The following is a 72,089-nucleotide window of genomic DNA, read 5'->3' on the forward strand; positions in this document are numbered from 1 at the left end:
CGAAGATAAGGTCTGCGTCTGTAATTGCCGTCTTGGTGACGTTCATCTACCGTAATTGCCAGAAAGTGATTCCAGAGTCATACAAATGTAAGTTGCAGATAAAGGGAAGACAGTGAGCTCTAATCAGTCCCAAATAAATATGGAATAGGCTACTATAATACCTCCCTTAATCACGTAGGCTTTATATCATGCCTGATCCCGCCAGAAATGCGATCGTGATTCTTCAGTTAGGCCTACAAGAAACGTGAACGTTTTAAAAATACATATTTTTGCTATTACCTTGGACATTTAGTTACGTACAATCAGGGGCGATTCTAGGGAGTGTGGGGGCCCTAGGCAGAGGATTGTTGACGGGGGGGGGGGGGGGGGGGGGGGGGGGGGGGGGGGGGGAGGTATGGAACGATTCTTGACGGGGGGTGGTGTATGGAGCGATTTTATTTTTTTTTGGCTCTAGGGGGCCCCCTAGTAGTGGCCCGGGGCCCCAAGAAATTGCCTGGTTTGCCTAATGGGATGCAGCGCCTCTGCGTACAATTGCATATAATCCAGATAAAGCATGCCGGTCTACATATAACTGGGCGATAATAGGTTGCAACGGTGGACCGAAATCACGATGTGACCGTAACAAAAAAAAAGTTTGTTATTTGTGTCGTGTTATATGTACATGTGTCGAAGCCAACATTCACATTTCCACTAAGAGCTACGATGAGTTTTCTGAGCCCCGCAAAACCAGGTCAGGTGCCTGGCAAGAAGAGGCCCGTTCACGCTTCAACAGTAGGTCTACCAAGCAATCCGAAAATATACAAATTAAATTGTAAGCGTAAATTTGTTGACGACTGGAACGTGGAATTTCCATGGGTACAGCACAATTTGGAAAATTATGTTCTCCTATGCAAAGTGTGCATTGAGTTCCCTGCCATCGCCGACCGGTATGACAGCATTGCAACTGCAATTAGAGAACGAAATGAAGCATGGATAAAAGCAAAAAGAAATAATAATGACAAATGTTGGTTAAATTATAGGGTATTAAGAAACAAATGCACAAGACTAATAAAAACTACAAAAAGTGAGTTATCTGAATTTAATAAATGAAAACCTCTGATCCTAAAACATTTTGGAAAGCTATTAAATCTTCTTCAGGTGATGTGCCACCTCCCGCTATCCCTGAATTCATTACAACAAGCCATGGTGAAGTTAGGGGTAAACAAAGCATGGTAGATACTTTCAACGAGCACTTTATTAATGCAGGAAGAGATACTCAGTCAACACTTCCAGCCACCCCCATGGATAGTGGAACCTCCATCATTGATTCATCTAATGAAAGTCTAAATAATTTTAACTTCACTCCAATATCTGCGGCGGAAGTACAAAAGGCCCTTTTGGGGTTGGACTGTAAAAAGTCTGCTGGGCCAGACCAGATTGAGCCATATTTTCTTAAGACTGCTGCGAATTTGATTGCCGACCCTATCTCCTCCATCTTCAATCTTAGTCTACACTGCGGTTCTATCCCAAAGTCATGGAAATCTGCATTTGTCCTTCCACTTTTAAAAAGCGGAGACCCTTCGGTTTTAGATAATTATCGCCCAATCTCCAGACTGTCTGTCTTGGCCAAACTGCTTGAGTCTTTCATAAATGAGCAACTAAAACATTTCTTATCTGACAACTCCATTTTGAATCCCACTCAGTCTGGCTTTAGACAAGGACATAGTACAATTACTGCTGTAACCTCAGTTACAAATGATATCTTACATACTTTAGATAACAAGAAGTCTTGTGCTGCTTTATTTATTGACCTTTCTAAAGCATTTGACACTGTGGACCATCACCTTCTCCTGCAGAGATTGCAAAGTATAGGCTTTAGTACCACTGTATTAAGCTGGTTCACTAATTACCTGAGTGGTAGAACTCAGTGTGTGGCATTGGATAACTGTACCTCATCTTTGCTGGAAGTAAAAATGGGTGTCCCACAAGGGTCAGTTTTGGGGCCCATTTTATTTTCCATTTATATAAACAATTTAGGTAGGGACTTAAAGCAAACAAAGATTCATCTTTACGCAGATGATACCATTATGTATACATCTGCCACATCAGTCAGTGAAGCAATTACATATTTACAGTCTGCTTTTAGTGTAGTACAAAAATCTCTGGTAAGCTTAAAGTTGGTACTAAATGCTACAAAAACTAAGTCAATGATTTTTACCCGTTCACGCTCTCCAATAAACATCACTTTAACAACTCAGGATGGTACGATAATAGAGAGAGTATCGTCTTATAAATACTTAGGTATCTGGCTTGATGATAAGCTGTCTCTCGGGGTCCATATTGTGAGCCTTTTAAAAAAACTTAGACCTAAATTAGGTTTCTTTTTTCGCATGAAAAAGTGTTTTCCTCATTTAGCAAGGAAAAGGTTAGTGCAGAGCACTTTCTTATCAGTATTAGATTATGGTGACCTCATTTATATGCATTCTTCCTCATCGCTATTAAACAAACTAGATGTAATTTACCATTCAGCCCTGCGCTTCATCACAGGTGCCCCAGCTAGAACTCACCACTGCATTCTGTATGAGGCTGTACAATGGCCCTCCCTCTCCCTTAGAAGGAAACTACATGCACTGATTTTTATTGCGAAAGCACTAATGGGTAAATTACCCCTTTACATCTCAAATTTGCTTTCCTTCCATAACAGTGTTTACAAAACAAGGTCATCAGAATATATGTTATTAACCACACCACTAACAAGAACACAACTGGGTACAACAGCTTTCTCATCATATGCACCAAAGGTCTGGAATGAACTTCAAGCCACTCTAAAGCTGGAATCACTCCCACCACTCAGTACCTTTAAAAACATGTTACAATCAGCTCTAAAAGAACACTGCAACTGTTTTTAACCTGATGCCTTTTATTTATTTTTAATTTGGTTTTTTTTAGCTGTATGTATTAGCTTGTTTTTTATATAGCCTGTTATGAAGTGTAATTTTAGCATTATAGTGTCAATTGTGGTGTACTTTGTTTGTGTGTGTGTGTGGCCTTGTGCAAATTCTGTAACTTCTTTTCTGCTGCCTGTCTTGGCCAGGACTCCCTGTGAGAAGAGTTACTGTAACTCAATGGGACCTTCCTGGTGAAATAAAGGTTAAATAAAATAAAATAAAATCAACGGGCATCACTTGGAGGTAACGCACCGATGCCTCCGGTCATGAGGGGTGTTCTCCGAATGGAGGAGAAACTCCGGGAGAAGATGGTGAATAATATGCACATTGCGTATTATGTGGCAAAAAGAGAGCAGCCGTTCACTGAATTCCCCCACCTCCGTGCCCTGGTTGCCAGAACAGGCGGCAAGGTGTCGGAATGCTATAACAGCAATAACGCGTGCAAGAGGTAATTTATTTGTTCTAAAAATATATATTGATAGACTAAATATCTGATAGCAATTCATCATTATTTATACATATACCATGTAAATAAATTGTATTTATAGTGGTTATCGAAACATTCATAATTAATTATGTTTAATAGCAATCAAAAAAATACATAACATGAAAGTCACGACTTTGGATAAAACAGTCTATGTGAATGTTATTCTCATTTAATTAGATTCCTTGGAGGAATTTATGAGATGGAGAGGGAGGAGCAAATGGAGACCATCAACAAAGCAGCCTAGCTCTCCATCATGATTGATGGAGCCACAGATACTGCCAAGATGGAGAATGTGAGAAGTGGTATTTATTATTCTTATGCAAGAATGTTTACGTGGGGATCCATGAAGTTCGACATGCTCATGCAGCAGGTGTCTAGGAGGCTGTTGAAACCTGTGAGTACATTTGTGTAGAAGTGAAGAATTTGATATTATTTGTAAAGCAACTTATGTAAAGGCTATCTTTGTGCCAGAATAAGTAAAAAAAGTCACGTATACAGATTTTTAAATCCAGAAATAATGTGCTTCTATTGTAGGCATGGAGGAGGCAGGGGTGAGGGACTGGAAGGCCAGGCTGATTGGGTTTGGCAGTGATGGGGCTGCAGTCAACCTGGGTTCCAAATCGGGAGTGGCAGCCCCTGGAGCTGGGTGTGGTGGGGGCGGTTAAGGAACACCCCAAGATGGCCAATTTACAGAAGGAGTGGGTTCATCTGTATGACCAATACCACTTCTCCCCTAAATCCATATGGGAGCTTCATGAAATTGCTGAGGCACTGGAGGAGAAGGTCCTGAGGCTCACTACACTCCGTGGTGCTCGATGGCTGCCATACATCTATCGTGCCATAAAGGTATTAAACAAACCATTATTTAATCATTATTTGCACGTTGTGTCACACGTTGCATTTGGCATTTACCTGGCTGTTCAACTTACGAACGAATATGAACATCTTTGACTTAACTATTGTTTCAAATCGTTTGTAACAGCCACCGAGTCTTGGTGGCTCACTTTGAGGACATGGCCAGTCCAAACCGCTCCCCAAAACCATCTCCTTCAGCTGCTGGGTGGGCAAAGAAGGTTCTGTCCCTCCTCCTTGATCTTGAAAGTGTTCTAGTCATGCATTTTATGTGGTGCTGGAGCACCTCTCTGTTGGGCCTTTCTCACCGCCGCAAAATCTGAGCCGGTTCCGGGCCAGTTCGGAGCTAGGGCCAGTGTTTTGGTTTCACACCGCCAAAGAACCCCTCCGGCCGCTAAAAACCGGTTAAACTCCAGCCCCACTTTTGAGCTGGGCTAGAACGAGAACTGCTTTTTTACGCAGGGGGCAGGGGGCGGGGTTATCCCAGGAAGACCAACGAAGGGCGGCATTTTTAAATCACTGAAGTGAACGATGGACGGGAAGACAAAATCGCAGTGGACCGTGGAGGAGACAACCTGTCTCCTTGGATTTTGGTCTTCTGCCGAGGTCCAGAAGAAGTTAGAGGGAGCAACCCGGACGAAGGTTGTCTTCGAGCAGCTGCAGCGGGAGATGGCTGCGGCGGGGTATGACCGGAGCGCCGAGCAGATTGTCAAATTGAAAAAGTTCAAGGACTTCAGGGACCAGAAAAAAGACCTGGGGCGAAGCGGCAATGGACGGCCTGACTCGGTCCTCGGCGACAGACCGGCATGCAAAATCACCGGGGCCTTGAATTCTGCGACGGCCATGCTGGAGTCGATGGTGGACGAGTCGCTCATCCAAAGCACCCCTGATATCGGTAAGTTTCACTTTTCAAATGTTTCACTCAGTCTCCCAACCACCTATTCATGTACCTTACTGTGCGTTTTATAATTAGGGTTATGTTAAGTCCCGTGGCTACGTGTTCATATAATGCAAGCTGCCCGGCAGCTAGCTAGCTACTGTAACTGATAATAACAAGCCTCCTACTTGAGCTATCGCTGTAACAATATAAAATGTGAGCGGTCAACACCTGCCATTGCTCATCTACAGGCTTCCTACACACATTGCATTTGGTTCCACAAGGGCCTTGTATACATTGTTTGGGAAAAGTTTGTGTTTTAAAGCATTGTTGTTGTTTACAGAGTTGTCTGCCGTAGAAGACAATTGTAACGCGGAGTTACCACCGCCGCTGAGTTGTTGCTCACCATCACCATCACCATCACCATCACCGTCCAGCCAAGGAAGCTCCAACACTTCACTTGCCAGACAAGGTAAAAATTTTGTGTCATTTATAAAGGATGCTTCACAACAGACACCATGTAAACATTAAGATATATTGATCTTACCACCAGGCTGTGACATACAGTAAAGATTTGGTGTACTCATCTGTACACCCTGTGAAATACTGACAACATCCTACTATAGTCGTATCGAACCAACTCCAGCTACACTTACCTGCAAGAAACAATAAATGACTTTATGATCTGCATTGAGCAGGATATTTAATCCCCTGCTAAAATGTGTATTTAAATGTTCTGAGTATACAATATAAATCTGATAATATTTCTTGTACACTGGAAAAAGAAAGCGGGACAAGGACGACAGCGAATTGTTGCAGTATCTGGAGAGGTCTGACGAGCGCCACCTCCAATCCCTGGAGGCCTCCAGAGTGGTGACCAACAATTTACTGGAGCAGATCAGCGCAAGCAACACCGCTTTGCTCGGGCTGATGGGACGTGTTGTGACGGTGATGGAGGCTGGGCGAAAATGAAGACCAAATTAACAACAAAAGACAACACTGTTCCTCTTCTTTGTAAATTGCACTTTTATTTTAATTTTGCACACGGTTTTGTACATTTGTATTTTATTATATATTTTAAATAAACTTCTGAAAGACACTGGTTATTCTGTGTTGTTTATTGTATGAAACTCTTCATGTCCTGCAAACAAATAGCGTAGGCAGTATTACAAGAGAATTGGGGGGGAATAATATACCACATTAAGTTTTTCTGGAATTGCAATTAGCTTACATCAACATGCCCAGTTACAATGTTAAAGAAAAATGGGGGATGTTGTCACTAAAATTAAATCACTCATCCCCTCTGTTAAAGGTTGGGTATGCGATTTGCGAAACGCCAGCAGATTTTGAAAATACACAACTCAAATGGTCCTGCCCCCTCTCCTTCAACGCTGACTCTGACTCCACCCATTCCAAGTACCTGGACGCGCAATGCACGAGCGCGAACAGAGATGCGCGAGAGCGAGCCAGGCTAGCGTAGGTTTTCGTTTAACAACATGGCACTACATTCAGCTGTAAGTTGCACCCAGTACCACGGGAAGTAGGGGTTTTGGTGGTGCTGCAACACCCCCTGTCCGAGGCCCTGTCTTATCACAGAAAACGATCATTTCTAAAAACTCCGGCCAAAGTGGAGATTTCTGAAAACGCCGGTTATGTGTTGTCGTGTCAACGGGGAGAAACGGGATTTTAGGTTCTGAAGCGTCACATTATGCACCAGGAAATGCTTAACGTCATGTGAGTGCCCGCTGTACCGTATTAGTCCGGATATAAACACAAACCCCATTGTAAGACGACCTATATTTGGAAAAAAGATTTGAAGACCAGATCTTGTTTTTATGAATAAATAAATTGTATTCATTGAAAAAATATACGAAAATAAAAAGGCATAGAATAAAACACTGCATTGCCACTAAACAGTAGTGAAAATAGGCCGTACTGATGTGTACACCAAAGACTATTCCTGACACTCCTCTGCCCCGCTGTGTTCGCTCTGGCTGTGGTCGCTCCGAACTGTTTCGGCCCGTGGCAAAGCGAGTCATCCTCGCTGCTGTCCAAGGCATTTTGAGACGCAGCATTTATTTAATGCTCATATGACCTAGTGCTGAAAAAAGGTTACATGAAAAAGTGTGAAGGTAGCGGTGGTGCGCTAAACTTGTTCTGTGAGCAGCTGGATGTGAACCATGGTGTGAAGGAAGTGAACACAACGATCGATTTTCAACTGTGCGCGCATGCACTGGTGTAATTGAGCTGCGCTGCTATATATCTTTTTTATCAATGTAACGAGTTGCGAGTCTAGTGCAGGCTGAGTTTTTTTTTTCCAGCACCCCCTGCTGAGAATACGTTCTCGCGGCTATGGTTGCACCAGATGTTATAAACATTAAACGGTCACATAAATCATTACTATTTTTAGAAAATGTATGTTTGTTTCATATAATTGTATTGGAAGTCCTGGTTTTCACTAGGGTTGCTGCGGTGTGGACATTTTCACAACGAGTAATACACTCGTCTCAACACCGGTATTACCGAGTATAAACGGTATAAACTTTGAAACTAGGTCAACCGCCACACAAGCATCGGTTTTTAGACCCTTCTCGTCCTTCAGTGGCCGCCAACGTTCAAAAGCAGCGCCTAGGATTATTCTTGATTTCAGTTTTTCTCTTTCAGCGTTTTTATTATCAATTACTCTCTGAAAAAGAGTTTTCCTTCTCTTTGCTGGTGGTGGTGGTGGTGGTGGGGATGGTGGCGTCTTGTCTGCCATGGAAATTGTCTTCTACTGCTAGGTCCAAATGTGGATTAACTAGTTCCAGTAGCTACCGCAGGATAACAACAAACAGGAGCTTGCTCTGGGTCACGAGTACTGCACGAAGGGGTCGCTCGCGGGGCGCGGGGGAGGGGGAGTGCAGTACGACAGTTTGATTGACGTACTTACTGTCCAATGCAACGAGGTGGCAATCCAAATGATTGGCTGGAGTTTTTCGAGCCCTGCAAGTTCCACAGATGATTGACTTGTTTAATTTTCATGTCAGTACTTCTAACTCAGTGGCTGTAAGCTGGTTATGATAAGGATTTCAAGTAATTTTGCAAAAATGGCCAAAAAGCAAATTCCGTACCCAACCTTTAAGGTACGCCATTAATGCAGCTCTTATGTTTGACCCTTCCAGATTGCCATGCTCAGGTAAAGCTTGCCCGTGTGGCTGAATGTTAACAGGCCTATCCGTGACCTCCAATGCAAAATTGCCACCATGTTCCTCACAGATATTGTGAAGAAACAGCAGGTCAGCGCCATCGTCTTGCTGAGCTCCAGCTTGCTGTCATTTATTTTCAAAAGGCATCTCCATCTTCCTTTTAACCTCCCAAAACACATCTCCACAACAGACCGGGCACTGCTTAGTCTGTAGTTGTAGTTGTGCTGTTCTGGGGTCAGTCTTCCCGTGTCCGAAAAAGGGCTTCATGAGCCATTCCTGCAGGGGATAAGCTGGGTCACCGATCAGGTGATGTCCAACGTCACAGCCAGAGATGGTCACCTTGTTTTGACCCAGTAACTCCCCGTCACCGAGTACTTCCCACAGCTGTGACTGTCTCAGCACTCTGGCGTCGTGCACACTTCCAGGAAAGCCAACACAGACATCCCAGAAAAGTCCTTTGCCATCTACAACTGCCTGCAAAACTACAGAATGCCATCCTTTCCGGTTGTAGTAGTCACGTGGGTATTCCTCTGGTGTGTTGGGAAAAATAACCTGCTGAGTACATCACATGTACATTATAAATATAGCTAACTCCTACCCTAGCCTGATGAGCACATCACATGGACACATTATAATATAGTCAACTCTTGCTCTAACCCAACAACACAAACATGATAATATATAGTCAGGTCAAGGCCGGAGCTGAAGGCCCCATCTCCCAGGCAGGCAGATGGTGGACACTCAGACAATGCACCAGTATCATCTCCAGAACGGGAGAGCCACATTAATTTATCACACAGGAGACATTTTGAGAGCTCTTCCCCGTTAGGAGGAACCAAGAGATACCTCTGCCCACACCAGGGGCCTGAGAGCCACATTAAATTATCACACACGAGACATTTCAGGGGGGCACTCCCCGTTTCATATTCACCATGATATCTATAAAGAGAGCCTCCGTGCCTACAATTTAGACTTAAAAAATGCTAGAGATACATTTTTCTCCAATATCATTAAAACCAACACTAATAATGCAAAAACCCTATTTGCAACTGTTGACAGACTGACCAACCCCCCAACAGAAATTCCACCTGATCTCCATTCCACGCAGAAATGCAATGAGTTTGCAGCTTTTTATATTGATACAATTGAAGGTATCAGACGCGCCATCAATATCTCCACGTCAAACAAAAATGTTGGACTACCACCCTGTTCAGGCAAAAATTACGTGGCAAGGATGGCATGCTTTGATGTTATAGACTCTCAAAATCTTGTGGAAACTGTGACACAACTAAAGCCATCCACCTGTTGCCTTGATACTATACCTACCAACCTCTTTAAGAATGTTTTCGACTGCCTAGCAGTAGACATATTGCAGATAGTTAACAACTCTCTCCAGTCAGGCAAGTTCCCAAAAGCTTTGAAAACTGCAGTTATTAAACCCCTTTTAAAAAAGCGGAGCCTAGATGCCTCTATTATTAACAACTACAGACCAATATCAAATCTACCCTTCATAAGTAAAATCATTGAGAAAGTTGTCCTCCAGCAACTAAATCACTTCCTGGCATCAACTGGTTGCTATGACACCTTCCAATCAGGATTTCGACCCCTGCACAGCACTGAGACCGCTCTTATTAAAGTTGTAAACGACATCCGTCTTAACACAGACTCTGGCAAAACCTCAATACTAATGCTACTTGACCTCAGTGCTGCATTTGACACTGTAGACCATACATTACTTCTGGAAAGGTTAGAAAACTGGGTGGGGCTTTCAGGCACTGTCTTAAATTGGTTCAGGTCCTACCTACAAAATAGGAACTACTTTGTTTCCATTGGCGACTTTGTATCAGAATCAACCAACGTGACATGTGGAGTCCCACAAGGTTCGATCTTAGGACCCTCTTTATTCAACATCTACATGCTCCCACTAGGGCAAATCATGCAAAATAAAAATATTGACCATCATTGCTATGCTGATGACACGCAAATCTATGTATCGCTATCACCAAATGACTATCGGCCCATAGATTTGCTGTGCCAGTGCATTGAGCAAGTGAAGGAATGGATGTGCCGAAATTTCCTTCAACTAAATGAGGACAAAACAGAGATAATTGTATTTGGTTCTAAAACGGAAAGGCTTAAAGTAACCCAACACCTTCACTCTCTGTCCCTGAAAACCTCAATCAAAGCCAGAAATCTAGGGGTTATCATGGATTCAGATTTACATTTTGACAGTCACATCAAATCAGTTACAAAATCGGCATATTATCACCTTAAAAATGTACTAAGACTTAGAGGGCTCATGTCCACCGAAGACTTACAAAAACTTGTACATGCCTTTATCACTAGTAAGCTTGATTACTGCAATGGTCTCCTCACAGGTCTCCCAAAACAAACTCTGAGGAAGCTTCAGCTTGTTCAGAATGCTGCTGCTAGAGTTCTAACAAAGACCAAAAAATTTGATCATATTACACCAATTCTGAAATCGTTACATTGGCTTCCTGTAGGTCAGAGAATTGATTTTAAAATCATGTTGCTAACCTATAAATCCCTACATGGTTTAGGCCCAAAATATTTAACTGATATGCTTCCACTACATCAGCCTTCTAGACCACTAAGATCCTCTGAGACCAATCTGTTAATTATCCCCAGAGTAAACACAAAACATGGGAAAGCAGGATTTAGTTACTATGCAACAAATAGCTGGAATAAACTCCCAGAGGATTTAAGACTTGCCCCAACTCTGAGCACCTTTAAAACAAGACTGAAGACTTTTATGTTTGCTATAGCCTTCTGCTAAAATCTTAAATACATTGCACTTTCTAAAAAACTTTTTAACTTTGCCTCTATTTTCTATTTTAATCCTTTTTCTATTTTACCCATTTCTTTGCATATGTTTTTCTTTTACTTATCTATTATTTTATTTTATTGTATGACAATGTTTATATGTGAAGCACTTTGAGTCTGCCTTGTGTATGAAAAGTGCTATATAAATAAAGTTGCCTTGCCTTGCCTTGCCTTTAATTTATCACACCGGAGACACAAGGAACTCTCCCCTGTTACGAAGCTCTCTCAGGGCCTGGGAGCCAAAACACACAGAACCACACACACCTCAAACGCACACACCTCACCAAGAGGAAGATACAGCATAAGAGTGTGTCACACAGAGACTCTTCACCTTCTTCTGAAGCAGACCTTCCACGGAGGCGAAGCTCTGGACGAACCATCAGCGCTGATTAGGGACTTAGACATATTCGATTTCTCACGCTTATGACTCTGTATAACCGTTGCCACTTTACTTAATAAATCCAAGGTCCTCGTGCCGACAGACTTTATTACCTCTCCGTCTCATTTTATCTGGTCCAGTAACTAGACAGACCGTTTTTCCCTTCAGGTGCCAGTATAGGAATGTGGCTTCCATCAATTGCACCAACACACTGTGGTACTCTCCAACGGTTTTGGAAGAAAGTTGCCATCTCCAGCAACTTATCAGCATCGGGGGTTCTGATGTGGATGGGAAGCAGCACCTTGATGGACGCGCTGCAGAACGCCTGGACACATATGCACACAGTGCTGACGCCGACTCCAAACAGATGGCTGATGGTCCTGTACTCACTCCCGGTGGCCAGCTTCCATAAGAGGAATCCTGTTCATTTCGTTGCTGGCTTTTCCCCCATGTACTCCTTGTGTTTAGTTTCCACTTGTCGCTTCAACTGTGCAGGTTTCTTTCCCTCGTTAGCTAACGTTTCATAGCACAACACACAGTGTGGTTTAGGATCCTCGTCGTCGCCAGCCCAAAAAAAAAAAATTAACTGTATGTAGTCGCTGTGGTACCTCCGTTTCACCTTAGCGGTGGATTTTTCACGTTCATGAAGAGCTGGATGCGGGATCTGCTTCGACGACGTCGCGGGGGTTGGACCAACATCCTGGGACTCAACGACTTTTCCTGTCGAGTCAGAATTTTCATCAGCTTTTCTTTTACATGACCCGGTCCTAAGCCACTGTTCCATTTATAAATTGTTCGCACCCTACATTCAGGCACCGCGGGCATTGTCGTGGCCCGTGGCTTGAAGCAGCTCACGTTATTTCTCTCTCACGCGTTAAATACAATTCCCTCCCTTTTGCGTCATAGTTAACATACCGAAATATGCCTACTTTAACAAATAAAGTGAGTTAAAAGCGACCAAGGATTGGACTACCTTCTTCAAGAAAAAACGCAACACCTACGAGAGCTCCCCGTGCTACGGCCATCCGGAGGCACACAGAGCTTTTGGCCGTGATATCATTCATGTAAGTATTGCGTTATTTCTTGAAGAAAGTGGTCCAATCCTTGGTCGCTTTTAACTCAATTTATTTGTTAAAGTAGGCATGTTTCAGCATGGTAACTATGAAGCTTAAGGGAGGGAATTGTATCTAACGCATGTGAGGGACAATATCGTGAGCTTCAAGCCCCAGGCTTAAGCCCGGTTCTCTCCGCGGTTACCTATAGTCTCTGTCTTCTCCACTTCGAATCACATTTTTATTTTCATTTTATCTTTTATCTTTACATACACATTTGTAAGAAAAGTACGAACGAAGACGCATCATAACATGCATCAACAGCCCACAAAACAGGCATATTATTAAATAATCTGAGGCCCTGGGATTTGTCCCTGCGGGTCCCTTCATTCTCTAAAAGGTCCGCAGAGAAGTCCGCTGAGTGGCCAGGAGGTCTTACACACTTAGAATGGGTTGTTGAGGGCAGCTGTCTCCCAACAAACCAAAAGCCTTTGTTAACCATATGGTCATTTATCGTTCGAAGTTCCTTAAGGTGTCATAAATAAGGGGTTGGCCGTTCCTTATCACTTGTGTCTCTGAGCTTCCCTGGGGATCAAGGATAACAGAACCAAACCAACACAAGATAACAAAGGAACAGAGTGAGAACAGATTGACCACTAACCTCAAAGGATTACATTTTAAACGACCCTGCAGAATAACAGGGTGACAAGACCAAATGGGAAGACACAAACATACAAAACCTAAATTCGTAACATTATCAAAATATCTTAATATAAAAAATCTATATTTTCAATATAAGGCAACACACTTCTGTTGTTACCGGAACGTTGTCAGTCGGGGTCTTCTTTCCCCGCTGATCTGCCAAGCCCGTTCCCTTGGCTGTGGTTTCGCTGGATGGTAGGTAGGGACAGTGGGAATCTCGTTCATCCATTCATGGACGTCACTAATTAGATGACGAGGCATTTGGCTACTTGAAGGGGGCAGTAGCCACAACTTAATCCTGGCCGGCGCACGACATTCGTGCACCGAATCCTCGTAAGCGGCGGGGTGAACACTGCATGTAAGCCAGCCTCAGAACCCAGTGGTGTGCTGCTCATCCGGACGGTAGGTAGCTTCCGACTTACGGGAACCGTAATAAATTCAACTACCGTCTCAGCCCTTCCGTTTTTGAAATGTTACGTCACCGCCCTATCCAGCCGAGACTTCTCAGATCCATTCCTCTTGGGTCTTCGTTTATTACAGTGCTGTTCTCAGGCACCGCGCACCACGCCGAGTCAACACTAATTCTGTGGGGGCAATGAATAGCAGAATTACATAACGTGACCCCTTACTACGTCTCACGAGTCGTTCCACAGCAGAGAGCACCGCGAGAGCTGTCCCGAAGGACGGGCGGCGTCCCCAGTACAGGGGCCACATGCCACTCACCTCGGGGACGACGAAAAGCAATGCGAGCTTATATCGCCCCTCCGATGAGTGGTGCCCGCTTCGTAGCCCCTACACGGTCCTTCACGGGTCGTGACAGATCAGCCGAGTTAGCGTTTTTAACTGGCATTTTGATCCGCTCTTCCTATAATATATGTTTAAGCCGAAATATGATAGATGGCAGATATTCCATACGCAAGCGAGGCGGATCAGCTTAGTCCTTACCTGACTAGCTTTCTATGATCCACCTTTAAGCCGAATCAAAATTGAAAGACGGCATACACCCACCGCAATAGGTTCCGCTTGCCGATCTAGCGGTAAGTTATGTTCCCTTGAGGCCCAAGAGGGCGCTCAGTAACATCATGTGATGTATCGGCCAAGGTCCTTCCCTCGAGGCAACGGCCCAACTTGGTGAAACCGTCCCCCGTTCTCCTGCGGGTGGAGACAGCGTACCTACCCGGATGGGTTTAACACTGTCCCCGCGGGTATCCACCCCGCCGTATAGGCCTTCTCTGACATGACCCCAGAGGACCGGAGTCCTCTGAGAGGTTTCATTCCAATACCATCGGTTGTCCTTGTTTGTCTAGAGGTCGGTTGGGCAACCCTACCCCTCATACTCTGTTTTAATTCCATGTTAAGGCTAGAGGTCGGTTGGAATAACCTTCCCCCTCACTTGCTTGTTGAACGCCTGGAAGACGTCCACGGATTTCAGTATCGTGGTCCTCGAGCAGGTCTTCGGAAATCGGACGGCGCCCTTTTTGCTCATGCCCAAGGCCTCAATGATACGGTCGTTGCTCGCCAGCCACTTGCCCCTCACACCCATGACGAAGCCGTGGGAGGTGAGACTCGTGACCAACGGAAACTCCAACGCCAGGGCAGGGAGAAAAGGAAAGTATTTGCTCTCCTTCTCGATCCTCGCCTGAACCAGCCAGTCCATTCTACCTTCAAACCGAACCGTCACGTCGACCACCAAGAGTGTGTTTCCACGTAGAAAAACCAGGTCCAGCACAACCCACCTCCCTGATAGGGAGGTGATCCTTCTCTCCTGCATAACCGACCACTGCTTCCCCCTCCCGACCGCGGCAAGGAGGTTGCAGATGCGATTATGCCGAGCCATACGGTTTAACTTTGTTTCTACACACCCTCCCAAGATGTGTGAGCCAGTCTCCGGCCCCGCGCCGCACGCCCTGCACGGCGGGGCGAAACCGAGCCCAGCACCTCTGTGACGGAACTCCAGTGTTGGGAGCACACTTGCCCTCATCTGTAGGGCGACGATAAAGTGCGACTCCTTCCACCAAGCCCGTCCATGCCCCACAAGCCAGCTGTTGCTGATCTTGTCTCTTTTAAAGAGTCCGACACCAAAGCCTTGTGGCCCCATTCTGTTCCACTTGGCGAATTCCGCATCCCTCCAGCCGTTACGGGCCGGGAACAATTCACACTCCGGGTCAAGAAGGTCCACCAGAGCCTGCGGTAGGTGATCTTTACTACCGCCACCGTTTATCCATCTTCTTCCGAATTCTCGAGGGATGATAACCCCTCTCGCCATTTCCGATGTTGCCAGATCACCTGAGTGGTAAAGTCCGAAGATCCTTCTGGACACACCCAACGGCACCGACCTGCTCAAGCAAGGGACCCCCAACCCTCCATCCACGTTACGTGAATACAGTAGACCATTTGTGGTGGAGGGACTCAAATGCAGCCACGCCTTGACCAGACGGCTGATCACCAAATCCGCCTTGAGGAGCGTGGACTGGGAAGCGGAGGCGTGGGTTGCACCATAAACGAGTCTGGGGATGGCGAAGGAACGCAACAATTCAAACTTTTGAGACGGCTTCAACGGGGCTCCGGCGATCCGGGACCCGAAGGCTTCGAGCTCACCGACCGTGTCGGGCTTACGGACCCCCTTCCAGGGGTTAATGTCCACGCCGAGGTATCGCACATGTTCCTTCGGACCCACCATATGGATCTCCGCCCCACCAAGTTTCCATCGTAGCCATTCATTATCAGGTCAATGATTGCCTGGTCCACACACCGATCCGAAAGCACCCCAGCAATGTGCTTGTGTGAGACAGAGTCAAAAGCCTTCGCTAAATCGATGAAGACCATCGCCAACGGTTTCCTCTCCCGCTTGCTCGTACTGAGCGCTCCTTCAACCAATAATAGGTTTTCAGAACAACCGGGGGTTTTAACAAACATCTTTTGCCGTACATGGGTTGGGCAGGCTTCGGCCAACCGCGTGAGGAGGATCGAAGAAAACAGTCTGAGGACCATCGACCCGATGGTAATAGGCCGCCAGTTCGCAACGGACTCTCTCTCCGTGGGGTCTTTAGACTTGGGCAGCAGGGTCGTTCGGCTCAACTTGAGAGAGGCAGGGATTGAGCCTCTCAACAAGAACCCGTTGAACATCTTCGCTAGCTTTACTCCCTTCGGGTCCCACATCACCAAACCATTCCTGTCCACGCCATCAGCCCAGCGGCTGATGACACCTTGATGAGCTTCTTTGTTCTCAAGACAAACGCTGGTGTGATGGGGCGAGAGAGAAGCCTGTTATTGCACGGAGCGAATGAGCCGAACCGACCGAGACCCAGATAGCAATCTTCAGACTCCCACTTGCTCTTGAAATACTCTGTAACCGTTTTTACCCTAATGGGACATACACCGTCGTGGATGCCGTCAAGAACCATACGGGCCATCTTGGAAAGTTTTTTCTTAAAGAGTCTCTGGAGCTGGAGATGATTGAGAGCCGGCGCGATAGCTGCCCTGCGGTCCGTGTGCCGCCTCCCCATACCCTGACGCTTCCCCAACTTCGACCCCGTGAGCTTACACGTGAGCTTTACCACAGAAGCGAGATCTACCAGAGCGGCGAGGGTATCGCTCTTGGTAGGAACACTGACCCATCCATCGCTACCAGAGCCAGTATCCTTGGCCAGCGCTATAAGGATTTTCTTACGAACGACACTCAGCGCGTACAAGGGAACCCGATCGCTTTCAACCGTCAATTCCTGTAGTTCGTGATCAATTCGGGTAATACTGTCAGGCACTACAGGGGCTTGCGCCAGCTTCTCTAGCTGACGCACCTTATATCTGATCTGGTCTTTTGTGCGATCCGGAAGAACCGCACATGCAGAATCGATAAATCCCTCTCTCATTCCCCATTCGTCAATGTGCGCCCGGAGCAAACGAGTCTCCTCGACAGACCACACACCGTACCTCCTCCCCAGGGCAGGGGAAAATTCCAAGTGGCGTTGCTTCATGGTTCTCTTCCGCGGCGTGGGCTCCGAGTCGCGGGCGAACCGGCCAGGCCCGGGGACCTGCCGGGAAGCGGCCACTTCCTAGCCCATCTTTCCTTCATGTCTGCTTGCCTCACCAACCTTCTGTCCTTGCTAGATCGGGGACTCTCCACATGTATCGCGCCCTGTGTTTTGGGGGGGGCGTGGCGAGAGACATCCTCGGTTTCACAATTCAAAGTTGTGCTGACGTCTGGCGTTATCAAGTCCGGGACAGTTACTTGAACTAGAGCAGAGGGTCTGGCACCCTGGCCCAACGCATGCACGCTGGGTTCCACTGCTCCTAGGTACGCCTAAACGCTGTTCTTACCCTTCGAAAGCTTAGACTAAAGGGATCGGAACATCAGCTGAGACTTGTACTTGGGTGGGTCTAATGTAGGGCGAAACTAGTTCACCCATTCATTATTATCACTCATGTGATATTTAGAAGCCGCCACACTTCAATCCATCACCAACAAAGACCCACCGGTACGTCTGCCTTTAACCCGCACTCAATCGAATTTCTTCACTTTGACATTCAGAGCACTGGGCAGAGATCATATAATATTGGCGCCCACTTGGAGCTTCCGTCAATTCCTTTAAGTTTTCTAGTCATAGACTTTCATTCCCACCGAGATCCAATGACTAAGAATCCCGGGTGCTTGACTCATGCCCGGGTGAGCGATCAAAGGAACCATAACTGATTTAATGAGCCATTCGTGTCGGAGATTAATTGAGATATAAAACACTTAGACTAATTTAAGAGAGAGAGTGCAAAATAAATCGAGGGGTCCGGAGCAAGAATTGACAAAAGACTTTATCGTGCAGAAAAACAACAACGACAACAGCCTGAGTGGGTCTGCAGAGTCACTGCTTGAACTTCGGTCCCAGCCTTACTTTATACACATACAGGAATTTCTTTGCCACAATGGAGGTTCCCTTTGTCCCAATGGGGTTTCCGCCTAGTCAATCTTCGTCTCAGCGTGTTATCAACCGTGCCCTGGTCTGAGGTCCGCAGGGATTAACCTTGTTAGCCAAGATGACCCAAGGCTGAAAGGTGGAGGTCAACATGACTTGACCCCGCAGTTCCCAGGACATTTCTGTGCACCTACCATCTGCTCTGAACCCAGACTCTGCAAGCATCATGTGTTTTCCACCATTTAAAATATAAAGCCTATTAATAATCATGGTTTACCATAGAATATACTCACTAATTTCTACCACATTCGCAGTTTCACTTTTCCAGCCGTGTGGACTTATACATGCATGGCTTAAACTTTGAGACAAGCATATGCTACTGGCAGGATCAACCAGGATGGCCATGGACACACCTCCGGGGAGGCAGTCGGACCGCACCTAACGACTGACATCCACGGCCCCGCTACTAGACGGGGAACTGTGCAGCTGTCAGTGCGTCGTGCGAGGCGGGCCGCGCCGTCTGTGGTTGCTGCCTGAGAACGGGCACTCAGACTCACCGCTACCACCACTCGGGCTTGGCACTCGACACTCAGAGTGGACGCTGACGTGGTATCCTCACAGCGCATGGGGTACCGGGTTTTGAGTAACAATCGTAAAGGCAGACAGTGGCTGTAAGGAGAATATCGATAGATTTTCCAAGTCGGACCCTGACACAGGTCGACCTCTCCAGAACCACTGCCCACCCTCATAGGACAACTAGGACAGACCGGGCTACTCGGCTACTCGGGGTAGCACAACCACCAAAAGGCAGAAGCACTGGTTATAAATATTTTTGATGTAATATTGATATTCTATGGGGTTTAGTTTGATCAAATATTGCTATTTGCTGGATTACTGAAAAAGATATTTGCTTTCATGATCTGAACTCACTTGCGGGTCAGGATGAGGCGGAACTCCCCGTGGAGAGCCAAGCTCAGCTGGTCCAGGACGGTCTGGCTCGTGGACAGGTAGTTGGTAACGCAACCGGAGGAGTTGCACCTGAGGGTCTCCGTCACCATCAGGTAGTACCTGTCCACGTCCAGGACCTTCCGTGCCCTCTTGTGGATGCCGGCCCCGGTGAGCTGCCCCTTGCACTTGGGGCAGGACAGCCTCACCTTCCACAGGTGGTAGGGCATCCACACCAGGAGCCGGTGCATAAAAAAGCGGTCTGGGGACTAGGCCTGTCGCGATATGCAATAAATCAATTAATTGCGCGATAAATGAAAATGAGCGATAATTTTTTGCAAGCCGCAATAATTTCAATTCGCACTCTTTTTTTTAAATCATTGCTTTATTGGCCTAATCTGAAAAGAAATCTATGCCATAAACAGAAATATTATAGGCCTTTAGTACACGGGTCTTCTGAATGCCGTGGAACGCTCCGTTCACTTGCATGGGTAGTAGTCCGGTAACTTGTCAACCCCAGCGTCTTCGGTTGTTAAGCAACGTCAACGTCTTTGGCGGACTATTTCTCTAACGAATAAATAGTAAAAAGACACACCATGTGAAGTTATTTTTTGGCAAGTAGCCTTGTAATAAGCGTGATAATGTATAGAACGTCGCCGGTCATTCAGGGCGAAGCAAGACACCTCCGCTGCGCGTCGGTCGCCTGTTCGCCCTGTCGGGGCTTATTTTCCCGATAATGACCGGCGTTCCATGCATTATATATCATCTCATCGTCATCCGCTTATCCGGGGTCGGGTCGCGGGGGGAGCAGCTCAAGCAGGGGGCCCCAGACTTCCCTTTCCCGGGCCACATTGACCAGCTCTGACGGGGGGATCCCGAGGCATTCCCAGGCCAGTGTTGAGATATAATCTCTCCACCTAGCCCTGGGTCTTCCCCGAGGTCTCCTCCCCACTGGACGTGCCTGAAACACCTCCCAAGGGAGGCACCCAGTGGGCAATCTTGCCGGATGCCCGAACCACCTCAGCTGACTCCGTAAAGGAGACAGTAAAGGAGCAGCGGCTCTAATCCGAGTTCCTCACGGATGGCTGAGCCTCTCACCCTATCCCTAAGGGAGACGCCAGCCACCCTTCTGAGAAAACTCATCTCGGCCGCTTGTACCCGCGATCTCGTCCTTTCGGTCATCACCCAACCCTCATGACTAGGGATGGGTATCGTTTGGGTTTTATCCGATACCGGTGCCTACTCTGTACTTTTCATACGGTTCCGGTGCTAAAACGGTTCTCAAACCGGTACTTAAAAAAATGAAACGGCACACACTTGCATTAAGCAGAAAGTCAGCGGACACTGAGTTGAATGGCAACGGTGTTTGCTAGCCTACTTGATATGCAAGATTTACGGTTGGCATCAATTACTCGACTTACCCGAAGAGGCTGCTGTGAGTGCTGTGACGGATACATATCTGTTTAAAATTACAAATAATTGTAATTACTCACTGAAAGCAGGCAGGCACGCATCATGGCGCAACATTACTGCCAAAGTCATATTAAGTAACATAACTCAGTTGCGCAAGGCAGCCACAGGAGACGCCAACATTGTTTTCAACCGCTCGGTACCGCGCTGTATTAATTCCCAAGTTTTGAAAAGAAAAAGTATTTTAAGCGAATAACGACTCTGTTTTGATTTGTTTATTTGGTTTTTGAACAGCAAGTTTTGGATGCATGCATCGGCTTTGAGTTTGTTTGTTTGTTACTTTAAAATTACATTCGCTCGCAACACACACACACACACACAGACGCACACGTTCATTCACGTTCACCCACTACAACCTGCCGATCTTCAATCAAAACAACATCAAGTAAGCGATGCCACAGCGCGTTGACAAGTCCGTCCCGAGTCTCGAGGCCCCCATAGGCTTTATGGTTTACATGTTTGAAAGCCGTGACACACTCTTTTACCAGTTGGCCTGAAATACCACGCCTCGCAGTCATGGACCTATCAAGAAAGTCGTAGTCGTACCATGCTTGTTTACCGCAACATTGAGAAGGGTCCCGTCTGAAACAGAGTCGCGCAGCGCTGCGTTCCGAATGTGTGTAATCAAATACACCGGTATGGCGGTAGGCTATATAAAAAAATCATATCCTAACGAAAATACACACCGTTATTCAGTGAGAACCGGTATAGCGCCCAGCACTAACGCAAGTTGACGCCGCAACACCATGGGGGCGGGGCAGGGGGCGTTAAAAAACGTCAGGCACCGTTATGAGGAACCGAAATGTGTGTTCTTATTCGATCTCGTTACAACCGTTTACGTCGGAACCGGTTCCCTACTGGAACCGAGTTTCGGTGCTCAACCCTATTCATTATACTACCCGATTGTCCTACACTAACTATGTATATTGGATGACCTAATCTTCATTTATTCTACGCATTGTTCGCATTTGATGTTGTCCACACTTTGATTCACTCCTATGTACATTGCATACAGGGGCGGCCGGCCAATAGAGGGCGATAGGGCGCCGCCCTCCTTGAGTCAAAAAAAAAAAGAAAAAGAAAAAAAAAAGATAATATGCCTAATAATATATAATATGTATATATTTTTTAGTGATAATGATGATAACCAATACATTTTGTAAAAAATTAAGATAGCCTGTTTTCCTCTGAGCAGTTGTGTTCCATACCAACCGAGCGCTGGGGGCGATTTCAGCCTGGCTGGAAATCACCCCCAGCTCTCTCATTGACTTTCATGTAAAAGCTTTTTATTTCAAACTGCAAGCCCTGCAATGCATTCTCTATGGGTTCCAGGAGTGCTTGCACTAACGTGATTCCGTCATATCATACGTACACTACAGTGAACGTCACGTGGTGCTTTTATGGCTTTTAATAGGTTCATCACGTTACGTGCCTGCGCCGCCGCCGCAGTCACATTCACGATCGTCATGGCGAATAATACAGCTCAGAGCATCTCCGTAATTTCATTTAGAGAATTACCATTTAGTCGTCGAAGCAATCAGGAAAAATTGGCTGTTAAACAATTAGGACTACCCCGACCAAATGTAAATATAAAACAAATATCAAAGAAAGGAGGCATGTCGTACACCAGGGGATTTTCGCGGTGCTGGTACGAGAGGAAAAACTGGCTAGCAGGATGCGAGGTAGCAAACAGACTTTTCTGCTACCCCTGCGTCCTCATCCACCCTGATGGCTGCACCACGGAAACACCTTGGACTACTACAGGTTTCACAGATATGCATCATCTGTCCGAAAAAATAAAAAAGCATGAAACATCGAGGATCCACATGGACAGCTGCTTAAAACTGTCGGTGTTTGGGAGCGTCAAGATTGCTACGCAGTTGGACGATGGCTACAGGCTAGCACTGCGTCGGCACAATGATGAGGTGAGCAAAAACCGCCACATTCTGGGCTGGCTGATCGACGGTGTTAAGTTCTGCGGTGTACTTGAGTTTGCCTTGCGAGGCCGAGACGAGAGCGAGGAATCCAGCAACCCCGGGATTTTTCGAGGATTGGTACAGTTAATTGCATCCCTAGATGAAGTTTTTGAGGAGCATTTAAAAACGGCCACCGTCTTTAAAGGCACATCCAAGACGGTCCAAAATGAGCTGCTCGGCTGCATGGCAGCTGTCATTAGGGCACACATTACGGAGGAGGTGAAGTCGGCCAGCTTCGTTGCGATACAAGCTGACGAAACAACGGGCGTCTCGACTCAGACTCAGATGGTCATGGTATTGCGATACATTGATGGGAGCCATGCTGTTCAAGAGCGTTTTTTTGAGTTTGTCCCCCTCTCGTCTTCAATGGCTGACTCGATTGCCACTGCTATTATGGAGAGACTGAACAGTCTATTCGCCCAGGAAGAGAGGGGTAAACTCATCGCGCAAGCATATGACGGGGCCAATGTGATGAGAGGAGAGAAGGCTGGTGTGCAGCAAAAAGTGCGAGAGCATTACAAAAATGCACATTATTTGCATTGCCATGCACACCAGCTGAATTTGATCATGCAGCAAGCCACTTCTCAGGTCCCAGCAGTGAGGGTTTTTTTCTCGGATCTGAATGGCATTTCTAGCTTTTTTAGTCGGTCACCCAAACGCACCACCATCCTCGACCAGGTTGTTGCACGGAGGCTGCCAAGAGCATTGGCCACACGATGGAACTTCAACAGCAGGGTCGTGAACACAGTCTATGAGAACCTAGATGACCTCATAGAGTGTTTTGAAGCCATCAGGACAGACGGCTCATTTGACTGCACCACAGTGAGGGAGGCATCTGGCTACCTGAGGATGCTGCAGGACGATGACTTCAAGTTTTTCCTGCATCTATTTCATCAAATCATGCCTCACGTTGACATTATGTACCAACAGCTGCAGAAGAAGGACATTGATGCAGTCTTCTTCAAACGTGCTCTGCAGAGCTTCACAAGCAGTGTTCAAGCCATACGGTAAGATAAGTTACACTTTATTGTCACCATGGGGAAATTTGTCTTGGGCACAGTGAATGATTGATTCATTAAAAACTATTAACTATAACTATTGCACTAGAACTTGTGAATAAGGTGCAGGTGCTAAAGTATGAGTGCTAAAGTTAAGTACTTACCTATTTATTGCACATTATTCTATTGCACGTTGTTCATCAGCTTAATGGAGGCCAGAACAAATGATAATTTTAAGCGATTTGAGTTGCATCTTAATACACATTCTTCTGTCTGATGGCAGCGTTTCACATTCAGGGAAACTATATTATTTGCCTTTTTCCTAACTGCCTTTTAATATAGGCTCTAATGGCTCGTATAGGATAAAATAATTTTGCACACCTTAATATACCTTGTAATAATCAAATGTAGTAATGCTGCGATGTAAGCCTATATGCTATAAATGATTAGACACTCAAAAGTAGGAAACTAATTCAGTCATTGTATATTTCATAAATTGCAATTACTCTGTGTAACAAAGTTAAGCACATCCATTTTTTTTTTTTTTTCTTTTTACATTTTCCCTGTTTATCTTAAACAACACAAAACGTACTATTATTACTGGTATTCTAAGACTGTAGGTAATTGCATTGACATACTGTATACGTTCATAGACTAACACACACTCTCCTTGTCTGTCTGTTTCAGGGACCAGAGCTCATCTCCAGAGCAGCAGCAAGTAGCAGCAGGAACTACAGGAAAAAGGAGGGCCTTGGGAGAGCAAGACAAGCAGAGGCTGTCTAAGGAGGTAGATGATTTTGTAGTTTTGTTTGTTTATTTTCTTCTTTTTGTTCTATTTTTCTCTCACTTTCACTTCATTGCATACCTTACTTTATTGTATTCTAAAGTCATGCAGATCTCCTTTTTAAGGCCTCTGGAACCTAGTGTTAAAAAATCACCCCTTCTGTATTTACAGTTACATTCAAGGATGGATGGTGGCAGTGTTTTTTACTCATAGTGTACTTCCAATTTGTGATATACTCTCTTTATTTTGACAGGTCTGTGACACCATCTTGGGCCAAAGACATCATCACCTTGTTTATATGAACACTTTATTTCCGGCAGTGTAAATGTATGAATCACTAGAATCTATACAGTAGATGGATGAGTACAAGAGTACAAGATACTCAGAGTACACGATACTCAGAGTACAGAGTAATCAGTAAGGGGTAGCATGTTGTACGGACGTGTGATTCTATAGCAGACTAGGTATTTAGTTTACTTTTTCCTTCATTCATTCCTCTTAAATGAGTCATCTCGTTGGGTTGGATTCATCTTGTGTTTTTCCTTCCTCACACCCTTTACTGGGTGTGACTTACACCCTTTACTGACAGGTATGGAATGGCCAAGGCAAGGCACACACACACACACACACACACACACACACACACACACACACACACACACACACACACACACACACACACACACACACACACACACACACGTTATTCTACCTGGATGAGATACTCTCATGATTGTGTGAGGGTCACCTGCTAGCGTTAGTTAGTTTTTTTTAACCAAAAACAGATTGCCTTGGTCCCATGAGTGTGATGTCAACACCACAAATTAATAGAAGACCCTCCATGGCTCCTATTAATGTAGTCATCGGCCTTCATGTAGGTAAGGGTGAGGGTGTTTTGATGCGTTTGAACTCTTGTCATGTTGCTGTGACATCATGTCTCCAGACAGAGCTGGAAGTCTGTCAAGTGTACTTTTTTATTTAAATCAGGAAACCAACATTGTTACACGTCATTCGTTATTCAAAGGCAGAAACTACAAAAAATATAGGCTATGGATTATTATCATTAACATAGATCCTTTAAACATTTCTACCTTACTGCAGCTGTTTGTTATAGCAATAACGGTTATAAATGGTTTTGAGGAGAAAACAGACAGTGAACAGTATAGTCTATGTAGTGGCATCATTTATAATGGTTATGTTTCTATAATGCATGACGTGAAAGGTTCACGAACATTCGCGAACCTTCAAGCTCGTTCATTCGCACTTGTCCGTTATCTGTATTATGCTATTTCGTCCTTGACCTGCTTTAAACACTCAGTTTACTTGTTAAATTTGATTAAACAATTAAATACAATACAAATATAAAGTAAAAACAAGTGTTATCTAGCAATCCGTTTTCTGTATTATGTTATTTCGTCTTTGGCAACATGAGCGCGAATGTTTTTTGAAACCTGCCCGGCAACGGACAACCCTTACGTAATCAGTTGTCCGTTGCCTGGCAACGGACAACTGTTGACGTGCCCGGTACAAATTTGGCAGCCGGTACAAATTTGGCATGACAGCACCGTCACAGTGTGACCCCCCCACCGGGTGACCTCTGGGAGACAGTGGAGCCATCACAGTGTGACCCCCCCCCCACAGTGTGACCTCTGGGAGACAGTGGAGCCGTCACAGTGTGACCCCCCCCCCCCTCAGCTCCCCGCTGTCAGGGCAACCACACTAGAAGTATGTTGAGGTACTCTAATTGAAGCTACACGTAGTCACGCCCTCCATGGAGGACCTGTTGAATGAGGGGGGGGGGGGGGGGGCTCAGAGACCCAGGCCGCGTTCGCCACGCCGTGAAACCCAGGAGCCCCAACAGGAGTCAGATCCCGGGGTTCAGATCCCACTGTCGTCACCGAGACAGTCGGTGAACGTCCCGCTCCGCTCCGAGCGCAGGGCTCGCTCTCCTGGGGACGCTGAAGGGCCCGTTGGTACTCTGATGGACGTCAGGACCCAGGAGGGCCCGTTGGTACTCTGATGGACGTCAGGACCCAGGAGGGCCCGTTGGTACTCTGATGGACGTCAGGACCCAGGGCTCGCTCTCCTGGGGACGCTGAAGGGCCCGTTGGTACTCTGATGGACGTCAGGACCCAGGAGGGCCCGTTGGTACTCTGATGGACGTCAGGACCCAGGGCTCGCTCTCCTGGGGACGCTGAAGGGCCCGTTGGTACTCTGATGGACGTCAGGACCCAGGGCTCGCTCTCCTGGTGGCGCTGAAGGGCCCGTTGGTACTCTGGTGGACGTCAGGACCCAGGAGGGCCCGTTGGTACTCTGATGGACGTCAGGACCCAGGGCTCGCTCTCCTGGGGACGCTGAAGGGCCCGTTGGTACTCTGATGGACGTCAGGACCCAGGAGGGCCCGTTGGTACTCTGATGGACGTCAGGACCCAGGAGGGCCCGTTGGTACTCTGATGGACGTCAGGACCCAGGAGGGCCCGTTGGTACTCTGATGGACGTCAGGACCCAGGGACCCCGGCGGGCGGCGAGGTGTGTGTGGATGTGTGGAGCTCTGTGTGGGCAGCTTCACTCCCTGGTTGAGGAGTGGATAGCTGGGTGGGGAACTGGACTCTCTCGGCCTGACACAGGACCTGGTCCCGCTCCCCTGGGGGGTCCACAAGACTTTCATTGTTTTAGCTTTTTCTTTCTCCTCGTCTCTGTTTGTTTCATACCATTCAGGTTATGATGGGACCCACCCCACACCAGGTCCCGTACTACCCCCAGACAAGCACCCGGCCCATGCATCTATCTCTCCCCAGCCATAGCAGCCTCACCTCGGGGCTCTTATGGTGAGGATTGAACATTAGATGAGCTCATATGCGCTCATCTAATGTAAGGATCTTATTATAAAACGAGGCATTGATAGCTTTGTAAGTGTACAGATTGTTTATTAAAAATGACATTTTATACACACATTACCATCAGTGGTTCTCCCGTCTACGCCATCTTGTTTTTAAGACTCGATAAGTAGATTGACGAACGCAGAGATTGTGACATCTGCCAACAACACGCAAGCTCTGTGTTCGCCTATCTACTTATATATACAAAATATACACAATATTGTAATATGAACATGTTAAGATTAAACATCAATCAATAATTGAAATACATTTGACAATGGAAATATAGTCTTTGTAAAACCTGCTTAGTTAACCTTATGGAAGATCTTCAAAGTCTCTTCCTTTCATGGTTTATCAAGATCAACTTTCAGAAGTATAGCACTTGGATTATAGTTGAGTGCATTACAGTACAATTTAAATCAGTAAAACACAATGTGTGTGTTGATAGATACATGTTAGTGTAGTCTGTGTGTGTGTGATTCTTTGTGTTTATATATACATGTGTGTTTAGTCCCTGCGCGTGTGTGATATATATGCATATCTGTGTGTGTGTGTGTGTGTTCATATCTGCGTGTTTGTTCACATCTGCGTGTGTGTGTTTGTTCGTATGTGTGTGGCTTTGTGTGCGTACGTGTATGTCTGATTATAAATGTGTGTGGTATGGGCATGCAGTTGCACGTGCGTTTAGATATGCACGTGTGCATGTGTGCTTGCGTTTGGATGTGTGTGTCCGTGTGTATATTTGAGAGTATACATATGCGTGTGTGTGCATATGTACGTGTGTTTGTGTTCATATATATGTGTGTGTGTGTGTGTTCATATAAACAGGTGTGTGTGTGTTTCTATATGCGGGAGTGTATTCATGTGTGTTCTTAGATTCGGAGAGGGAGGGGGGAGAGAGAGGGGGGGGGGGAGAGAGAGGGGCAGAGAGAGAGAGAGAGAGAGAGAGGGACAGAGAGAGAGAGAGAGAGAGAGAGAGAGAGAGAGAGAGAGAGACTATAACTTACACAGAGACGCTGAGGACCCCAACCTGCTGCGCCGTAAAAAGCCGCCCCCCTCAAGCCCCCGTACCTCCCATACCCCCACCCCCGGGAGGAGGTCCTCCTGGGTGAACGAGGACCAGAAGGTGTGGAGGTGTGTCAGTGTGTCTGAGGACCCTCCTCCACCTGGGGACACTGTGTAGAAGGACAGAGAGCCAGCAGGCCGGTCCAGATACACTCCTACTCTGGTGGAGCCAGCGGGGCGGAGAGGGAGGTTTGTCTCTCTACCGTTGTACCAGGCAGAGTAACCATCATCATAACAATGAAGCCTCCAGGACTTGTCGTTACATCCAAGCCTGCTGTCATTACCCCCTCCTCTCCTTGTGATTCCTCTGTATGTCACTCCTATATCAACCTCTTCTTCCCACTCTACCTCCCAGTAACAGCGGCCAGTCAGAGCCTCTCTACCCAACACCTGGGGCCGGGAGTCAAATCTGTCTGGGTGATCCGGATACGACTGGACTTTTCTAACCCACGTCACCTTCCTGTTGTCCTCAGACATAGAGAGGTCTCTGTGGGCCGTGTTGGGGTCCAGTGTGAGGTCACAGGCATCTGAGGGAGAACCAGACATGATGAGCTGCTGAACCGCTCTTCATCATCATCCTCATCATCATCACTAGTACGGTTCTCCTGCTCTTCTTCTTTTTATTCTCTTTCAGACTCTTTTTGTGATCGCTCTCTCTTCTTCTTCAGCCCCCTCCCCCTCAGCCCCCCCCCCCTCAGCCCCATCACCCCCCCTCCCCCTCACCGCCCCCCTCAGCCCCGTCACCCCCCCTCCCCCTCGTCCCCCCCCCCCTCCCCCTCAGCCCCCCCTCAGCCCTATCCCCCCCCTTCCACACCCCATCAGCCCCTCATCCCCCCTCCCCCTCCCCCTCAGCCGCGTCACCCCCACTCCCCTCATCCTCAGCCCCTTCATCCCCCCTCACCCCCCCCCCCCCCTCACCCCTAGTCCTCCCCCTCAGACCCCCCTCAGCCCCGTCACCCCCCCTCAATGTAACAATGTAATACCTGCTGGGTTTTATACAAGCAGGTTTAACTTTGATGGTGGACAGTATTAGGCCCAATCTCATTCCTTTGCTACATAGAAAATCTCAGCCCTAGCCCTCGCTGTTGCGTGTTCACGCGCCGTGGAGTCATGTCCCAATACTGTTTAAATGTAGCTTAAGGGGTAAGGGGGAGGGCTAACATCCCCTCAAAATTGAGATTTTCGATGGGCACCCTCAAAGCGCTTCAGTTCTGACTTGCTCCCACAATACCTTGCGAGAAAACGGAAAATCAAGAAATATCCTAGACAAGATGGAGGGCGAAAAGATGCGACAGGATTGGAAAAACACAAATGTAAGTGTTTTCTCTGTAATTAACTATTAATTATTTTATTGATTATACTCTGCAGCCCGGCCGCGGTCTTCGAAGCCCGGCCGCGGACTCTCGGAAGTTCGCGAAAGTCCGATCACGGGCTCTGCTGCCCGGCCGTCGGACTTTCGCGGGCCGCCCGACCCCGGTTCTCGGCCGGGCTGCATCCCGTGATCGTGCTCTGCAGATCGGCCGAGAACCGGGGTCGGGCGGCCCACTCTGCAGCCCGGCCGTCGGACTTTCGCGGGCCGCCCGACCCCGGTTCTCGACCGGGCTGCAGCCCGTGATCGTGCTCTGCAGCCCGGCCGAGAACCGGGGTCGGGCGGCCCACTCTGCAGCTCGGCCGCGGTCTTCGAAGCCCGGCCGCGGACTCTCGGAAGATCGCGAAAGTCCGATCACGGGCTCTGCAGCCTGGCCTTCGGACTTTCGCGGGCCGCCCGACCCCGGTTCTCGACCGGGCTGCAGCCCGTGATCGTGCTCTGCAGCCCGGCCGAGAACCGGGGTCAGGCGGCCCGAGAAAGTCCGACGGCCGGGCTGCAAGACCGGGCTGGATATCATGTCGTATGATATCCAGATCTTCCATGTTCTAGTGACTCCAGGTTAAAAATAAGCTTTATACTAATATATTATATTATATTAGTAACATTCTATAAGTAATATTATATATACTAATATATTATATTATATTAGTAATATTACATGGTTAATCAATGTAATTTTTGGCAGTACTATATTGTGTACATAGCTATTATATATTGTACGTAACATGTATTTTTAGATGCTTGTGTGTGTATTTTTAGATGTGTTGTTCAGTGTTTCTTATTTAAATAAAGTGTTTCTTCTAAAGTGTTCTTGTTCATAACCGATTATTATCTAAGGGTGCACTCACACTAGGCCAAAATATAAATACCATTTCAGGTTAAACATCTTTACAATGGGTCTTGCTCGTTGCCCGAGACAATGGCAGCCAGTCTGTCTCTTGTAACATTACCAGGGGTCTGGTTATCTGCTAGGGGGCACGGGGAGGCCATGATGACGTCACAGGGTAGGGTTGTCCCATTTGGTAGGGGATCGGTTAGGGGTAGCAATGAGGGGTAGCAATGAGCATGAGCAATGAGGGTTAGGGTTGAGATGTAGGGTTGAGACAGTGAGCAAAGAAACGGGATTGGGCCTTAATATACGTAAGATACATGATGTCAGCCATCGTCTTCATTCCCAGTAGGATGTGACCTCACTTCCTGCTGTGTGGATGGACTTTCCCTCTCAATAGTGAGTGTGTGATGTGATGATTCAAACAGACGCTTACACTTCTTTAGAGCTGGTTTCAGCCTCCACACTCCACCGTGCTCCACACTGGGGGGGAAACAAAATGAGAGCAGCATGTTGAAACATTCACCTTCATCATCTGCCGTCTGCCGAGTGACAGCTGCCTTTTCAAACCACTTCATCTAGCAGCGGCTTGAATCCTTGGAGGAGACTTTGTCCCTGAGTGCTGAGCTGTCCTCTCCATACCTGAGAGTGTCCAGTCTCCAGTGTGGATCCTCCAGTCCAGCAGAGAGCAGCGCAGCTCCAGAGTCTCCTGGGTGATTGTAGCTCAGGTTCAGCTCTCTCAGATGGGAGGGGTTGGAGCTCAGAGCTGAGGCCAGAGAAGCACAGCCTTCCTGTGTGACCAGGCAGCCAGACATCCTGCACACACACACACACACACACACACACACACACACACACACACACACACACACACAGTGAGAATTATTACTTTTCCGGAGGTAAATCTGTTCAATGTCCTCTGATTTGGAACTTGTGGTGGAACTGTTTGACCATTGAGTGAAATTGACCTGAGAGTTTCCAGTGTACAGTGTGGACTCCCCAGTCCAGCAGAGAGCAGCTTCACTCCTGAATCCTTCAGATCATTGGTACTCAGGTCCAGCTCTCTCAGACTAGAGGAGTTGGAGCTGAGAACTGAGGCCAGAGCTTCACAGCATCTCTTTGACAGCTGACAGCCTTTCAAACTTCACAAACAATAAACAGAACACGTTAGAAACTGTGATTAATGTTGTATTGGAAATTTGATATTAGACATGTGTTATTAGTTTAACTAAATGTTAATACATTAGATCTTCAAAATATAGAAAAGGTCCCCCTGAAAGTCCCAGTTCTAAGAATAATCTATTATTCTACTTACTTACGAAACAACCTTAATTTCCAGCTTCCAGATTATGAATAGAATAGGTATATAGTAAAACAAACACCTTAAACCATCATTAACAAACTGAATCCAAGGTACACCTTTTACTGTCATGGTAAGACAAATAGAGTGAGATTGACGTCTTGTGTTTGATAAGATGAGTGGTTATGGCGCTGCGATGCACGCAGACTGCCAAGGTTTAGTTCAGTGCTGAGTTAAAGCGCGGCTGTATTGCAGCGCCGGTGTGATCGCTCTATTGGGAAACACGACCCACTTAAGTTCCCATGAAGACACTCTGCTTTGATCAGAAAACTAAAACCCTGGTTTGTACTTTGTGCCAAGTTTCATTTAAATGTCACCGCAGCACTAGAGCTATTCAAGAGCATGTGAAGAAATGCACTATTCTGGACGACCAAGAGAAGGAAATAAATCCTAAATGGAGTATTTTATCCAATCAGCAGCCAGTTATTGTTAGTAGGTATTTGATTGAGGAGGAGGAGGAGGAGGATGAAGAGTTGGTTGGTGAGGAAAGCAGTGGCGGCTCCTGACATTTTTTTCAGGTGGTGCAATTTCCCCCCGTTATGTCCATAAGTACCATAAAAGTCCATAGGATTGAGGTATATTTGTCTAGGTAGCAAGACCATTTCCCTAACTTGTTAGTGCATATAAATGCAGGTATCAGATATCAATTAAGCAGGCTGACAGTTTACCAAAAGACCAAAGGAGAGACTCAATTGCAGAGAGGCAGACAAGGGAAGTCAAGTTCAAATGTTTTACTGAGTCAAAAAGGTGCTTGAACAAAGGCACGATGGTAGACCAGCAAGATACAAAAAGAAGGATGTCCAAAATATTTTGCCACAGTTCAAAATGCTCAGTAGGTAGCAGTAAAAAGTCACAATGGAAAAATATCAAAGAATATCCAACATCCACAAGTAAGCTTCTTCTCAAAAATAAAAAAAGGTCACAGTCTTAGCAAGGTGTAAACATTCAGAGTCCAAAAAGACAACAGAGTACAAGAGAAACATCTATTTACAAGTCAAGTGATCTGCAGGTGACAATCCCAAGACTGAGCACTGGCAAAGAAACTGAGGAGGCATTTGAAGGGAAACTAAATGAGGTACATGTGATAAGCAATTTGCTGAACAAGGTCTACTCTAAAAGAAAACATGACTCACTAACCTCACACTGAAATATTCAAGCATGGCAATGTTATACTGCAATTGAAAAAAGCAACCTTAACACTGCTTTGTTTCATACAAAATACCCAACAGGTGAAAAGAGCTTGATATTGTTACTGGGAGAAAGACGGGGGGGGGGGGGAAGAGAGAGAGAGAGAGTGAGACGAGAGAGATGGAGAGGAGAGAGAGAGAGAGAGAGAGAGAATCACTTGTACTGGAATTTGCTGCGTCTCTCTTTTAATGCAGCAAAGCAGTCAATGACTCTCTCATTGAAGTCAGGCATGCTAAGGACAAGTTTCCGTCCCATTGAAAGCATGGCCAGGGCGTTAAGACGTTCCTGGCCCATGGAGTTGCGCAGGAAGGTCTTTATCCTCTTCAAAGTTGAGAAGCATCTCTCTGCTTCAGAGGTGGTCATGGGTGTGGTGATAATGATGTTCAACAGAGCAACAGTCTCTGAGAACGTGTCCTGTAGGTTGTAGGACATGAGCAGCTGGTAAAGTGCCAGTGCACCACAACATCCCTTAAACTCTGGTTTTCGTAGATGAGGGAGAGCTCTGTGTGCAGCTTTGCTTGATCCAGCATGGGGTATGCCTTCACAGTGGCATGCAGCGCTTTGGTTGGAATGAATGGCAGTACCTTCCAAAACAGATCTCCTTGCAGTAAGGTGGCACTAACTAGGTGGTCGGTGAAGGAAAACCGCTCCTTGCAGTGAGCCAAGATGGTGTCACAGATCTCTTTAGCCATCCTCTGCTTTTCTTCCTCTCCCAACGCTGTCCTTCGTTTGGCAGCTGGTTCTCCCTGGACCTGCTGAAGTGAGGGGGAGCCCCTGAGAAAATACACAACATTTTTTGTTAGTTGGGCCATTTGCTGTTGTGTAGTCTACATGCTACAGGCTGTTTATCCATTTGAAACAGCATTATTCACTGTATCCTTTTTAACAACATAAAACACACACAGAACTCTTTAGTTCACAACTTTTCTTTAGTATTGCAAAGGATTTTAAGCTAGTGCAGTCATTTCAACAACTAGACTACACACAGAGGCTACATTTAATTAATCATTATTGGCATAATTAATTAATCATTATTGGTACAACATAGTTATCAATATATTCTTATAATCTTACCTTATGGCCTGCAACACTGCTTGTGAACCTCTGGAGGGCCCGCTGGATGAGTACTGCATCGATGTCCTTCTGCTGGAGTTGCTGGTACAGGATGTCCACATGGGCATGATGTTGTGAAAAACGCTCAAAGAAAAAAACGAAGTCTTCATCTTGCAGCATTCGGATGAACCCAGATGCCTCTCTCACTGTGGTTGGTCAAATGATGTCTTGATGGTTTCGAAACATTCAATGAGGTCGGCTCGATTCTCACTGACAGTGTTGACGATCCTGCTATTGAAATTCCATCTTGTAGCTGAAGCCCTCGGCAGTCTCCGGGCGACGACCTGATCGAGAATGCTGGTCCTCTTGGGTGAACGGGAAAAAAACTCGAAATCCACTCAGCTCAGAGAAAAAAACCTTCACTGTTGCTTATGTTGGATGTGGCTTGGCTGCATGATCAGGTTCAGTTGGTGTGCGTAACAATGCACATAATGTGCATTTTGAAGTGTTCACGCACCTTTTGCTGCACACCAGCCTTCTCTCCCCTCATCACACTGGCACCATCATACGCTTGAGCGATTAGTTTCTCTCTCTCGTCGTCGGAAAACAGACTGTTCAGTCGCTCCAGGATCACATTCGCTATAGAGGTCGCCGTTGACTCGGTGAGGGGAAGAAAACTCAAAAAAACGTTCATGCACTGCATACTTGCCGTCGATGTATCGGAGAACAAGAACCAGCTGAGTCTGCGTGCTGACATCGGTGGTCTCGTCAAGCCTGGATGGCTACAAACTTCGCAGCCTTCACCTCCTCGACAATCCGTTCCTTCACCACACCCAGCATACACCCCAGCAGTTCGTTTTGAATCGTCTTGGATGTGCCCTTGAAGACACTTGCCGTTTTCAGGTGCTCATCAAAACACCTCATCCAACTGTGCCACAAAATCGACAAGGCCCCGAAAAATACCAGGGTTGGCGGAGCCCTCGGTTTCGTCTCTGCCTCGCAAAGCTAGCTCAAAAATGCCGCAAAACTTCACACACTGGATGAGCCGATGAGTATGTGGCGTTCTTGCTCACCTCATCGTTGTGACGAAGCACTGCTAGCCGATACCCCTCATCCAGCTGTGTAGCAATGTTCACTCTCCCTAAAGCTGAAAACTTCAGACAGCTGTCCATGTGGTTTTTTGCCTTCTCGTGCTTTTTAACTTTGTCCGACAGATGTTGCATATCCGTTACCCCTTTTATTGTCCACGCTGTACCGTCTGCCGTGTTGTTTTCTGGGTGGAAGAGAAGGCAGGGGTAGCAAAAAAGAGCATTGGCTACATCACAGCCGGCTAGCCAGGTTTTTCTGTGGTACCAGTTATTTTTAAAAGATCGTGTGTAGGCCTTCTCCCCTTTCGTTGACACTTGCTTGATGTTTAAATCAGGTCTAGGGGGTCCTAGTTGTTTTATCGCTTCCTTCTCCGCATTAGTACGACGACTAAAGGGCACTTCTCTCAGAGATACTACAGTATTGCACTTGACACTCGCCATCTTCTTCGTAGAATGTTCATGTTCCCGCGGGTTAGCAACCGACAGATGACGTAAGCACGTCGTTTGTGCGAGCACATAAACCCTCATAGAAAATGTATTGGGAGCATGATTTTTGAAAAAAACGGACGTACCATGAATGTCAATGGGAGAGTTCTGGTGCAAATTTGGGCTTGACAGAAATCGCCCCAAATGGGCGTGGCAACACCAGGCGCGACCTTAATCTGATTGGACAATGACATATACAACCAGTTTGCATACAGCAGATTAATCACCCGCCTTAACAACTAGATAAAAAAAAAAAAAAAACTCTGTTTGGTAGTGCGTCGCACAAATCGCCCCTATGAAGGAACCGCCACTGGAGGAAAGAGATGTTAAGGCGCTGGTGGTAAAACAGAAACAGCGCCCCTATGAGAGATTACGTTAAATTGTAACGTGGTAGGTCCCGGAGCGCAGAGGGGGGGTGGATCCAGTGACTCAAAACGGGGGTTGATAACGGAATACACGGCCTACGTAGCTTCTCCGACTAAAAAACCAAAACAACGCTGTGTGTACATCTGGGCAATGTTTATTTCTAATTACAGAACATTTAACACTATGCTGCACAGGTGGGAAATGAATGGGTCAGTGATGACCAAGGAGGGAATTGTGATATACATTCACACATTCATTCTAACAGGCCATGTATGTCAGGAACCTAGAGAGGCGTCCGGCTCATACAAGGAGCCATTCATCCACGTATGATTCTGGTGATAACAGCAGGCCAGAGGGGTGTTCCACGAACGGAGGTTTAACAAACACTGAGTTAACGCTGAACTCTAGGTTGATTGACCCTGTGCCGACCAACCCAGAGTTTTCGGTTCCACAGCAGCGGTTATGCATTAGTTCAATCAACTCGGGGTTGGTTAACACAGGGTTGTGCGCGTCCACGCCAAACTTAAAAAGACGTGATGTATGGATCATGGAAACCCTGATCGATATGGCGAAACGGGCCAGCTTATTTCTAATGAAATGGAACTCCAGGTTCTCCTGGAGAGCTATGACGAGGAGAAGGACATTATCACAAGAAAAGGGAACGCTAAAACCTCTGGAACCCGGAGAACCAAAGCCTGCAGCGGATCGCTGACCGCGGTAAATGCGTTAGTTACACGTCAAAGCATGATCCTTAATATTTGAGCCATGAATAGCCTATATAAATATCCAGTTAAGCATTCTTAAAGATCCTACCACATAACCCCTTTCTTCTAAACAATATGTACTCCGATTGCTTCCAAGCGGTCAGAGGATCAAGTATAAAAATGAAGTAGGCCTATAAAAACATACGCTTTTTCCCACCATCGTATTGGTATAAATTTAAATAAGCCATTTTTTTAAGACAGTCGGCAGACTGGATCTGGCCCTCAAATTGTCTTGACCCCGGGGAGGAGCTGTTAATAAACATAAATTCAGGGCGCCCTGGCATGGAGGGGGTACCTGGAGGTACCTACCAGAGTCATGGGCCATAGGCCTACCCAACACTGGTTGAATGTAGGTTGTGTTTTCTTTTATTTTAGATTTTTTTTTGCCTTCGAAGTAACCACAATGCAAACCGTGTGCTTGCCACATCGCATACTATTCCAAATGTTTCTTTTTTGGTAACTGGGTAGAAAACCTAAAAGTGACGATTCAATAAACTTCACAGATCAAGATGGATCAGGCTTGTAATGAAGCCGCGGCTACGATCGAACATTCTCCAGTGGATGCAAGTCCGTTAGGACTATTTTATACTTTATGTTGTAAATGCCTCTCGGCATAGTAGGCCTACTCAGACAATATTGCTCGTTGTATGAAGGAGGCCGATACAAATCTTGGATGGGTCATCTGAAACGACTTTGATGTGCTCCGCATCTCCAGCATTATAGCCATTATAGGCTATAGGTAAAACTACCATTTGAAAAAAACGGAGGGCTACGCAAATAGTCTGGAGTGAACTGAGGCCAGGTCCTCGATGGTAGTGTTGGCTATGTAAGGCTATTTAAATATATTAAAGATTTGCGCGAGAATCTATATCTCCTCCACTCCAGCAAAAAGTCATCCAATATTCCAAGATGTCGAGCCGTGGTCTTATCCAATCGCTCCCGGTGGATTGCACGTATAATTTGCGCTCTGATATCAGCAGTTCTCTCATCAAAAGGGCATGCCATGTGAAACACATGAAATCTGCGGTGAACGCCGGTTGAAATACCCAAAACGGGTTATGTTTCAAACTTAACCTGCGCAAAACCCTGGTCCGACCAGGTTGATTCAGAGCATATGTTGCTATAGCAACTAACATACCGTGATCCTTTTGGAACGGAAAACCTAGGGTTACAGCAAACCCTGGGTTAACTTACCCGGTTATGTGATAAAACCGGCTTTGTGGAACACCCCACAGGTGTAGGGAAAACCCAGACGCTCAAGGCCACAAAAACAAGGTGTTAATCCCCACACATAGCCACAAGAGGTCAGCATCAAGCCACAACCAAGTTGTGATGCCCACACATAGCCATAAGGGACCTGTACTGAGTAAACATATGGGTATCCAGGAGGCGGGATCTCTGCACCATGCTTAGCCAATCAAAGCACATTACGGAGGCCACGCCTGCCCAGTATTAAATTCAAAACACATAGCCCGGGGGGGCAGAACGCTTCAGGTAACGAATCCATCAGATGTCCTACTAAGCGTATCTCCAAGCGTGCCCATACAATTCCTCTCCTTTTGCTTCAAAGATAGTAGGCCAGTCGCGATAAGCAATCAATCAATTAATTGCGTGATAAATTAAAATGAGCGATGATTTTTTGCCAGCCGCAATAATTTCCATTCACACTCTTTTTTTTAAAAATCATTGCTTTAGTGGCCTAATCTGAGAAGAAATCTATGCCCCAAACAGAAATATTATAGGCCTTTAGTACACAGGTCTTCTCAATGTTCAGTAACAAATGTCGGGTTGAAATTGGGCTCGGGCTCATAATTACAGGGCACAACGAGTAAACCCCCTGGAGCATTTTTTGTTGAGTCCATTTTATTTATTGTTTTTGGTTGTTTTGTTAATTTATTCTGGATATTTTAAATGTCTTCCAGACGTCCAGTTCCAGTGTTCTTTAAAAATAAATGTTTATTGATCTTCGAAAGGGTGTTCTTGCATTATTATGCCATTATCATTTATATTAGTTAAAAAACGGCAATATTATCGCTTATCACAATCATTTCTGGGGCAATTAATCGGCCAGAAAGATTTGTTATCGTGACAGGCCAATATCTTAACGAACCTTAACCAAATGAGGTGATTTACAAGCGATCCTGACACGGCAACCTTTTTCCAAAAGAACATGACACGGAACATGTTCTGCCGTGTTGTGGCTCACATTAAGCACTGCCCCCTATACATTCAAAACATTAACTTAAACTTATTCAAATTGAGTGAATCTGTTCACATGAATGGACTCAGATGGATGGTAGGTGACCAAGGATATTATCACATCTAATAAAGGGGTGCACATTGTTAGGGTGCCACAAAATTACAAAGACTAGAGGTTTTCGCACGAGCGTTGCACATGCTCAACCTCAAGTTGTATTTAAACCCACAGCAATAATGTGGAAACCCCAGTCGATAATGTTACAACACCAACCCCCAAACCCGGTCCCTTCAACGTGCAAGCCCCCCACCCTCCTGTTCTCCCAAGCCCGCCCCCAGCTGACCTGGTGATTCGCCCCCCCCACACTGATTGTAGAACATTAAAATGCATGCATTTAGAACAACTGGCATAACGAACGAAATACAATGCAACACATAATACAAACTCTTTAAATTTGAAGTAGTGTTCTTGAAGGTAGATAGTACTTTCCGCCGCCAGCACAGAGTGTACATCGAACCTTGAAGGGGTAGATCGGAATTTTGGACACAGGGCCTGATTCCCAAGTTAGCCTTGATGTTCTTTATCATTGGAGACAGTTTTCAACACATTTCATTCAGTCCTTCTAGTTGCAGAGATTGCTCGTGCTAGGCTAGCACACAGCAACGGGCAATACTAGCCTGCTAATAAAACAATCTTACCCACTCCACAGTACGCCCGAGGCAAATCAACTATAACGCCAGAAGGTCGATGCAGATGTCCGTGTTGATAGAATAATGCTAGAAATAAAACCAACCTTGCATTACATTGCATTTTGAGGGACTTTCTGTGTCTCAGCAGCAGTGTTATATTCCTGATAGTAGGCTACAGCAGCGGCGGACTGATAGCTAGGTTAAATTTCGCTGCTGCTGAGAAAGTAGCCCCTCAAAATGCGATGATTCATGCGATGCGAGGTTAGTTGTATTTTTAACATTATTCTATCAACACAGACATTTACATCTATAGTATGGCGTTATAATTGATTTACCTCTGGGTGTACCGTGGAATGGGTAAGACAATGTTTTATTAGCAGGCTAGTATTGCCTGTTTGCCGTTGCGCTAGCCTAGCACGGGGTCATCCTATGTTCCCCGGGTCCTATGTTCCCCGGTCTCATACAAAGAGGGGAACATAGGACCCAGGGAACATAGTACCAGGGGAACATAGACACGCTCCCCCTAGCACAAGCAAACTCTGCAACTAGAAGGACTGAATGAAATGTGTTTCAAACTGTCTCCATTGATAAAGAACACCAAGGCTAACATGGGAAATCAGGCACTGTGTCCAAAATTCCAAACTACCCTGTTAATAATGTCACTTTTTAGCTGACACAAACTGAAAATAGTGACATATTTCCAAGCTAGAAAACGGCGCATCTCTTGTTGTTTTGCGTTTGAGTCGCTGCGTAGTGCGCGTACACGTGAGTTGTCGCCGTGAGTTGTCGCATGCTTGACACGTGACACAGTGATACTGGTTGTCACTCACAGTAGCCTACAGTCACATATAGCATACACACAAAACATAACAAAAATAAAACAACTAAAACAGGCCGCAGGGGGGAAGGGGGATATCAATATCGCAAAACATTTCGGGAGGCTCAAGAGTAATATTAGTAATATTACATTTGAGCGACAAAGTGTAGTCTTGTAGTGGACTCTATAGACATAATTCGCCATACTGTGTTATTGACTTGTTTTCGTTGCGTTATAGGGACAATGTCTCTTTAAGATCACGTCACTTGTGTGTTGATATGCCGATGTTTGATTTTAATGGTTTTTATCTGACAAAATTTCTCACCTCCAAAAGCAACGGCAGGTTGCTTGTGGAGGTGAGAAAAATGGTTTCTTCCCTTCTTTTATCGCAATTTCTACAGTTTTGAGACAGAAAGTCTTACCTGGACGTGTGTGTCGATGGCGGAGCCGTTACGTTTAAGGGCGAGTGTCGCTGCGGTGTGTGCGTGTGTGTTCTTACGTGTGCGTGTGTCGATGTCGGAGCCGTTATGTGTAAGGGCAAAGGCCTTTGTCTTGATATGCGGTGTGTGTAGGGTTGCCAACTTTCAGAAATTAAAATAAGGGACGCCCACCACGGGCCCGACTCCTGTGGGGCGGGGCACCCACAGCAGTGGTATGTTTTATTTTGTGCTGGTGTTTTTAGTAAAGGGTTGATCAAGAAAGGAATTAGTCATACTTAAAGCTTGAAATGCTTTATTACCACATAACATTCTTTTATAAAGTGCAGTCAATTAAATCTTGAATGAAATCTCTTTGTGTGGCGTGTGCAGCAATGAACTTTTAAAATATAAACTAAATAAACTGAGAACTTCATGTTACTTTTTAAGTGCATAACTATAGGGACTCTTTGAACATTTGTACAAAAAAAACCAGTACAAATAAACAACAAAAACACTTATAAACTTATGTAAAAAAAGAGAGTGCAAAACATTACTCCTTCCCTCAACATTACTCCTCCCCTCAAAACTGTTACTTCTTTTTCCAGGTGTACTTCTTGTTACTCCTTGCAGCACTGAGTAACTCTTTGTCTTTTAAAGCGCTGTTGTACAACTCTGAACAGGACTGCTCAAAGTTGAGAGTGATCAGGAGCTCATTTCTCATGAGCTCTGTGGAGCACCTGTTCCTGCAGTCACTCCATTTGTTGGCCATTCTGGAGAAGATCCTTTCCACACATCCAGTGGATGCTGGGATGTTCAGGATGTGTCTGGTGATAGACAACATGTTTGGCAGGTCAGCTACTCGAAAGAGAGCCACCCACCTGGCAGCCACACCTTTGGACTTCCATTCATCTTCAGCATCTTCTTTGAGCCTCTTCAGAATGGGTTTTGCTGTGGAGCATTCATCATAAAGTTCATCCATGTTGACTTTATGGATGAGGTTGAGCTTGGTGGTCACCCTCTCAATGTCAGTAAAGGTCATGGTGCCATGGTGCAGAGAGAGAGGTTGCAGTGAGAACAACCAGTAGTGTTCCGAAAAGTTGAACCATTTCTCAACATATGAGAGTGCTGTGTTGAGGAATGCAGTAAAATCTGCCCTTGCCATGTCAGCATCAAGTGGACGGAGACGCTGCAGCTTCAATTTAGTTAAGTAGCCATAGAACTGTTAATCTCGTCTGTGTGAGCTTTTGCTTGAAGTTTTCCATGATGGAATATAACTCAACACAGGTGGTTTCATCACTCTCCAGCTTCTTTACAACTTCCTCAAAGAGAGAGAGGATACTATTGCAGAAAAGAAGGTAAACCTCCACAATGTCTCCATCTTCCTCAGTTGAGTCCTCACTGAACTTTAACAATGCTCAAAGTTGTTTGGGACACTCCTCCCCCCAGGCTGATGAAGTACGATTTCAGTGCAATCCAGGTTTGCATTAGCCGGGTGATGGCTGGATTAAGGGAGAGCCACCTGGTTGTGACATGTCGCAGAATTTCCTGGAACTCAACATCACAAAACCTACAAAACTCTTTGAGTGATTCTCTTCGTTTGGCAGATGTGGAAAAGAAGGCATAGACCTTCAGCACAACATTTTCCACATCTACAGTGAGCTGGTTAAGAGCATGCTTCACTGTGTTGTGCAAAATATGGGCATGGCAGTTTCCTTGCAGCAGATCTTTTTGTTACTTCTTCAAGTTGGTGAAGACAGAGTTGTGAATTCCATAATTCACATTTGTGTTGTCTGCAGTGCACTAAATGCTGTCACATGATCCAACGATAAGCCAAATTTGTCAAGCGACTGCTCTGTGAGAGCTACAATCCCAGCAGCGGACTCATCTGCATTTTCAATGAAATCCAGCATTTTGTTGGTGACCCCGCATTCTGGACTGAAGTATTGAACAGCAAGGGGGAACATCTTCCTGTTTCCTTTATTTGATGCATCTGTCTGAATGGAAAATGGGAGGGGTTTATCTGATGTTAGGGCCTTGAGAACATCAGCCACTGCCTTTGGAGCAAGGACATCTTTAACCACTGACTCTGCCATTGTTGTCCCTATACATTTTTTTTTTTAATTTTTGAATCCAGGAGAATCTTTTGATTCAGTTTATGTGCACAGTCAACACTGTTGTAGCTGAGGTTGTGTCTTACTGTGTGGTACACCTGTGTCACCTCAGCTGCGGTAATATAGAGAGGAGTGGGATGACATATTGTTGATTAAATTGAACATTTGTCTGCTGCCTGTCTTGTCACTCGAAAAGAAGTCAGGTCATCCAAACAGTTAATCCACACTAATAATATAATTGATGTAATGATCACTGAACACTGCATTCCTCAAAAATATAAAAATTGTGACACAGAATACACAGAAAGCTCTACAAACATTTTTAATCTAGGAAATGTATGTATATTAAAGAATAAAGGTTTTCTTTGAACAAATGTATTTATTTATTTATTAATTGTTAATCCATTAGTATGATTTGTTCTTTAAATGGCCACCTATTATATTTATATACTTCTGTATATTAAATAAATGGTCGTTCATTCGACTTTTAAAACTCAACATCCTAAACAATCAATCAAACCACAACAGTTTACTAAAATAGGCTCTGCCCATGCACTGCGATGTTCTGGCAAAAGCACAACCAGATAGGAAATCAATCACAACATAATGTCCCATACCGTATCAACCTCAGGAGATGATTGGGGTATGAAGAACTGTGACACTGACGCTTGGGTCTTCTGTGATCTTTCGTGTCTGCAGTGTTGCTCTCCTGTTGCATGCTGTCTGATGTCAGACAGCCCACCGTGCGCCACTGAAAACACTCGCCGACATATTTTACAACTTGCCTTGTAAACATCTCCACTGATGCTGTCCAGTCAAGGATGTGCGTCTTCCCACTCACGTCCGTACTTCTGCAAGCGTTTACGCTTTTGAGGACGTGGTGGAGTATCGGGTGTAGTGGACATTTTTAAAAGGCGCGGGTTTTGTGAGCAGCGCCGGTGTGTGGTGTCTGTCGCTAGGCAACCGTGACCACCACACGCATGCGCAGACACACAGATGACCGGAGTGGGTCTTGCGTAGATCCCGCCGCGACAATTTTGCTGACCGTAGTATTCCCTGTGTTTTGTTTTGATCATTATTGTTAGATTTAGTATTTGTGTGTGTGACAGACATGTGTATTGGACATTTATGGAAACACGGAACAAATTGCGTCCCGTATTGGTTCAATACGGGACGCAACATTTAATTGCCAAATAAGGGACGATTCCGTATTTTACGGGACGGTTGGAAACCCTAGGTGTGTGCGCATGTCTGTGTGTCTGTGTTTGTGTCCGTGCGTTTCCGTGTGAATTTGCGTGTGTGTGCGGTGTGTGTATGCGGTGTGTATGTGCGGTGTGTGTATGTGGTGTGTATGTGCGGTGTGTGTATGCGGTGTGTATGTGCGTGCTTGCAGTGTATGTATATGTTTGCGCGTGCTGTGTGTGTGTGTGTGTTTGTGTGTGTGTGTGTGTGCTGCAGGCTTCTTGGCACATGCGCACATGAGTAACTTTGAGTAACCGGTAGGACAGGCCTTCTATTATAGTAGTAAGAGAGTAGCCAGTAGAAAATGTGTCTTGATTACCGAGACGACATAATTTACATATTTATTTAGACTTGTTAACATTCTGGAGGCAAATCTGTTCAATGTCCTCTGATGTGGAACTTGTGGCGTTAATGTTTGACCATTGAGTGAAACGGACCTGAGAGTTTCCAGTGTACAGTGTGGACTCCTCAGTCCAGCAGAGAGCAGCTTTACTCCTGAATCCTGCAGATCATTGGTACTCAGGTCCAGCTCTCTCAGACTACAGGAGTTGTAGCTGAGAACTGAGGCCAGAGCTTCACAGCATCTCTCTGACAGACCACAGTCATTCAGCCTAAAGACACAATAGACAAACACATAAAGAACTGTGATTAAGGGCGCACTCACTCTAGGCCATCTCTGTACCGTGCCCAAGTCCGTTTCACACCTGCACCGTGCTCAAGTCTAGATTGTTTGGCTAGTGTGAGCACGCCAACCGTACTCAAGTCCACTTCAATTCTGTGGCATGAGCACACTTGGGAGAGGTGCGCTCAGGAGTTGTTTAAACTTGAATTTTCTTTTCACGGGGCCGAGCTGCGTCTTCTCGTCTGCCTCCACCGGGTCAAAGGGCACTATATAAGCGCGATAAATCTGCGTTAATTTTTTAATGCGTTATTTTTTCTGTGATTAATTGATCAAAATGAACGCATTAATTTGACAGCCCTAGTTTAAATATCATTTAGCTGGGCGATCTCTAGAGAGAATAAAGTACTGTCTCTTCCCTCTCTCTCCTTTTTCCCGCTCACTCGTGACCTCTCACCCTTCCCCCAGAAGACCCTGAAGTCTATTTATCAACGCATCCTGTTGGTTAAACCCAACGGGCCAATTCCTCTGTCAGTTAGCATTGCTGCTAACTGACACAGTTAGCAAAACCGTACTCCTTAAAACAGAGGTTTTGGAGTTTAACACGCAGCTGCTCACGAGGTTGAACGTGATTGCTGTGTAACGACTCGTACAGGATCAGCTGATTCCTAGCTGACTCGGTTTAAACTGCTTGGAAACCGGAAGTACTCTGATTTCTAGTATACCCCAGCAGATGCAGTCTTAAGTTAATGGTGGATGCATTTTGTGCTATAATTACCAACAAAAACTTAATGGGAATGTAAAGTGAACTTTTATATAATAAAACTATAATAAATAAAAACGCTAATAATGTTGACATACATTATGAAATAGTCCAGGCTACTTTTTGTGGAAATCTGAGTCTAGAATTTGCCCTCACCTACGTCAATCAATTACTTGTCATTGTTTTCTCTTGGTGTGTGTATGCAAACGTGATTACTTAATTAATTGATGACATACTAATAGGCCTATGCAAGTAATTAGGGTAATATCATGCCTATAAATTCTCAGAGAAGGAGAGTTAGGATCATGTCGATGAAGATGTCACGGATAGAGAACTACAACGAGGAGCAAAAATTATATTTGCTGCACTGCATTTGAGGTGTTGTGGACACGGTGGAAAATCCAAGGAAAGACACCACCACCACGCTCTGAAGAAAGGCTGTTTGGGATAATCTGTCCAACACATTAAACTGTAGATTTCCAAGCAGAAGACCGAGCAGCCCGGCACATTTAAAAAATCTATGGAAGCGCTTGAAAGTAGAAGCACATAAAGCTCTTGCTGAGCAGCGCGAACAAGACCCTGTATTGTACTGAAGGCCTATCTGGTGTAATAAGTTTAAATTTATCATACCTATTAATAATAATTCATAAAACCACTTCTGTGTGTGTGTCGGTTATGATGGAGCCTTGTTTCATCCTGCAAACTGGTTTAGTCTCCTCTAAAACCACGTCAGTTTCGAGATTAGACCAAACATCCACAAAATGGGTGTCTGATGTGAATTTCTCTGAAGACACAGAAATGGAGATCAAGATAAAACGCAGCTGCAGGTTAAACCACAAGTACATGTTACACAGCAATGGAGTTTAAGACGTCACGTGCCTTCTTGAGTTTAAAACCGTGTTAAACTATAAAAAGTGGCTAAGCTAGCGACAGACGCCCCAACGCGTCCATGTAAGCAAACGTACTGTCAAGGTCCGAAAATTTTAAAATAGTGGGTTACCTTTAATTAATAATGAATGTATATGTTTTTAATTTATCCTTATCAATAAAAACGTATTTATACTCATAGCTAGCTATTTGAATAAAGCTGTATTTAACTTCTTTTTTTTGTTGTTAATTCTTGGCTTTCCTTTTTTATTATTTAAAAATAAATAGAGCTTTTGAATTTGACTTTTCACCCTGGTTACAAAGAAATGTGTGTATTGCGATAAAAAAAAAGCATGTTATTTTAATTTGAATATTCTACTATGGGGTATATTGGGTTGTTTGTATTATAAAAAAAATATTAGCGAACCTACAGAGATGTTTTATATATTATTATAACGTTTATATTCTAGCATTATGTATATTGTGTTGTGTGTATTGTAATACATGTTATTAGTGAACCTACAGACATGTTTTGGAGGCTTTGACCAATGGCAGCAGCCTCAGAAGACCCTCCTCTGAAGCAGAGTATTTATTCAGGTCAAACACGTCCAGCTCCTCTTCTGATGTCAGTAGGATGAAGGCCAGAGCTGACCACTGAGCAGGAGAGAGAGATTTTCCGGAGAGACTTCCTGATGTCAGGTACTGTTGGATCTCCTTCACGAGAGAACGGTCGTTCAGCTCATTCAGACAGTGGAACAGATTGATGCTTCTCTCTGGAGATAGAACTCCACCTATCTTCTTCTTAATGTAAGAGCCCATTTTCTTACTGGTCTTTGAGCTACATACTGTCTTTCCCAGCAGACATTTTAGGACAATCTGATTGGTCTCCAGAGAGAGGCCCAGGAGGAAGCGGAGGAACAAGTCTAAGCGTCCGTCCTCCCTCTGTAAGGCCTTGTCCACAGCACTCTGGTAGAGTTTGACATTTCCTTTGTTTCTAGAAAAAATAGACCACAGGAATTGTGGTTGTCCTGAGAGCAGATTGACCCCAGTGTCGATGAATGACATAAAGACATAAAGGGCAGCCAGAAACTCCTGGATGCTCAGGTGGACAAAGCAGAACACATTGTCCTGGTACAGCCCACCCTCCTCTTTAAAGATCTGGGTGAACACTCCTGAGTAGACTGCGGCTGCTCCGATATCGATGTCACACTCTGCCAGGTCTGCCTCGTAGAAGATCAGGTGGCCTTTCTCCAGCTGGTTAAAAGCCAGTTTTCCCAGAGAAACAATGATCTCCCTGCTCTCTGGACTCCAGTGTTGATCTGTTTCAGCTCTCCCATGATACTTCCTGTCCCCCTGCATGGACTGAACCCTCAGGAAGTGGCTGTACATCTGAGTAATGGTCTTGGGCATCTCTTCTCCTAGCTGGGATGTTTTGAAGAAGTTTTCCAGAACTGCAGCAGTGATCCAACAGAAGACTGGGATGTGACACATGATGTGGAGGCTTCGTGATTTCTTGATGTGGGCGATGATTGTTTTGGCCAGTGTCTCCTCTGTGAATCTCTTCCTGAAGTACTCCTCTTTCTGTGGGTCGGTGAACCCTCTCACCTCTGTCACCACGTCAACACACTCAGCAGGGATCCTATTGGCTGCCGCAGGGCGTGTGGTTATCCAGATGCAAGCAGAGGTAAGCAGGTTGCCCCTGATGAGGTTTGTCAGCAGCACAACCACCGAGGTGACCTCTGTGACATCAGTACAGATCGGGTTTCTCCGGAAGTCCAGAGGAAGTCGACACTCATCCAGACCATCAAAGATGAAGACAACCTGGAATAGGTCGTATCTACAGATTCCTGCTTCTTTGGTCTCATTAAAGAAGTGATGAAGAAGTCCCACCAAGCTAAACTCTTTCATTTCTAATAAATTCAGCTCTCTGAAAGTGAAGAAAAATGTGAAGTGTATGTCCTGATTGGCCTTGTCTTCAGCCCAGTCCAGAGTGAACTTGTGTGTTAAGACGGTTTTACCAATGCCGGCCACTCCAGTTGTCATAATTGTCCTTGGTTTTATCATTGATTTATCTTGTCCAGGTAACGGGTTAAAGATGTCCTCACATCTGATTGGTGTTTCCTCTATGGCTGGTTTCCTGGAAGCTGTTTCAATCAGTCTGACCTCATGCTCCTGGTTGACCTCTCCACTGCCTCTCTTTGTGATGAAGATCTCTGTGTAGAACTCATTCAGAGGTGTTGAATGTCCTGCTTTAGCGATTCCCTCAAACACACACCTGAACTTCTTCTGCAAATTAGACTTTATTTTATGTTGGCACTGGACCGCAGCAGATCCTAAATGAGAAAAAAACAGAAGACATCAGTTAGTGGATGGTGATCAGTGGAAACAGAGGAAACAGGTAAATATTTCCTTTAAATTATAAACTTCATGATATTTAGTGGCTTCAATACTTGTGGTCTTGGTCTTGACAAGGACTGCATGTTGCTGATTCAAAATCTTCAAGACTATTTTGTTATTTCCACAGCAATACGATTGGTCGAATGATATCAATACTGATAGTGAATCAGTGGAAAGTGACTTACTATGCTGATATAACAAGATAGTGCTCCATCTCTTCCACTGAGTTATTCTGCTGTTGGTATGCTGTACAATGTAAAGGTGTCATTGCGTGTTTTTTTAAATTAATTTTTAGTAGGTGCTCCTGTTTCACGCTGTTCTAGGGTGGAGGAGGAGGTGGGCGGGGAGGAACGCCAGGATTTCGGCTCTGACTCATGAATATTCATGACATCCAAATGTCTTGCCTCTGACAGGCTAACAGCACTGTCCGTCACAGAAATACAAAGGCAAGGCAAGGCAAGGCAACTTTATTTATATAGCACTTTTCATACACAAGGCAGACTCAAAGTGCTTCACATATAAACATTGTCATACAATAAAATAAAATAATAGATAAGTAAAAGAAAGACATATGCAAAGAAATGGTTAATATAGAAAAAGGCATTTTAGTATTAAAATAGAAAATAAAGGCAGAGTTAAAAAAGCTTTTTAGAAAGTGCAATGTATTTAAGATTTTAGCAGAAAGCTATAGCAAACATAAAAGTCTTCAGTCTTGTTTTAAAGGTGCTCAGAGTTGGGGCAAGTCTTAAATCCTCTGGGAGTTTATTCCAGCTATTTGTTGCATAGTAACTAAATCCTGCTTTCCCATGTTTTGTGTTTACTCTGGGGATAATTAACAGATTGGTCTCAGAGGATCTTAGTGGTCTAGAAGGCTGATGTAGTGGAAGCATATCAGTTAAATATTTTGGGCCTAAACCATGTAGGGATTTATAGGTTAGCAACATGATTTTAAAATCAATTCTCTGACCTACAGGAAGCCAATGTAACGATTTCAGAATGGGTGTAATATGATCAAATCTTTTGGTCTTTGTTAGAACTCTAGCAGCAGCATTCTGAACAAGCTGAAGCTTCCTCAGAGTTTGTTTTGGAAGACCTGTGAGGAGACCATTGCAGTAATCAAGCTTACTAGTGATAAAGGCATGTACAAGTTTTTGTAAGTCTTCGGTGGACATGAGCCCTCTAAGTCTTGCTACATTTTTAAGGTGATAATATGCCGATTTTGTAACTGATTTGATGTGACTGTCAAAATGTAAATCTGAATCCATGATAACCCCTAGATTTCTGGCTTTGATTGAAGTTTTCAGGGACAGAGAGTGAAGGTGTTGGGTTACTTTAAGCCTTTCCGTTTTAGGACCAAATACAATTATCTCTGTTTTGTCCTCATTTAGTTGAAGGAAATTTCGGCACATCCATTCCTTCACTTGCTCAATGCACTGGCACAGCAGATCTATGGGCCGATAGTCATTTGGTGATAGCGATACATAGATTTGCGTGTCATCAGCATAGCAATGATGGTCAATATTGTTATTTTGCATGATTTGCCCTAGTGGGAGCATGTAGATGTTGAATAAAGAGGGTCCTAAGATCGAACCTTGTGGGACTCCAAATGTCACGTTGGTTGATTCTGATACAAAGTCGCCAATGGAAACAAAGTAGTTCCTATTTTGTAGGTAGGACCTGAACCAATTTAAGACAGTGCCTGAAAGCCCCACCCAGTTTTCTAACCTTTCCAGAAGTAATGTATGGTCTACAGTGTCGAATGCAGCACTGAGGTCAAGTAGCATTAGTATTGAGGTTTTGCCAGAGTCTGTGTTAAGACGGATGTCGTTTACAACTTTAATAAGGGCGGTCTCAGTGCTGTGCAGGGGTCGAAATCCTGATTGGAAGGTGTCATAGCAACCAGTTGATGCCAGGAAGTGATTTAGTTGCTGGAGGACAACTTTCTCAATGATTTTACTTATGAAGGGTAGATTTGATATTGGTCTGTAGTTGTTAATAATAGAGGCATCTAGGCTCCGCTTTTTTAAAAGGGGTTTAATAACTGCAGTTTTCAAAGCTTTTGGGAACTTGCCTGACTGGAGAGAGTTGTTAACTATCTGCAATATGTCTACTGCTAGGCAGTCGAAAACATTCTTAAAGAGGTTGGTAGGTATAGTATCAAGGCAACAGGTGGATGGCTTTAGTTGTGTCACAGTTTCCACAAGATTTTGAGAGTCTATAGCATTAAAGCATGCCATCCTTGCCACGTAATTTTTGCCTGAACAGGTTGGTAGTCCAACATTTTTGTTTGACGTGGAGATATTGATGGCGCGTCTGATACCTTCAATTTTATCAATATAAAAAGCTGCAAACTCATTGCATTTCTGCGTGGAATGGAGATCAGGTGGAATTTCTGTTGGGGGGTTGGTCAGTCTGTCAACAGTTGCAAATAGGGTTTTTGCATTATTAGTGTTGGTTTTAATGATATTGGAGAAAAATGTTTCTCTAGCATTTTTTAAGTCTAAATTGTAGGCACGGAGGCTCTCTTTATAGATATCATGGTGAATATGAAGTTTTGTTTTACGCCAGATGCGTTCAACCTTCCTGCATTCCTTTTTCTGTGCTGTTACAGAAGCAGCTTTTCTCCAGGGTGCCTTTTGCTTTCCAGAAATCGTTTTAACCTTATAAGGTGCAATGACATCTATGACTTTCAAATTTTCAAATTAAAGTTTTCTACAAGATCATCAGCAGTACATGGGTTTAGAGGTGGTAGCAAGGAGATGGCCTTTTTAAAAAGTACATTAGAATCTTCATTGATATACCGTTTTTTGACAGTGTTTGATTTTGTCTGTATGTCGGGAATAAAAGATATGTTAAAGAAAACACAAAAGTGGTCAGACAAGGAAGGATCAGTCACAGAGAGATCAGAAACATTGAGGCCCTTTGTGATAACCAGGTCTAGAGTGTGCCCCTTGCAATGAGTAGCCTCTTTCACATGTTGAGACAGTTCAAATGTGTCCAAAATGGTAAAAAGTTTTTTTGCACACTTGTCATTCAAATCATCAGTATGAAAATTGAAGTCACCAGTTATAACTAGACAGTCAAATTCTGTGGAGATGCTAGACAATAATTCTGTGAATTCATCGAAAAAATTTGCAGAATATGTGAGTGGCCTGTAAATAATTAATAGGAGAACTCTGGGGGAGCATTTCAATACAGCACTAAGGTATTCGAACGATGGAAAATCACCAAATAACATCTGTTTCCCCTGAAATACATTTTTAAATATAGCAGCAACCCCTCCACCTCTTTTTCCAGATCTACATGCATCAAAAAAGTTATAGTCGGGAGGAGCTGTCTCTATCAGAACGGTTGCACTGTTATTTTGTTCCAGCCATGTTTCAGTTAAAAACATAAAATCCAGTTTGGAAGTGTTAATAAAATCATTAACTAAAAATGATTTGTTATTAAGAGACCTCACATTAAGTAGAGCCATCCTGATGGTGCTGTTGATAGGCTTTAAGGTTGTTTTTGGTTTGGAGGCAATAGATATGAGATTTGTGAGGTTAGCAGTGTGTCTAAGTTTCCCTTTGTTTACTCTCTTAGTGGTGACAGCATGAATGCGAAAGTTGCCCTGCTTTGACGTAGGCAACCTTGGGTTCAGCAGATTATGAGAAACTTCCTTTATACTGTGTCTACGGCTGAACCCTTTTTTGTCTCAGTAATACTCAGGACTACTATCGGGGCGGGGGCGGGGCGCCGTCCTCCTGGGTGTTAGCAGTGTTAGCAGCCTGCGGCCATGACGTGGCGATGCTATCATTGACACAGATGCAAGTTTGATGCCAGCATGTTCCAGTTTCTTAAATTCGGCTGGAAAATCGCAAAGGGAGACATCGGAGCTGGAGTTGTTGTTGTGGCTATAGGAGAGATGAGGCTGGAGTTCATCATCGATGGGGGAATGCAGAGGAGGGGGGTGGCCGTTCCTCGCCAAGCCAGCATCAGCGATGGGGGAGGGCACAGTGTTGATGGCGTCGGGCGGGCTGTTGTCTCTCTTCAAGGTCTGTGGGCTGTCTGCTATCTGTGTGTCAGATAGTGGCAGAGTAGTTGTGTGGGGGAGGCTGTAGTCTCGCTTCTTCTCAACCTGTGCTCTGATTGTGGCCTGTGCGTCAGACCATGGCAAGATTGTGGCCTGTGCGTAAAGCGAGAAGAGTAGATTGTCACTCAACAGTTTTGAGCCTAACCTGTTTGGGTGTAGGCCATCTGCTCTGAAAAGATATTTGCGCCCCCAGAATAAGTTGAAATTGTCAATAAAGTCCCTTCCTCTTTCATTGCAGACTCTGGAAAGCCATGTATTCAGTGCAAGTAGACGACTGAATCTGTTTATTCCCCTGTCAACAGTTGGTATGGGTCCACTGATGGAAGACTTGATGTGTATTTTGTCCAGTGTATCCAATAGATCAGTGTAATCCCTCTTCAGAAGTTCTGACTGTTCTCTTTGAATATCATTAAATCCTGCATGCACAACAATCTGTGAGATTTTGGGGTTTTCCAATATGATTTTGGCTAGTTTATGGTTGATATTACTAACCATTCCATATGGGAAGATGCATGTTTTGATCTTCTTACCGGTTATATCCTTGATAGTTGAGTCTCCTATAATCAGAGTGTCTGGTTCATCTGCTTTCTCTGAGATGGGCCCTTGTTGGACGGTGGCAGACACATGCGCAGCCCGCCTCCGTGGCGACTGGTTGTTCCGTTTCTGTCCGCACTGTCCGTCCGGACGCATCTCGGGGCTCAGGGGTGCATCGGTGGCAGGCGCGTTCGTGGACTCTTGAAGTGGCAGGAACGGTTCTTCAGTGGCAGGGTTGATTTGAGTAACGGGCTAATCCGGCTGATAACTTTAGCTTTGGGTAGCTTAGCATTTGGTGTTGAGTGAACTTGTTGATTTACTTTGGTATGTTGCTTTGGCTTAGCGCCGACTCTGTTCCAGTAAGACGCAGCTGGAACTGTCTCTCTCATGTCCAGCTTCGGGAAGGATACAGTGTAGCTTTGATCATCTTGCTGTATCTGAGTGAGCTCAGCGAACTCACCCATCGGCACTGTATCTTGTGATAGTCCTTTGCATTTTTCTACTGCTGCTAGTCTCGTTTCAATTAAAGCCAATGTCTGTTTCAGTTTGGAGATATCCGAATACAGAGGCATGTTGGCGATAGGAAAGTCCAAGGCTTTTTCTGCGGTCTGATCCGGGAGTAAAAAGTGCCAAAATGTATTGTTGAATCGAGCGATTGAGGACGACGGAAACAAACTATATACTGTTAGGTAAATAAAATAAGATAAAGTAGATCTGAACGATGAATTAAGTAGTTCTTTCCAATGCCCAGCGGAGCTTCGGGAAACATGACCTCCCTCTCTCTCTCTCCACACTTGACCGAACAAACAATTAAACTACCAGAGAGAATCAAAGAGAGGGAGAAGGAGAGAGAGAGAGACAGAGAGAGCGACACAGAGAGATCTCTTGGCCAAGAAAGCAGAGTTGAGGAAGAAATGGTTGGATTGGACATTCATTCACCGTGAGCGCGGCGGGCACTCCCGCGACTCCCGGCCGTCACGACTCCCGTCGTGCACCGATACCGCGGGCACCGCAGTGACCAGTAATACATATCTGGATCAAACTATTTAACCTGATACCCCCACCATAACACTACATATCTGTATCAAACCATTTAACCTGATACCCCCACTACCCTACATATCTGGATCAAACCATTTAACCTGATACCCCAAAATAACCCTACATATCTGGATCAAACCATTTAACCTGATACCCCAAAAATAACCCTACATATCTGGATCAAACCAATTAACCTCATACCCCCACAATAACCCTACATATCTGGATCAAACCAATTAACCTGATACCCACATTTACCCTACATATCTGGATCAAACCAATTAACCTGATACCCACATTTACCCTACATATCTGGATCAAACCAATTAACCTGATACCCACATTTACCCTACTTATCTGGATCAAACCAATTAACCTGATACCCACATCTACCCTACATATCTGGATCAAACCAATTAACCTGATACCCCAAAATAACCCTACATATCTGGATCAAACCATTTAACCTGATACCCCAAAAATAACCCTACATATCTGGATCAAACCAATTAACCTCATACCCCCACAATAACCCTACATATCTGGATCAAACCAATTAACCTGATACCCACATTTACCCTACATATCTGGATCAAACCAATTAACCTGATACCCACATTTACCCTACATATCTGGATCAAACCATTTAACCTGATACCCCCACTACCCTACATATCTGGATCAAACCATTTAACCTGATACCCCAAAATAACCCTACATATCTGGATCAAACCAATTAACCTGATACCCACATTTACCCTACATATCTGGATCAAACCAATTAACCTGATACCCCCACCATAACACTACATATCTGGATCAAACCATTTAACCTGATACCCCCACTACCCTACATATCTGGATCAAACCATTTAACCTGATACCCCAAAATAACCCTACATATCTGGATCAAACCAATTAACCTGATACCCACATTTACCCTACATATCTGGATCAAACCATTTAACCTGATACCCCCACTACCCTACATATCTGGATCAAACCAATTAACCTGATACCCACATTTACCCTACATATCTGGATCAAACCATTTAACCTGATACCCCCACTACCCTACATATCTGGATCAAACCAATTAACCTGATACCCACATTTACCCTACATATCTGGATCAAACCAATTAACCTGATACCCACATTTACCCTACATATCTGGATCAAACCATTTAACCTGATACCCCCACTACCCTACATATCTGGATCAAACCAATTAACCTGATACCCACATTTACCCTACATATCTGGATCAAACCATTTAACCTGATACCCCCACTACCCTACATATCTGGATCAAACCAATTAACCTGATACCCACATTTACCCTACATATCTGGATCAAACCAATTAACCTGATACCCACATTTACCCTACATATCTGGATCAAACCAATTAACCTGATACCCACATTTACCCTACATATCTGGATCAAACCAATTAACCTGATACCCACATTTACCCTACATATCGGCATCAAACAATTTATTCTTATATACGACAATTCGGCTGTTAAGTCGTGATGTAACATCCTTTCAATATAAAACTTCTGGGTACAACTGCTCCGTCGAACATCAAAACAAACAACAATGGCTGAACCTGTGAACCTTTTTACAATAACTACTTTCTTCAGTGAGATACCTGAAAGAGTAAAGAAAGGGTTGAATTTGTTTCACTCCAACAGAGTGGTCAGTGTAGCTGTTTTGCCTGGGGGAGTTATCAAGGGTAGCGTCCAGGCATCACAGAAAAATAAAGTTTACGAGGTTGAGGTGAGCCGTTGAAATCTAGGCTAGTTGACATCTAAGTTAACGTTAAAGATGATACGTTATTCCATGTTCTGAATTAAGTAATACTCAACAACAGTACAGGACTGGTAAAACATTGAACCTAATTGTAGATGAAACGAAAGATATATAGGCCATATCTTGTAATGTAAGTGAAGTTAGGAAAGTTGACATAAATCTGCCAGCCCCTAGTATTGTTAGGCAGGGCTGTAGTGGTCAAATTAGGGGTGGGTAAACTATGAATTTTTTGATCAGACCGACCTCGACACAACGCAACGCAAAGTGTCGCGACTCTGTAAGGCTAGCCTGGCTATATTCCATTATGTTATCAATTAAAGTCATATTAAATCAATCAATGACAGTCAATGAATGTGTTTGTAGTTTATTCAAGTTATTCAAATTTCAACAGTAAAGAAAAGTATGTGTAGATTAAGAACTATCTATCTATGGCATGTGTGTATGTGTGTGTATTAGTATGCATGCTTTTCACAGTAGTACCCAGAGGGCCTCCTTGTCCTCCACGTCAGGTCCTGCCTTGCAGGGGCGTGTTCTGGAGTTCATGGCTCCCCTGTGCTTCACCAGCCAGGACTTCACATACGTGTTGGATTGAACTTTGTGGTGGCTGAGTGGTGGGCCATTCAGTTGAATAAACATCAAGGACGACACTGTGACCAAGTGCAGACTGCATCTCAGGGGGCACACTATGATGTTCATTAAGCTGAACCCCCTCTCACACTCAGCAGTGCTAACTGGAATGAGATGGTCGATATTCAGGAGTGGTGCAAGGTTTTCTGGAATGATGCTTGAGTTATCCTTAAAATCCCTATAGCCTTCAAGAATTTTTCTGTCATCAAGTCTGAACCTTTGGGCAAGTTGTTTCAACTTTGATTCCCCATACTGCTCCTCTAGGGAACAGGCCAGTTTGCTGGGAAAATAACTTTAAAGAAAATAAATAATAAAATAAAAATATTTATAATATCCTCATCCTCATCCTCATCGTCATCCGCTTATCCGGGGTCGGGTCGCGGGGGGAGCAGCTCAAGCAGGGGGCCCCAGACTTCCCTTTCCCGGGCCACATTGACCAGCTCTGACGGGGGGATCCCGAGGCGTTCCCAGGCCAGTGTTGAGATATAATCTCTCCACCTAGTCCTGGGTCTTCCCCGAGGTCTCCTCCCCACTGGACGTGCCTGAAACACCTCCCAAGGGAGGCGCCTAGTGGGCATCCTTGCCAGATGCCCGAAATGATGAACAACATTCATGACATTCACATTAACATTATGTTAACAATGCTATAATAAGTCAATAAGTCATTTAAGTCACTCATATCTTATTATACTTAAGGAAACCGTCTCATTAAAATATTTACTTGATTAACAGAAGAACCTACAGACAGACAGACAGTCTGTCTGTAGGCCTACAGTTACCCTACAGAGAGTCTCTCTCTCTCTCTCTCTCTCTACTCTCCCCTGTCTCTCCCTCTCCTCTCTCATCTCTTCTGCGCTTTGAAAGAGAATCGCGATCCAGGATGACTTTTGCAATAAGCAGTCTCCGATCGCCAGGTTTGTACATTTTTTGTCTCTTTATCGGGGAAACCACAGAGAACTGGACTTCAGTCAGGCCCAGGAGGAAGCGGAGGAACAAGTCCAGGTGTCCATTCTCACTCTGTAAGGCCTTGTGCACACCACTCTGGTAGATGAGGAGGAGTTTGTCTTTCCTGGAGGTTGGTGGTTATTCTGAGAGCAGATTGATACCAGTATCGATAAAGGACAGAAAGACATAAAGGGCAGCCAGAAACTCCTGTATGAGATCTTGAAATTCTCTCTCTCTCTCTCTCTCTCTCTCTCTCTCTCTCTCTCTCTCTCTGCGTACTTAAAAAATCCTTTGAGTACATATAAACTAAATCTTGAAATAACTAAAGCAACGGCTTTTAAGTGTTGCACTATAAAGACTAGAGATAGCGATGGATACAGGATATTATAGTTGAGTAGGCTACATGAATATAAATCACCAAAACAGTGTGTGTGTGTTTATATATACTTGTGTGTGTAGTCCGTGCGTGTGTGTGTGTTCACATCTGCGTGTGTGTGTTCATATCTGCGTGTGTGTGTGTGTGTGTGTGTGTGTGTGTGTGTGTGTTTATAGATGTGCGGGTGTACATGTGTCTGTGTGTATATTTGAGTGTTTATAATAAGGTGTGTGTGTGCACGTGGCGCGTGTTCATATGTACGTGAGTGTGTGTGTGTTCATATATACGTGTGTGTGTGTGTGTGTATATGTGTTTGTGTTCCTGTATAGGCCTATGTGTTTGTGTATGTGTGTTTATATATGCGTCTGTGCATGCGCGCATGTTTATCTATGTGTGTCTTTATTAGGGCTGGCAGTTTAACGTTATTAACGGCATTAACGCAAACCAATTTTAACTGCGTTCATTTTTTTAACGCGCGATTAACGCTCTTTTGGCTTGGCAAACGTTGTAGTTGTTTCACCTGCTGTCTAGCAACAACTAGTCACATTAGAAAAACTACAACACCATACCGGATCTAGCTACACCGGAAACAAAACAACAAACACGCCGCACAAACTTGTTGGGGCAAGCAAGGATACAGAGCGGGTGAAAAACTCCTTTAAAGTGTCTGTGTGTTTGTGTGTCACTCTGTTCAAGCCTGATTGTTTAGACTGGGACCTGGGGTTATACCACGAAGCTCGCTGAACATACCCAGGCTTTCTTGGGGAAACCTGGCTCGACAGAGCCGCAACTCGCAATCAGAGTTAAATGGTTCCACGACGCTCACTTTAGATTCAATTAGTTGAACCAGGTTTTCCGCTTTAGGTTCAATGCGCGTTCACAAAAGGGGCGTTTCTCGCGTCATTTGACTCACCCTTATGCAAAATTAATCGATCGAGAGCGCCGCTCTCGATCGATTAATTTTAAGACACTGCTCGCCTTGGGTGAAATACACCGCTCTCAGAGCGGTGTATTTCACCCAAGGCGAGCAGTGTCTTAAAATTAAGATTAGCAGCGAGCAGTGTCTTATTATGAACTCCTACGAGGAATTCAAAGTTCAAATCACAGCCAAGGGGAACACGGTTGCCCATAATATGGCTAGGGTGGCGTGCTGGCAAAAAATAGCCGACCGTGTTAATTCGAAAGTGAAAAGATTCTGCATATTGTCTGAAAAATATCATGCAACATCATGCCTTTTATCCCCATAGATGTGTTGCCAGCACGCTCCTACGAACGTTGGGCCGAGTCAAAAATAAATATTAAAATATTATTCAATGTGGGAAGTTGTAAGCATCCATTTGAATAATTTCAGGTGAATCTAGCCTATGATTTGCAATGACCTAGGCTCCAACCTTTAATCTCATGTTGATTACCTGTAGCAAATAAAAAGAAAACCCAAATGAATACGACTGGGAGGGGGACTGCTCCACCACCCTTCACCACTTCGGAGGAGCTGGCTCTCGCCAATAACGAAGGTCGGCCGATGATGGTGGAAGGGGGGATGACCTCTGACCCCACTGGCACTGCCTCGACTTCCAAGGCGTTTGTAATGAGTATGTATTCATGTATTGGCAATGGACATAAATAATTGTCATGCTAATCAAATGTGAAATGATTGAGTGTAAATTAATTGTGTCATTTTTAGTTGAAGGTACAAACATTATTTTGGAGGAGCCGCCGACAATCAATCTCCAATCAGAGGTATATAACTATCAAAACAAAGTATCACGTATTCATCTAAATGTTTAATTTTTGGGATGAATGTCCTATAATAGGTTTCCCTGATTCTTGCAGGAGACTGTCGGCCTGTGACTCCAGGGCGACTATGGAGGGGATTTTTCTTAACAATTCTCACAGCTATAATATGAGTTTGTAGAATAAAAAAAGCCTAGGCCTAATTGTGTCACTGACATAGCGGTTATGTAAGGGATAATGGACAACACGGCGCTTGACTATCCATGGTTAATGTACGTTGAACATGTGGGGCCACCATTGAACTTGAAACACAGACACACTGCGCAACAGTAAATGCACGGCTCCTTTGTGTAGCATTGCCTACATACGGTCCAACAAGGACAATCAAATAACGAATGACCTCTGAGAGTCTGTAACTACGGACTTCCCCCGTTCCGATGACCCGGACTTCGCGCTCAAGAACCGCCTCATCCTCGCGGCCATCAAGGCGGCCCACCACCTGGACAACGCCTCCGGCCCGGACCCTCTCCCCATCATCGCCAGGCTCACCGGCTCCTTGACGGCCTCCATCCGCAGCCGCCCTGCTGTCCCCAACGCCGCGACCCTTGGCTTCATTGATGGCAACGCTCGCAACTGGGGACACACCACCACCATCCTCCTGCGGGACCACTACAGGGCTACGGTGGCCCAGAAGGTGAGTGAGCTCTCCTGCCTTGCGGACCCTGCCTGGCGGCGCAACTTTGATGTGGCTGCCTCCTGGGCCGCTCGCCAGTACGGCCACCGCCTCCGCCAGGACACGCGGACGCCCTGCTGCAGGCTCGAGACCCCCTCCGGCCGCGCCCCTGCCGCAGAGGACGACGCCTACCTCCGCCCTGCCCTGGTGCCGGACCCTCGCCACTTCCCCTCTGCCAGCTCCTGCATCTCCCGGCACGACACCTCCCCATGTGTTTGCCCAGACCAGCGCTTCCGCCCTGCAACGGCGCCGGACCCTCGCCACGCCCCCTCTGCCAGCTCCTGCGTCTCCCGGCATGACACCCCCCAGTGGGTCTGCCCAGACCAACCCTCGTCGGGACGCTGTCCCCGTCGGCACCCCCCTTGGCTCCACCCGCGCCCGGCTGACCTTCAACCCTCCGGCTGACAGCGCCATCCTGGACACGCCCACCAGGAGGTCCACGAAACGCGTCAGCAACGCGAGAAGGTCCCGGATGACCTTTGACCCGCCCGCGGACGTCGTCACGCCGATCACGCACACGTGCATGTTCTCCAGACGTGCCAGCACCGCCAGGAGGCTTGCATCACTTACCAGGAAGCCTCGTTCGGCTGCTCCACTGCTGAGGGGCTCATCAACGAGAACTCTCAGTAGCATACCCCCAGGACGTCATCACATAGTGTGGGGTTGGGTTGGGGATCCAGGTGAGTTGTGTGATGATGCCATTTAATCTTGAACCTAACCCCAACCCTAACCCGCCAGTGCCTCCTATCGACTCTCCTGATCTTCTTCCCTCCCCACCAACACCTGGGCACGCGAGTCCGGCCAGACCGTCCTCAACAAACACTACACCGCCCTCAGCCGTATCGTTGCCCTATAGGGCTCATGATTTGTGTTGTTGTGTGTGTTATTGTTGTTGCCCATCACCTGTTCACCCTATACATTTTAAGGTTCTTGTATATTGTGGTTGTGTTTTGTTTTCTCCCGTGTGGTCCCGTGTGTCCCTCCCCGAGCCGTAGGTGTTGGTTGTTTTCGTGTGCCCCCCATCCCTCTCTCTCCTTCTGAGACGTGCCCCTCGCCTCGGCCCTTGCGCACGGCCCCTTGCCCTCACCCTTTCACCGTCCACCCTAACCCCGTCCTCTCCTGGCCCTTACCTTAACCCCTCCCTCTCCTGGCCCTTACCTTAACCCCTCCCTCTCCTGGCCCTTACCTTAACCCCTCCCTCTCCTGGCCCTTACCTTAACCCCTCCCTCTCCTGGCCCTTACCTTAACCCCTCCCTCTCCTGGCCCTTACCTTAACCCCTCCCTCTCCTGGCCCTTACCTTAACCCCTCCCTCTCCTGGCCCTTACCTTAACCCCGTCCTCTCCTGGCCCTTACCTTAACCCGTCCCTCTCCTGTCCCTTACCTTAACCCCTCCCTCTCCTGGCCCTTACCTTAACCCCTCCCTCTCCTGGCCCTTACCTTAACCCCTCCCTCTCCTGGCCCTTACCTTAACCCCTCCCTCTCCTGGCCCTTACCTTAACCCCTCCCTCTCCTGGCCCTTACCTTAACCCCTCCCTCTCCTGGCCCTTACCTTAACCCCTCACTCATCTGGCCCTAACCCTGACCCCTCACTCATCTGCCCCTAACCCTGACCCCTCACTCATCTGGCCCTAACCCCAACCGTCCCCCTCCCCGGGCTCTGACCCCTGACCCTGTTGTGACCCTGACCCTTACCATGTTCCCCTTCTGGTCCCCCTCACCACCGTTCTTATGTCCCCCCCGTTTGGCCTGACCCAGCACCGCTCGTGCGTGTGTGTGTGCGTCTGCCTCTCGGTTGTTTCCATTAGTTTCTATTGATTTATCTATTCATTTATCCGTTTATTATTTTTCATTTATCCCTTCATTGTATTGTGTTTATTATTTTTTGTCATCTGCCCCGTTTTAATGTACTAGTTTATGTCCCATTGGTATGATCGTTTACATTATTTAATCTATTCAATTCACTCTGTGTTTGTCTTCTCCTTCTGCAGCCGGGCGTCTGATTGGTCCCCCCGCTTCCGGGTATCCATCTTGGAATGATGACACGTGACGCACTTTCATTGTGACGCTCGTACTTTATTCCATACCTTCTATTGGTTTATTTGCCCCTTTATCCCCTCATTGAATTACGTTTATTGTCTTTTATTGTTGTTTGTCGTTTTTTATTCACCCGCCCCGTCCAATGTATTCGTTTATGTCCTGTCGGTACGATCGTTTACATTGTCTGACTCGCGTAATTTGTGTTTTGTGTGTGCTTCCCCGTACAGTCCGAATACCACATGTTATCGGCCTGTTTGGCGTCCTCTGTTGTCAGTCATCACCTATTGTCACCGTGCGGAAGTGTTGATCCAGCCTGGCACCTGATTGGTCCCCCCGTCTCCGGACAGCCATCATGGATCGTGACGCGTTATGCGTCTTTGTTGAAAATTCAAAAGTGTTGATCCAGCCTGGCACCTGATTGGCCCTCCCGCCTCCCGGGTTGCCGTAGTCACTTCTGCGCATGTCACGAACCGGTTCCTCTCCCTCCCCCTTGGGTCCCCCGCGACCCATCTCCCCGGGGTTGGGACGCCCACACACGAACCGCCAGGGACCGGTCCCCCTTGCCCCCGACGCCCCCCTCCCTTCCTACCACCCTTCCCCCCCCTAGCCTCCCTTCCCTCCTCCCCCCTTCCCCCTCCTCCCCCCCTCCCCCTCTCCTTCCCCCTGCAGGCTCGAGACCCCCTCCGGCCGCGCCGCAGAGGACGGCGCACACCTCCGCCAAGCCCCGGCGCTGGACCCACGCCACGCCCCTCTGGTCAGCCCGTGCGTCCCCCCTTGGCTCCGCCCACGCCACGCCCCTCTGGTCAGCCCGTGCGTCCCCCCTTGGCTCCGCCCACGCCACGCCCCTCTGGTCAGCCCGTGTGTCCTCCCTTGGCTCCGCCCACGCCCGGCTGGCCCTCGAACATCCCGGTTGATGGCGTCGCCCCGGACACGCCCCCCAGGGGGCCCACACGCCACGTCAGCCCTTCAAAGAAAGCCTCACGGCCTTCTCCTGCCCTGCCGCTGCCGCGGAGTGAGCCCCGCCCTTCCGGGTCGTCTCTCCTCCAGCTCCTCGCCACGCCCCTTCGTACGACTACGACACCCCCCTGTCCGGCTGACCTTTGACCCTCCCGCGGACGGCGTCACCAGACACGCCCACCAGGAGGCCCATCGGGCATGCCAAGGTACTGGGGGCGAGTCCCTTCTTGTCCGTAGCTACGCGACCCGGAAAAAAGGCTTCTGAAAAAAGAAAGAACAGACCAAAATGTCTCACGATCGCTAGATTGGGGACTTCATAACCTTTGTGTTTTAATGTGGGAGTGTGTCGAGGATCTCGGGGAGTTGCATGATGATGGCCCGTGCACCCGGAGTCTCCTTTAATGCTTGTACCTAACCCTAACCGTTTCTCTAGCACCTTCCTGTCAAAATATATTCACCGAGCACACTTAGGATTTTGCTGTGCAAAGCCGCTACGGCCAGCAGCATATGTGATGCCCGACTCCACATCTCGGGGGGGGAAGGTCGCACAGACTCGGGCTTGGCGCCGTTGGAAAGCCGCTCCTCCCTTTGGGGGGGGGGGGGTGCGTCTGCCTCCCGTTTCTCTAGCACCTTCCTGTCAAAAGATATTCACCGAAAACGGCCTGCACCGGGGTGCACTTCGGTTAAAACACCCTATCCTAACCCTAACCCTAACCTTTGTTGGTGTGCAACCTTTTTTAGTTTATTGTTTCTAGATCCAATAAATATTTACTTTTTTAACTGCTTCTGGAATATACTTACTCAATCTGGTCCACGTCGTGAAGTGAGTTGTTCAGACCTTCTCCTTTTGTCCTGGTGGTCTATTGGGCGGTGAGTACCCCAACATCTGTGTGTTCAGTTCAGTTTTTTCTAAAGTGTGTACACACTGCAAGGCTATGAGAAGATAAAACACACACAGAGAAACAACAGGGACACACTCCTGCCTTCCCCGAACAATGCCATTCCAACATTAAGGCTTTTTTTCATTACAGAAGAGAGTATGGGTTTGTGATTTTTGGGCGTGTGTCCATGTGTGTGCATATATATACATATATATGTATGTGTGTACACTGAAGACTAGACCGACACAACATCTACTACGATCTACTCAACCAACCGGCCCAACTCCACCCGCCCCCCCTCCCTTGAACCATTCTAGGGTCACTTATTGGGAACTACCACCAGCCCACAACCAGCTTACCACCAGCCTACCAGACGATCAGCAACATCTTGTTTCCTGACCTGAACACAATCTACCTCCCAGCTAAGACAATTCACCATCGGACCAACCACATCCCACCAACCCTCTACCTTTGACTTTTTCCTTTTTGGTTTTGCATAGTTCATTCCCTTACATTTTTTATTTTCATTTCTTATTTTTAGTTTACTCTACGATCTGACTCACAGCTGCATAACCACAACTACATCTGTTCTAGCAAATCTTTTTTTCAATGCGAATTGCGGTTTAACCTTATGATAGTTTGTTTTGCATTTTTCTTCTGTTTTCCCTTTTTCGTTTCTTTTTTTATACCCCAACCCCTTCCCCGCTTTTCTTTTTCTTTTGAATTAGTCTGGGTCCCCCTTTAAAATGGCTAACTCTTATAAAAACAGATTTAGCCTATTGGGTACCTACAACACAGTACCACAGAAGCCTCCTCCTTCCAAGGTTACTCCTGTTGGGACAGACACATCAAGCAATTCAGAGTTTTTATTAAGCAAAACATAGTTTAAACTTCTCCAATCGATCCACCACACAGAGATTCTGTCGGAAGCCCTCATTACAGGGGTCCCCCCGCTGGGGATGGCTAGAAAGGTAGCATACCTCACAGCCTTCATCAAACCGGCGGCACCGGACGACATTGTTTTAACTGAAATTAAGAATAACACAATTGACTGGTTGAATAATAATTTACGGATCCTACAGAAACATTATGGAAGAATCCGAAAGGATTTCCCCTTGACCCTGAGCCCATTTAGTGAGGAGGCCCTTGATAGAGCTCTTAGATGGGCCCGCCAAAGGTACGGCAGAGGCCTGACTCCCTCATCTATCACTACACTTCGCTCATTGTTAACCAGTCTTACTGCCGATCTGCCACCACCTACTACTCCACTGCTTATCTCAGACAACGCAACCTTCCCACCGCTCCCTACACGACCACTAACTGCTTCATTTCCCTTCAAACACCGCAACACACTCATCTTACCTTCCAGGCCCTTACCTATCCCTTCTCTTCTCTCCCTCCCACCATTTTCCCTTGGTTTGGCCCGACGCTTTCCTCCCACCTTTACAGCTACACCAGCCCCTCAACCACCACGGCAAAACCACCCTCCCCTACCACAACGCCTCCCGGTGGTCAGACCACGTCCACCTCCTGTCATCTTACCAGCACAGACTACCTTAACTGACACCATTCCTCCAACTCCTATAGATCACACCTCAGTGACCCTCCTTAAGTCTTCCACACCAGGCCCTGAACCCCCAATTACATCTCTTACCTGTTCAACCCCCAGACCCAGTCGTCTCTCCCGCAGGAGAAACCCGACTCAGGGGCAGCTTTGCCCTTTGACCTCTCCACTGATGTTGACCTCCTCACCGCCTTCTCTGACGGAGGAGACCACTTTAACAGTCGTCAAACAAAATAACACAAACCAGAATGCAAAAAAACAACCCAACCTGCTCACCTTCATTGCCGAGATCCACCCTTGTTCTCCTTCACCTCCTTTGATCCCTCCTGCAGATGGATCTACCACAACAGGGGAAGAACCGAACATCACATCGTCTCACCAGGCTCCATCTCCTCTTCCTACCTCTTCCTCTTCTTCCTCCCCCTCCTCTCCCCCATTACTCCTCCCCTCTCCATCTGAATCATCGGTAGATGACCAATCCGGGTCCCCTTCTTGCTACCAGCCCCGTTTACATCCTTACACCAACCGGAAGGCCTCCATTTGGTCCCTCCCCATTAGACAACCGGTCATTATTATGGGGGATTCTAATATTGCCCGCATACCTACATTTAAATTGGACTCTATCCAGGCAGACAGCTATCCAGGAGCGACACTTAGACATCTCACGGCCATCCTGCTTAGGCTTACGTCCCCTAGACCGGACACAAAATTGACAACTGCCTTAGGGTACAGACAGCACTCACCATCATTAAAGACACCCGTCGATTGGTCAGATTAGCCAGAGAGAAGTTCCCACAGGCCCGTATTGTTATTCCTCTGCTAACCGTTTCCATCAGGTTATCCGCCTGCCAACTTCGCTGTGTTAAAGCATTTAACACCTTTGTTAGAGATCACATAGAGGACGTGGACTCCCGCTCTGGCTACCTCAACCAACTATCTCTACTCAAATTTCAGACCACTCATGATAACATCCCCTGGACTCCGGAGACGGCGAGATCGATGATGAGGGACTGGCTGGACCAACTGGGTTTACAGTTGGGTTGCTAGGCGCAGCGTCGCCCCCCTCGGTCTCCCTTTCCAATGTCTCTAACCTCTCCACCGTCCAGCTGTCCCCGCTAGAACGCGAGGTCCTCGAACGGGGCCTCACCTTCATCCCGACACCGCGACCTGTTGAGGCGAGACATGCACACATATCACCGGCGTCTTAAAATTCTGGATTATTCTGATACAGATTTTTCCAACCTACCGTTTACCATACCGTCTATGTGGGAGCCAGCCATGGAGTCCGTCTCGACACCCATACGCAAGCTAATTGACCCCGACCTCCGGTCCTTTCGTGACCTCCGACCCCGACGTCATAAAGGGGAGGGTAATATCAACACCCAACAACAGCAGGCTCTTAAAGATCTAAAATCTCGGCAGGAGATTATTATTAAACCAGCAGATAAAGGTGGTCAAATAGTCCTACAGGATCGGACCAATTACGTTTTGGAGGCGACACGTCAACTTCACGACACTACATATTATCGCCCTCTCACACAGCCGATGTACTTGGAGACACAAACGATGGTCAGAACTTTAATTGATCAAATGAAAAAGGAACGCCTTATTACAGCAAAACAAGCTAACTACCTCTACGGCCCGGATCTCCCGCTCGCTAGACTATTCTATCTTCTTCCGAAGATTCATAAGGCTGCAGAGAGCTGGACTATACCATATCTGGTCCCTCCGGGTCGTCCCATTGTGAGCGACTGTGGTTCGGAATCTTATCGCCAGGCAGAGTTTATAGATTACTATATAAATCCCCTGTCCCATTCACACCCGAGTTACGTCAAAGATACGTATACATTTGTTAATAAACTGAAACATTTAACCGTCCCTGAGAATACGTTTATTTTCTCTGTAGACGTTGATTCTCTCTATACTAATATCAATACTCCTCTGGGCTTGGAGGCTGTTAAAAAAGCCTTGGAATCATCATCCGTTTTATCTCGTCCTGATTATTTTATTTTACAATTTTTACAGCTTACCCTTACCCAGAACGATTTTCTGTTTGATAAATCTTTTTTCCTCCAAATAAGCGGTTGCACTATGGGTAGAAAATATTCACCGGCCTATGCAGACATCTATTTGGCTGACTGGGAAGAATCAGCTGTTCTCAAATGCCCGTCACGTCCGCTCCTATATTATCGGTACCTTGATGACATTTTTGGCTTATGGGATAAATCCGAGACAGAATTAAATCACTTTATTCACATTCTTAGTTCACACCACCCCCGTATCACACTTAAACATACTCTTCATCTCCAGCAGGTCCCCTTTTTGGACACCATAGTCTTCTTTACTGAGGTAAAAGATGGTTACAAAACATTAGGCACTAAAGTATATTTCAAAGACACTGACAGGCATTCTTTATTATTTAGCAGCAGCTACCATCCCCGACACACTTGTCGTTCTATTATCAAATCCCAACTTATCCGCTTCCATCGTATTTGTTCCCTCCCTCACCATGTAGTGGAGGCTACTAGGACCCTTTTTGAGGCCCTTAGGCCCCGCGGTTACTCCAAACGCTTTCTCCGTACTATCAAGCATGAAGTAGCCGCTCTCTTTCCATCCGACCAGGCCAACTTCTCTGCTAAAGACAAAAACATAGATCAGCAATTAATCCCACTCGTCACAACATTCTCTCGCTCACTAGGCCCCCTTCACCAAGCCATCAAACAGCATTTCAACGCTGTTAAACTTCGAACCACTCCACTCGCAACCTTTAAAGTCATCATGGCATATCGCCTCAATAAAAATGTAAAAGATATGCTGGTTCATACGGCACTAAATAAGACGATACGCACAACCTTGGATCCCTACTTCACTCACCTCAAATACATCTTCAACTTGGCAAACTCCCATCTGGCAGACCTTCTCGCTGCTTTCCACCAATGTTGTTTATGCCATCCAATGCAGACAATGTAGAACCATCTATGTGGGCGAAACAGGTGCCACTATAAAACAGAGACTTTACCAACATATATATCATATTCAGAGGGGGACGTTTTCAAAGTTATTGTACGCCCATTTTGCCAAACATGATATTTCCAACTTTTCCCTCTCTGGCCTGGAGACCAATCTAGGTTGGACCCTGGTCCAGAGAAGGGCAGCGGAGAGAAGGTGGATTTTCAGGCTTGATTCTACTGCTCCGTTGGGCATAAATGAGGGTGGTCCTCGCCCCCCTTCGTAACTCATCTGTTTATTATTTATTCCTTCCTTTTAGTTCCAGTCAACATCCAGCCCTTACTATAACTTAACCATAACCCCTCCATATCCTCTCCTACCCATAACCCCCTCCATATCCTCTCCTACCCATAACCCCCTCCATATCCTCTCCTACCCATAACCCCCTCAGTATCCTCTCCTACCCATAACCCCCTCAGTATCCTCTCCTAACCATAACCTCCTCCATCTCCTCTCCTAACCATAACCCCCTCAGTATCCTCTCCTACCCATAACCTCCTCCATCTCCTCTCCTACCCATAACCTCCTCAGTATCCTCTCCTACCCATAACCTCCTCCATCTCCTCTCCTACCCATAACCTCCTCAGTATCCTCTCCTACCCATAACCTCCTCCATCTCCTCTCCTAACCATAACCTTCTCCACCTCCTTCCTAACCATAACCTTTCTTGTCTATATTATAGCTCTTCCCCCTACCCCAACCCTTTATTATTATTATTATTATTATTATTATTATTATTTTATTATTTTCTTTATCCAAAAGCCAAAGTTATTATTTTAATATATTTGCTTGTGCCTGTGCCCTCCGCTCTCTCCCATGTGCCACTTGCTCAACCTAACCCTAACCCTAACCCTACGCAAACATATTCATGGCCGAATGGGAGGTGTCAGCCCTGGCGTCCTGTCCCAAAAAAACGTTACACTATTTTAGATTCCTGGATGATAGTTGGGGGGTGTGGCCACACTCTAGGGAGGATTTTGACGGCTTTTTAACCATTCTAAACACTCACAACCCGTCCATCACTATTAAATCTACCTTTAGCCCCTCCTCTGTTGACTTCCTAGACACGACCACATTTAAGGGCCCAGAGTTCCCATCCACATCCCGGCTGGACATCAAGGTCAACTTTAAAGACACTGACACACACGCTCTGCTGCACAAGTCCAGCTTTCATCCCAGACACACATATGCCGGGCTTGTAAAATCACAATTGCTTAGGTTCCATAGGATCTGCTCTAGGCCTGGGGACTTTCAGTCAGCCACCAAGGTACTATTCTCTGCGTTGTCCACCAGAGGGTACTGCAGATCGTTTCTGAGAAAGGCCCTCAGAACGTTCAGAGAAACCAAAGCGGTTGCTGTTGGCCCTCATCTCCCCTTCGTTACCACCTACTCCCCGTCGGCGGTTCGTCTAGTGAGGGAAATTAAAAACTATTTTTCACACATGGTTAGTTCAACCACCCTCCTTAATAACTTTAGCATCATCGCAGCGTTTAGGATGAACAAGAACCTCCGGGACATCCTTGTCCAGGCTAAACTCCATTCGTCGTCTCGCCCTAGACCGAATGCGCAGGGCCAATTTTTCCGGTACCGACCCTGGGTACGCAATCAAACCACACACGACGTGTTCCCTACACAGGGACGGGGGAGCCCCCTCTCCAAGAACTGTGTCTATCTAATCTGGTGCGACGTCTGCGGCGCTCAATATGTGGGAGAAACCCAAAACACTTTGCTCACTAGGTTCGCCCAGCACAGGTACAACATTCTGCGAGAGAAGGACACACACCTCCCTCTAGTGCAACACTTTACTATGCACGGCTTGCTCTCACTGTACGCCACGTCGTTACATAGCAACCTTAGGTGGTCTACCGCTAGCAGATGTCAAGTCGAACGCCTCTGGATTCGACGTTTGGGTACCGTACAGTGTTGGGCAAGTTACTTCCAAAATGTAATATATTTCATATTACTTGTTACTTGCATTTGAAAGTAATAAGTTTCTTTACAATATTACCTTCTGTGTAGAGTAATAAGTAATAAGTTACTTATTACTTTCACCAAAATAAACATTCAGGACAAGGCGGAGGGGGGGGGGCAAACATTAAAGTCTAATGAGGTCTATATTGCATCTGCATGTAGTGTGTTCCATGAATGGCTGAATTACAATAATGTTATGATATAGAATAATTAAACAACCAAAACCTTTACACGACATGACAAACTATTTTTCTATGCCTCATTTATTAGCTCCTTAGTTACAAAGTGCAGCCACACAAACATTTAACAAAAAAAGTTGCATTTCCATGAAATCAAACATGTTAATAGTTTATACTATTTCAATAATAAAATAAAAGTGCACTTCAAGAATGACGTCTAACAGCCACCAGACAGGGCATGTTTTGTAATTAAGTATTTTAGAACCTGATCATATATCCTGCCCTGAAATAGCAGTAAATAGCAGTAATAAAAAAGAGCATGAGAACAGCATAAATAATGAAACACATTCAACATTTCAGTCCCACAGAGACTTTACAAGGAACTTATGCTTAGAGCCTATTAATGTTTTGGTTAGGACCAAACAACAAAGTCTTAATAGACAAAATATACAGCCAAACAAGGGCTGGAGTCTGTGTGGCTCGGATTGTAACCAAGCCCCCAGGAACACATACTTCCGCAATCCACCAGTGCTCAGCGGCCAAGCCTGGTATTGCAGCTGTTTAAGCGGGCTGTGGACGGGTCCCTCAAATCATGGGACCCAGAAGTAGATATCTCCGTTCACTCCAATACAAGTGGGGAACAGGAATGTGTCTCCGCA

General features: G+C 45.9%; 1 protein-coding gene and 1 long non-coding RNA gene across 2 annotated transcripts in view; both read right to left on the reverse strand.

Annotated features, from left to right (window-relative positions):
• Positions 1–31,189: 31,189 nt before the first annotated feature.
• Positions 31,190–48,893, reverse strand: LOC115529293 (NLR family CARD domain-containing protein 3-like; the record flags this gene model as incomplete). Its single annotated transcript, XM_030337901.1, has 3 exons — positions 31,190–31,340; positions 44,742–44,915; positions 47,077–48,893. Coding segments are annotated over 3 exons (2,142 nt in total), but the record flags the coding sequence as incomplete, so codon positions are not given.
• Positions 48,894–68,504: 19,611 nt separating this feature from the next.
• Positions 68,505–72,089, reverse strand: part of LOC115529200 (uncharacterized) — a 3,679-nt gene continuing 94 nt past the window's right edge. Inside the window, exons 2-4 of the long non-coding RNA XR_003973490.1 lie at positions 69,146–69,247; positions 68,780–68,906; positions 68,505–68,615 (exon numbers count right to left, since the gene is read on the reverse strand). This is a non-coding gene — a long non-coding RNA (uncharacterized LOC115529200). The remainder of the gene's footprint in view (positions 68,616–68,779; positions 68,907–69,145; positions 69,248–72,089) is intronic.

This window comes from Gadus morhua, chromosome 17 (genome assembly GCF_902167405.1).
Source record: "Gadus morhua chromosome 17, gadMor3.0, whole genome shotgun sequence".
NCBI classification, from domain to species: domain Eukaryota; kingdom Metazoa; phylum Chordata; class Actinopteri; order Gadiformes; family Gadidae; genus Gadus; species Gadus morhua.